This window comes from Protopterus annectens, chromosome 9.part0 (assembly GCF_019279795.1).
Source record: "Protopterus annectens isolate FY-2018-M chromosome 9.part0, PAN1.0, whole genome shotgun sequence".
In the NCBI taxonomy this organism is placed as follows: Eukaryota; Metazoa; Chordata; order Ceratodontiformes; family Protopteridae; genus Protopterus; species Protopterus annectens.
In genome coordinates, this window is record NC_056743.1 from 1,578,109,072 (window position 1) to 1,578,181,160 (window position 72,089).

Sequence of the window (72,089 nt, forward strand, 5' to 3'; positions counted from 1 at the left end):
GCAGGAAGTTAAGCTATTGGACAATAAAAGTATACAAGATCCTTTGTTTCCTACAAAGAGATTTGAGTATACACATATTTTTGATCTATTGAAGAACAGATGGACATTATTAAAAACAAAAAAATAAAAAAGATTCTTAGGGATGATTACAACATCAATAATGCATATCCCTCTCTTCCCCCTTCCCAAGAATGGACTTATAACACTAGACAAGTTCATGATCAAGAATCAGAATACAATATTAATTGTCAAGACCCACTGGACAACAACTTGGATGATTCTTTTTTAGGGGAGGGGCTTTTCCTACTCTGAGGATATCAGAGCGGATCAGGAACCAACGCAAACAGGGGGGGGGGTTCAAATTATGGGAGACAACAGACTTTCAGCCATCAACAGGAGACCAACAGATCGAACAGGGGTCGTGACAGGGGAGCATGTAGAGGGAATCAAGGGAGAAATTAAATTCTGTGACTATAAACTCTGATGACTTCAATAACGCATGTCAGTATGGGCAATGGTGTGTTATTGCCATCCCTTGTTATTCACTTAAATGAAGAAAAGGACTTTAAAGTATATAATTTTACCAATTTTGACATCAGTGTACACTTATCTAGCTTATTTGCAAAAGGTTTCACTTTTACACCAAATAAATCTGTCAATTTGGTAAATACACTTTTGGACCTAAAACAATACACTAGGAAACTGAATTTAAATTTTCTATTTCAAGGAGTCGAAACTGTTATCCACCCCCTAAAAATATCTAGTACCTACAACCCCCCCCCATTGTACCCATTGTAGCCACTTTTGAATGGGTGGGTGAATTAGATATTAGAACACATTCTGAGAGAATTTAAAAACAACCAATAAAGAAGAATGTATGCCCTGATGAACTTGTAGAACTTGAATTCCTGACTTCCAACACTAACGTAAGGGTGATGAAACCAGATAAAGGGGGAGGGGTGGTCCTTATGTGGAAAAATGATTATATTAGAAAAATGGAGGAGATTCTGGAGACCCTTAGATATGCCCATAGTTCAATAAACAAACTACATGGAGCTTACAGACAAATCAGGGGATATTTACAAGATCTTTTTATAGACAGAATGTTGACCATTGAAGAATTCCAGTTTCTTTCTATTGATCATCCTATTACTCCCACCATCTGTGGAATACCAAAGATACATAAGGACACACACCAACCCCCTTTACTCCCCATTGTAGATGCCAGAGGGTCCATCACCCAACCACAACCAAAGGTCTTAGATTTCGAGGTTAAGGATTTATTAAAAACAGAACCTTTATTGTGTAAGGATTCTTGGGATTTTTTTGAAAAAAATAAACACTGTCACCTTCAACAATTCCTTCACTTTCATAACTGTGGATGTAAAGGATCTTTACACTGTTATTCCCTATGAGACAGGAATTATACCACAGAATAGAATTAATATGTTAGAACGGTTATTCTAGATGGTATTAAAGAGCAACGTTATTGTGTTTGAAAAACAACTGTACATCCAGAAAGAAGGAGTAGCAATGGGAGCACCATGCGGAGGCATGTATGCCAACATTGTCATGCTGGAATGGGAGAAAAAAATTCTTATTACATCCCAGTTTTTCTTTATGGGACAGACCAAAAGAACTAATAGGCCCTTTCCTTGACTACATCAATAATTCAACATCTTTTTTGAAATTAACACACATTTTAAGTGAGACTGAAACTGCTTATTTGGATATTTTACTTAGAAAAGATTTTCAAAACACCAGATTTGTATCTGAAATATACCATAAAGCGACCTATTCTAATAATTTCAAAACCTTACTTGAACATCAAAGGCAACCCCACAAAAATGGCCATATGCATAAATGCAGGTCTTGTAAGTTTTGCCTTTATATACTAAAAGTGAAAGAAGTAATTATAAAAGGGATGAAAATTCAAATCAAGAATAGATTTAGCTGTTATACATAGAGAGTTGTTTATGGTGCCTTATGTGAATTATGTCCTTGTTTTTACATCGGTAAAACCGAGCGTAAACACAAGAATAGGATAGGGGAACATCTCAGAAATATCATAAACATATTAGACAACATCCTGGGCAAAAATTTAAGTTTATTATTCTTGACACAATGTCTCCTCCCTGCAGGGGAGGGGCATGGCAATATTTATTAGAGAAAGCCGAATTGTGTTGGCAAATACGTCTAGATTCTACTCGTTGGCCTAGGTTAAACAAATATTTATCCATTACCAGTCTTTTAAAATTAAAAGCACTAAGTAGATAAGTGACCCACTTGGAAGAACGTTAGCCCCTTAAAGCAAAGGTTCTGGGTTCGAGCCTTGGCTTGGGTGCTATATTTTAGGTAAAAATGTCTTTTTATTTTTAAGATATATATTTGTTTATCAAGACATTTTAAAATAATTTGAACTGTTGTTGAAATTGAAATACTGAACTTTTTACAAACAGATTCAGGATTTTGCTGTTCTTATGAATGTAATTTTATAAAATGCTTTTTTGAAGATTTATCACTTTAAATATGCTACATGAAGTGATATTATATTTTAGGTGTATTTATAGACATGACTGTGATTTCTGGGTTTGTCTGATGAAGTTCCTGTTAAAATTGAATTTGGGATGAATGCGCTTAGTTACATTGTGATACAAGTGGAAAATAAAAGTGGTTTGTGTTTTATATCCGGACTGAGCTTTCTTGGATGTTAAAAAAGGCTGTGAAAATGCCATAGCACCATCAGAAGAATCAACTTTTTGATTTCTTTTTGGCTTGCCCATTTTATATTAAACAGCTAGATATCTAAAGAAGATGGCAATATTATTTCTATAACACAGCTGTCTGATTGCAAATATGTTCCTTTTTGTCCGTAATCTGTGGAATAGTCTTTATACAGTCTGATGGCTTGACTTAACATATTGCACCCTCTTCCCCCCTTAACTGCCTCCATAATAATTTACTTGCCCGTGTAGTTCAGTAATAGAAATGTTTTTTGGCATGAGGCTTATTTGATTATAATGTAGTCTGAGTAAACTCTATGTGTTCCTGTAGAGATGTCACTGCCTTATTTGGCTCTGTCTCTTCTTACTACCCTGTTGCTTTAATTTGCTCCACTTTATTCAGTTCACTAAGTCACACACTTTTAATTGTAGAAGTTGAAAGAATCCTTACTGCTCTTCCATTTTGGATTGTACCTTTCATAGCCTTGCGGTATTCAGCATGATTACCATCTCTATCAACTCTGTTTTAACTGTTCTTCCTTACAGCAGACAATGCAATGTCATCTCATACTTCAGTGATGAAGACAGTTAATGTATATGCAGTTCATTAGACCACCCACATGCTGTCTGGTGATCACTGTTCCCTACTAAGATCTGTGGCTCTTTTTTAAAGAAGATTATTGTGGCCATTGGTTATTGGTCATCCCTTTAGATTGTCCACATAATGCAATTAAACAAGTAACCCAAGCAGACTCAAGAGCATTAAAGTATGGACTTGTCACCTTTTTTAAACAACTTTTATCCCCCAGTTAAGAGCTTGCCAATTAAGATGCCTCCATGCCATAACTTCACTCAAATCTCCTACCCCAATCACACAGACTCACTTTTCTCTCCGTTGGAGTGACTTTGGAGTTAGAATAATAAAGTAAAAAAGGTTGTTCATTTTATCATGGCCCTTTTTACATGAAATAATTTGCATTCAGCTATGCAAATTTCCTGTTCTAGATGCAATGTCCTAGTGTTTAAAGCAGCAAGGTTTCATGGAATGGAAGTGTGCCTGACAGACAATGTTGACCTGAAAGCCATGGCAATCTAACAATACTGAATATAGTCAAACTCCTCTTTTTATACATAGTGGAACCCTGGATAAAAAACAAATCTACATCTCCAGCCCCTTCACACATAAACACACATGCAAACACACACACACACACACACACACACACACACACACACACACACACACACACACACACACACACACAAATGCGCGCACACACACATACGCACACACACATACATACATACACACACACACACACACACACACACACACACACACACACACACACACACACACACATGCGCGAGCAAACTTACACACACACACACACACACACACACACACACACACACACACACAGACACAGTGGTATTAGTTAATATGCCCCTAAAGAAATCACTTCACAAAATCACTTCATTTTAGGTAATGGACTTATATGAGAAACACTAATGATTAGAATTTGTTTATTTTCATGAAAGAATGAATTGCAGGTATAATGGAGATGTTCCTCTATCTTCTGCTGCAACCTTGGAGTTGGTATATATAAAAATCAAGGGTATGGAAGATGCCCCCCACTGCACATTACAGTAGCCCCCCACCCACACACACACTCACACACACACACACACACACACACACACACACACACACACACACACACACACAAACACACACACACACACACATATTGGGAGGGCCAACAATGATATTTTTTTCCCAAATGCTGGTCTACTTCATTCCGAAGGTTTCACTCATTTGTGATCACGCAACACACACACACACACACACACACACACACACACACACACACACACACACACACACACACACACACACACACGCATGCGCGAGCAAACTTACGCACACACACACACACACACACACACACACACACACACACACACACACACACACACACACACACACACACACACACAGTGGTATTAGTTAATATGACCCTAAAGAAATCACTTCACAAAATCACTTCATTTTAGGTAATGGACTTATATGAGAAACACTAATGATTAGAATTTGTTTATTTTCATGAAAGAATGAATTGCAGGTATAATGGAGATTTTCCTCTATCTTCTGCTGCAACCTTGGAGTTGGTATATATAAATATCAAGGGTATGGGAGATGCCCCCCACTGCACATTACAGTAGCACCCCCCCCACCCCACCCCACCCCCCACACCCCACACCCCACACACCCACACACCCACACATATTGGGAGGGCCAACAATGATATTTTTTTCCCAAATGCTGGTCTGCTTCATTCCGAAGGTTTCACTCATTTGTGATCATGCAACTGTTAGGCTATCACAAAGGAATTGCAGGCTTAGGTTCATAGGTGTGCACTAAGATAATGACCACTGGAGCCTTTTTACACCTAGCCATGCATCCCAAGTCTCTAACAAACTGTGGTTCCCTTGATATGTGTAAGCAGGGGCTTGGGAGATGAAACATTTACAAGAAGAGACCTGGGAGATAGGTTCATAGATTAGTACTAAGCTAACTGTCTTTTTGGGCCATTTGAAGCCTAGCCAGTTACCCCATGTGAGAATCAAACCCTGCATTTTGTGTCTTTAAGGTAAGCACCTTAACCACTATGTCATCCTCCGACCCAGTTTCAGGCTGCTCATGTCCATTACAGACAAAGATATCAAATCAGGGATGAATTTCCTGTTCCCCATTCAGTTGTCAAAGTTATACTTGAATTGGGTTAGGGAGGAACTCTGCTTCACATAGATGGGGATTCTGTTCTAGAAAAGAGGTAGTCTCTGGGCTACATACTTGTAATTCCAGTAGGTCCTATTTATATCACAGGCAAGATTTAAGTCTTTAGAATGGGTGATTCTTGTGCACTGTGTTTTGTGAATATGAAGGGGGTCCATCAAGGTGGATCTGAGAAAGCCTTGTATGCCAGGTATAGATATTACCTCAACAGCCTGTAAGATACAGAATATTGGGATATGGCTTTGAGGTGGTCTGCATAGGACATGTTATTTATGTCCTGTATTCTTTTAGTGAGGGACCTCTGCAGATGTTCCAGCTGTTGGATTTGCCTGGTTAGGCACAATCAAAGGGGGCACTGTACTCAAGGGCAGGTCTACTGAATGCTAAATACAGTCTAACAACAACCTATTTGGACCTAGCTGCTATAAGTTGCACAACATAAACTGATTTTCTCACAACTGTAGACACATGATGGTCAAATACTAGATTAATGTCTATATGTGTCCCCAAGTCCCTGACTACTGAGTTGACTCTTACGGATGTGTTATCAATATGATAGTTACCAGGGGTGGATGACTTTCTAAAGGATACTTGTCTGTGCCAGCCCTTCATGGAGAACATTAATGTCAATGGGGGGTTTTATCACTGCACATGTGGTCAGCCAGAGGCCTTTAATGTTGGCTTTGACTTCAGAAAAGTAGATTCTAAAAAGGAATGGCCTTATCTCTGAGGGACACATCTTCTGACTGGCCTCCTGAAGAGGTGGACTCTCTAATTCTAAATTCTGGGGCCCTGTCTAAGAGACATCTGGCTATCCACTGGGTGGCATAAGGGTTTATACCTAACCTCTTGAGTTTATCAACAATGCCCGAGTGAGGTATTGTGTCAAATGCCTTGACCATGCCAAGGTTGGTGGTGTGAGCCATTTTGCCCTTGCCCATTGCTTTGGTGACCTTCTCAAAGTGGTCTACTGGGTTGAGTAGGCATGACCTGCCCTCAACAAAACCATACTCGGCTGGGTTCAGTGTTTGGAGGTTTCCTATGTCATTATTGATTATTTCCATGACAATCCTTTCCATGGCTTTGCATATCAGACTAGTTAGACTTGTAGGTCTGTAGTTTCCAGGGTATGTAGATGGCGCACCTTTGTACAGAGTAATGACAGTTGCTGTTCCCCATTTGTGAAGCATGAAGCCTGTTGGAAGACTATGGTTAAATAGTGGTTCCAGAGGGCCTGATAGGCCATATCTCATGCTATTTAGATGTCAGCCTGGTATATTGTCTGGGCCCATCGACACACTATTTTTGGCCATAGAGCACTGAAGAGCTGTTCCTCAGGAATAAATATGGAGAGTTATATTTGATGATATTTTCTGAGGGAAGGCTGAGAGGGAGGGGTAAAGTTAGAGCTGAATTTGTCTGCCAGTAGGTTTGTTATATCTTCCGGATCAGTATTGGTGGCTCCGTTAATAATGTGCTCAGTGCACTATTGTGTATTGCCTTAGAGTTTGCAGACAAAGTTAAAAATGTCTGTGGCCTGGGAGACTGTTTTTATATCAAATTTGGCTTCAGTAGACTTCATTTGTTCTCTGAGATGTTTGTTTATTTTGATGAGAGTGCTTCTTTTATCCTGCTGGGTGTTGCACCTCCTAATTTTTGCCATTATGTTCTTCCTTCAGTTACACAGCCTATTGATTTTGTGATTCCATCAGGGTGGGTTGTTTTTTGAGATAGTTCTGTACTTCTTCCTGGTGGGTACAGCTGCCTCTATGCAGCTGTTAACATGCTTGTATAGGGTTTCTGTGTACAGTTCTGCATAGGCAGCAGTGTTTGCAGGGTTTAGTGGGCTGAAACTTTGCTAGGTTATCATTTAATGGTCAGAACTTAGCCTCAGAGCAGTTCTTGAAAATTCCAACGTTAACAATGTTACCAATTTCATTTTTACTTTAAAGGAGTCATTTTGTGGGCTGACCTTTCCAGAGAGGACAATAAATTAGGTATTGTGTGGCTTTCTTCCATATTAGTGAGGCAGTATGTTTGCACCTCTGGTCAGCATGTTGGCAATCTGTTCCACAGAGTTTGTGCTGGCAAAATCCAGGAATCTCTGTGCCTGCCTGTTTGGTGACATATACGATTCCCAGTTAATATTGTGGCCATTAAAGTTGCCCATGAATATCATATTAGGTTGGTTGGGCAGTGTTTACAGTAAGCTTAATTATGTGTCATGAGTTTCCTTGGTCATAGAGAGGGACCTATAGCTTGCAAAGAAGTGGTATAGGATTTTGCTTATGGTCATTTGAACTTGGAAGAGCTCAAGTTCATTTTCATGTTTGACCTGCCTTGAGGTATATTTAATTTTGATGTAAATCACGACACCTTCACATTCAGTCCATGTCTGTGTAGTAGCTGGTCTAAATGTGTAGAAGGCATTATAGCCTTGCACTGCCAGGATGCTGTCCACAGCTTTAAACCATATCTCAGTGACTGCACAAATTTCAGTTTTTACTAGGGTGAGGAGAGCTTGTAGGGAGTGGAGTTTCTTGTTTATACCCCTTAAATTAAGCAGTAACATCTTTAGAGTTTCTTGGTTTTTATTTTGCAGTGTTGGAAGAATTTCCAGTCTGGAATTTCCTAAAAAAGGTACTGGGGGGGGGCAATGTTTTAGCTAATATTCAAAATCATAGAGAGGAGAAGTGTAGCCCATCCCTGGCAAAGCAGAGTGATCTATTGACCATCACCCTCCATGCTGACAAACATTGCACCCCCATAGAAACACTGAGTATTTGAGAGCCTTTCACTTTTCTATTTACTCTCTAAATTTTGAAGAAAAGCAATATTTGTAAGTGAGTGTGTCCAGCTACTGAACATAAAGAAAGGAAGGAATTCATAACTATTTTTAGCTTAGCAAATAGCCATTTGTAGAAACTGCAAAGACAAGATGCATGAACATGCAACAACATGCAGTAACATGGACAACAACACTGACATACATTATGGTTTAACAGTAAGAACTTTTTTCATAGCTCTTGTGTCCGGGGTTCCCTCCTGTGCCCATGAGTCATGTTTGGCATGTTTGCCTCACGTCTGTATAGCTTTTCTCTAAGTAATTAGGTTTCTAGCATTCTAGTGTGATGACTATTATATAATTATCTGCACATGTGTTGCATTAACCCTTGGAAAGGGTCACGGACAGACTACTCAACTAACCAAGATAATGAAGAAATACAACTAATATTAACATAGAAAGGACATTCATGTAATGGAAGTATAATGACACATAAGTGCACACAAAAATGATCATCTGAAAAGCATTTTCTTCTTCTTCTATTCCTCATAACAATCAAGCTTCCCTTATGCTTCACTGTATTAGTCCATGCCTTCCTGAAGCAAGAAACCTGTAGCCAAGTCATTCTCAAAAGTGTAGGTCAAGAGGCATAAGTGATGCTGTAGTCCACTGGCGATTTTATTTTTGTCCTTAACACTCTCATTACAACTGCTCATGCCAACCAAGAGCCAGGAGGTTAGCATTCGGTGTGATTCTACTGAAGGGGCATCTCTAACTTCGGAAAGTAATCTCCCTCATTTAGTCCCACTCCCTCCCCTTGAAAGCAACACATCCAATGATACCAGGTCTTCAATGGATATCCTAGGCAGAGATCATACTACAGACATACTCCCCCCTAAATATTACCTGCAAAGGAAGGTGAACAGACACTGACTTATTAGTCCTCTCTTTCTCTCTCCCTGGCCACTTACTCCAGTATCTGGGCAGCTAACTGAATTTGAGATATCTTAGTCATAGTCCTGGCTTTAGGCTTTATCCCATTTTGCTAATACAGTGGTTTAAAAGTACCTATAACTAAGTCACAGTTTACAATTTGCCTTAAAGTGATCCGCATGTCATATCAGATCACAATTGTTAAAGCCTAGTTTCTTTTAGCCATAATTCACCTTTTTAAAACAGCACAGGCCAGAATGTCTGTTATAATGTCACGGTGACAATACAAGTTAGGTTTCTGATCTCTAAGTTTTAATGAAATGGGTCCTATTTATATCTGATCTCATTTTTTCAATATACTTTTGCCTAAATGCAGCAGTCTCATCTGAAGTAAATTATATGCCATATTTCAAGTTGATGAATTCCTTCCTAGGACTGTGTTAGCAGATTTATATACATATTTTAAGACAGGGGTATGTTGTTGACTCACTTTTTTTGCCAATATAGCAGTACCTTTTGGTAAGAGCCCACAAAACACTTTATTTACACCTCAGGAGAGAGGTTGCTGTCTTTTATAACACATACATAATTGCATTTATAATATTTGTTCATTAAAGAATACAACCATTCCTGGTTTCATATGAATGGACCTTTCTTACTGGAAGCAAGATAACAGAATTAGGGCTTAAAATTAAACCACAATACAGTTAACAGGCATCTGTGAACTGTTAATGTACAGCAGTGATATGACAGCTTAAAAGGAAATAAATGGGCATGAATGCTGCCTTTTGCCATTTCCAATAAAACATTAGAGATGATAAGTCTAATCAAGGCTTGGAAGACCTGATTTTGTAGCAGTGAGGTTTTGCCTGACACATATCAAAAAAGATAAAAGTGCTAATACAGTTAGGTGGAATTACTTAGGAAACGGCATGCCAGATTCAGACAAGATTTTTTATTTGTGACCAAGAACATAGCACGCATGAAGAGTGGTTCACAATTATTACAAAATATCTATGTGTGAAATATAATTTTCATGAACCAAAGTTTCCAGAATTATACATGTAATTAAATGCAATTTCTTGTCATTAACCTGATTATTTTATAATTTAAGGCCTGCACGTGTGAGCAAAATTAAACAGATTTGAGGCAGATAATACTGAGTACAGCTAATTAGCAGTTTTGAAAGAAGTAAATGGGAAAAACACAAAACATGTTGAATGATATTCTGGAATAAAATGACAAATTTCATGAAACATCATGTTGTTCCAATTTTAAGGCTGTCCTATGCCAGGAAATTTATGGTAGGTTGCTGGAAAAACAGAAAAAAAACAAGTGTCACTAATATTAAGAAAATAAGCACGGCCACCTTCAGCTTCTTAATGTTGTACTAAAACGCAAATAAGATTTATCGTGCTGATCAGTTTATGAAATATCTTCATTAATGTTATATAAAATATAAAGTAGTACTGGAAAGTCTCTTATAAAGAGTTCTGTTGAGGTTACTGCAGAAAAATAATTATAATCTTTATCAGCTCATGCCCTAAGATTTGATTTGATAATGTTTTCTTTGATTACCTTGCAGAAAGCTGACTTATTAATTCTTTAATTTGCAGAACTGGTTTGTTATGGGATATAAAAACTTAACACAGTTGAAATTTCTGAAAATGAACTTTCAAAACAGCATTTATATATATATATATATATATATATATATATATATATATATATATATATACATATATATATATATAGAGAGAGAGAGCGCGCATGACATAGATATGTATATATATATATATATATATATATATATATATAGAGAGAGAGAGAGAGAGAGCGCAGGATATAGATATGTATATATATATATATATATATATATATATATATATATATATATATATGTATGGGTCTAGTTTAAAACACCGACACGCAAAACACCGACGATGAGAACACCGAGACCGGAAGATCGACAACTGAGATGACCGACAGTTTAAAAAGCATAAAACTTCACATGCCCGACAAACCACAATCCCGACAATCAACAAAACAAAACAAATACCTTTTCCGAAAAACACACACACAACACAAGCACAACAAAAAACTTACAAACCTACACTAAATCTTACATACACAACTACCTATGCACTAACCTTAACCCAAACCCTAACCCTAAGGTCTGTCACTATCGCACACTCACCTAACCCACACCCTAACCCTAACTCACTTAACCCGCCCCTAACCCTAAAGTCTGTCACTATCTCACACTTACCTTACCCACACCCTAACCCTAACTCACTTAACCCACCCCTAACCCTAAAGTCTGTCACTATCACACACTTACCATAACATGTCAGTGTTCTCAGCATCGGGCTTTTACACTGTCGGTCATCTCAGTTGTCAATCTTCCGGTCTCAGTGTTCTCGTCGTCTGTGTTTTGCGTGTCGGTGTTTTAAAGTAGACCCATATATATATATATATATATATATATATATATATATATATATATATATTGTTTAGAATGGATCAATTGTTATGCTCTGCAAACATCACAGTATATCAATGTAATTGTTTTATTGCAATACAACATTTAACTTTATGTAAATATTTCTGTACTATAAATACTGTTGCCTCATGCCAGCTGGACCAGGTCATGGCTATAAAGGGTCTGTAATCCAGTTAACTCAGTTAACAGAGTGTGATAAGTCAAAAAAGCATAATTTTATTAAAATACTGACTATACATTTCCTTTAGCATAGCTGTTTCTCTCTTAAAATAACTTTTTATAAAGCAATATTTCGAGTAAAATTACTTTTTATAAAGCAATATTTTGAGTAAAAAGCTAACTGTATCAAGATTTATGTGAATCACTTATTACATCGAATATCAAATCAAATGATGAGAACATACAATAAACTTTTAATGATTCCAGATCAGGAACCAATATTATAGCATGCTACAAGTCCTTCTAAGGATACAAAAAGGGAAAATACTGAATTTTTAATAGTCTTGTATTTGATGACTAAAATTAAAGATATTTTGTGATATATTCACAAGAGATGTAAAGCTGCGGTGGTGGTGCTGTGGTAGCGTTGTCGCCTCATAGTAAGATGTTGTCCCATTTGATTCTCAGCTAGAGCGTCTTCTGTGTGGAGGCATACATGAATGGGGCGTGCCTTCGTTGAAGGTTGTGCGTCATGGCTTGTAACCCGGTACGTAAAAATCCACTACCATTCATTAGCGGACCGGAGTTCTGCTGTGGCGACCTCTAACCAGGAAAAGCCAAAAGACACAAACAAATTCACAAGAGATGTAAAGGGCCAAGGAGCCCTATTATTTATTTGTTTATTATTTGTTCATCAGGGGAGTGGACTGGTCTATTGGACCTTTACAGCCACAATCTGAGCTCATGGAGCAGAAAATATATAATGGTCTTTCAATCAACAATATTATATACAAAATGAAGACAGAGTGAAATTCAGGACATTATGCTGTGATTGAATGCACATAGGGTAAGATTAAGATATACAGTCAGAGGGCACCGAGAAAAGAAAAAATATATATGCAAAATGCAAGCCAAATATCCATAAAATATAGCAATTCATGCACATAATACGTAACCTCCTGCATGCATATGAAATATTTGAGTATGATGCCACATTAAGAGGCTGAGAAAAGTTTATTAAATTTAAACATTTAGTCATGAAATAGGATGGTAAGTAAACATTTCATTGTCATTATCACAGTTGCAGGTAGATTCAGTAAACAGATGCTCTTTAAGTACATCTTTAAAGTTTTTAATAGTTTCTAGAATTTTAATGTCTGTAAGCAGGTGGTTCCAGGTAGCAGGTCCCAGTCTATAGCGTACTAGAGAGAAACTGCTGTCCTGTGTACTTCTAAGTACACATGGTTGTCTTGTAAAGGTAGTTTCACTATTAAAGGGGGCCGTGACCATTTTGTAACACCTTGTAAATTAGACTACTGAGAAGAAAACTGCCTCTTTGGAATTTTTTAGTAAATTGCAATGGTGCATCTGAATTTCTGCTACTAGAATACATCTGCATATTTTATTCTCAACAGGCTGTATTCTGTAATCATTGTGGGCTGAATGCATAATGAGAAAGGAAGGTCATATTCAAGTCTTGGTATTAAAATATTTTCAGCAGTGACCCTGCAAGCAAAAGGTGAAAGAAGTTGGGTGATCTTGTAAAATAGTTTTAATCAAGCAAGGACTTTATGAGTTACAAAATCTGTATCTGTGGTAAAGGAAAGGGTGGGGGTCAAGCATTAGGCCTAGGTACCATCTGTTCAGTGACAGCATGTATTGGGTTTCCATTAAAATCTATTAAGAGAATAGGACAATTTGTGGCTACTTTCTTGGCTGAGGCAAAGAACAAACATGACATTGGTTTTCTTAGGGTTAATGAGTAGCTTATTAATAGAGGACCAAGTGCATATCTGAGTGGAATTATCCTGTAACTTCATATGCAGGTCAGAGTTGCTAGTACTAGATTACAACAGCAACATGTCATCTGCATACATTATTAATTTAACATTTGGTAATTTTAGGGAGAGATCATTAACAGACAGAAGATATGATAAGAGACCAGACAAGAAGAGAACAGGACCTAGCACAGACCCTTGGGGTACATCTATATTAAGTTTACCTACAGCAGAGAATGAGACATTGCTATGGACTTGGAAGGTTGATTGTTTCAAAACCCATTGCCACGTCAACAAAGAGACCTGCAGTAATAATCCCCTCATTTAAGTTGTAATAAATGGTATCAGTGGCCATTACTAAGGCGGTAAAGGTACTGAAGGCATTGCAGACGCCATGCTATGCTTCATATAACAGACAATAGCTGTTAATGTGCTAAACAAGTTGCTTGTATAATTTTTTTCAAATATTTTGGTAATGGGGCACAGAGTAGAAATGGGCCCATAATTCTCCAGCTCATAAGGACAAGTAAGTTTAGGCAGAGGGATTATAACTGTGTGCTTGAATGCTGGTGGGACAGTGTCCAAAGTGAGACAGAGGTTAATTAGGGGGGTCACAATTTTTTTTTTAGCTGCAAGTCTTAGGAAGGTGGGATGAAGATTTGTGAATTCAGATCCTGAGTTGTTGAGTTTAAGAAGTAGAGACTTAGTCTGTTTTACTGAACTTCCAAAGACGTGAAAAATGCTGCATAAGAGGTTACATAGTATAGATCAAGGAATGAAGGGTCTTGTTCTTCGTTGTTGGTGGAGTAAATTGTTTGAAGGCTTTATTAATGCTGATTATGGTGGACTGCAAATGGTGAACATAATCATTAGCAAAGGTGGAACGATTCGATGTTAATGGTTCATTTTTGGTATATGAAGAATTATTTAGTGTCCGTGTTAATCATTTTATTTCCAAAATTGATTGGGTGCAGACCAGTTTGCTTCCTGTTTCTGTTGGAGGTACAGAGCTTTTGCAGTATCTGTTGCAATTCTTGTTTATTTCATTAAACTCAGAAATGTTTAGTGTAGCTCTCTGTTGCCGGAATTCCTTTTTTCAATTCTCCCAAGCTACATCTCTGGTTTTATTTTGTTTTTAATATCCACTGAAAGCCTTGGGCACCACTGCAATCTAAGCCTTCTTTTTGTAAGTGAATACAGTATATCCTGAGTTGTGGTTAGTTTTGTGGTGAAAAATTCAGAAGCAGATGTGGGCTTAGACAGGGGGAGTCCAGTCTATAATGCTGAGCTGGGTGTTGAGCTTTGATAGTTTATTAGAAGGGAAAGATCTTCCTTTAATTATTTGAAGAAGTATGTTATGTGTTGTGAATGGACAAATTAAAGCCTAAAACTGCCAAAGATTCCAAAGACAACCACAAAGCATTCTATAGCTATGTCAAAAATCTAAATGGCAATGCTCAGGTCTGCTCTGAGCTACAACAGAATGGCATTAAATATACTGATCCCAAGGATATTGCCAATATCCTGGCAGATCGATTCAGTGCCAACTTCACCCCCCTCTCACCCCTTAAAGGGCCCATTTCAATATCAAAAGATTGCCGAATTGTGCTAATAATGGCCACACAGGTAAAAACCGCACTCTCAAAAGCTAAGAATACATCATCCATGGGACCAGATGACATCCTGAACTGTGTACTACATGAACTACAAAATTAACTGGCACCTCACCTAAGTGGCATGTTTAATCATAGCCTCACCTCAGGCTTTGTGCCCACTGAGTGGCACACAGCTACAGTTATCCCACTCCACAAAGGGGGGATCCAACTTGGATCCTGAGAACTACTACCCCATCAGTCTGACGAGCCTGATCTGCAAGGCCATGGAACATATTATCATGGAACTTATAAACAAAGACATTGGCAACCTTTAAACACTGGTCACCACCCAGTTTGGGTTTGTGAAGGGCCAATTTTGTCTCCTGAACCTGATTGATGTCTTCTAATCAGTCTCCAGAGCTGTGGATGAGGGTAAGGCGGTCCACACAGCCTACCTGGACCTTGCAAAGGTTTTCAACACCATCCTCCACTCTGGAATCATAGATAAACTTACTATGCTGGGCATTAATCCCTATGTCACTCGATGGGTTGCCAACTGGCTTATTGACACAACACAAACTGTAAAAGTAGCTGACTCTAAATCCAGCTCCAGACAAGTGACAAGTGGAGTACCTCAGGGTTCAGTCCTGGGACCGCTCTTGTTTGGCATCTACTTCTCTCAAATACAGGCCAACACTAAGGGACTCTGGCTAACAAAGTTTGCAGATGACTGCAAACTGGGAGCCATTATTGGATCCCCAAATGATGTGGATATTCTACAAAAGGGCCTTACAGAAACAGATGCTTGGTGCCAGAGCCATGGGCTGAAGTTCAATGCCAAGAAATGTATAGTTATCCCCTTTGGGGAAAAAACAAGTACCAGTGAATTACCATATAGGTGGCAGTACACTAAACACTGAAAGTGTGAAAAGAGACTTAGGGACACAGGTGGACAGTGGTCTCACCTTCGATAACCACATTGCCACAACAGTCAGGAAATACTTCTATGTAGCACACCTCATCACTAAGGGCTTTTCTTCCAGAAAAAAGGAGGTCATTGTCCCACTGTACTCATCCCTCATTAGACTCATTATAGAATACAATGCCCCGTTTGGTATGTACCTCTCAAGACATCTGCAACAAATGGAAAGGCCGCAGAAATACCTCACTAAAAGAATCACAGGCCTAAAGCAGATGCCCTATGATGACCGTCTAAAAAATCCAGCTATAGTCTGTCACATATTGTCTATTCAGAGGTGATCTCTGCTTAACATACAAGGCCATGTCAAACTCAGAGCTGTTGGACAAGCTACACTTAAAGAAATCCCAATCCCTCAGAGCCACACACTCCAGGGATCGAAACATTGTCATTACAATGAATAAAACATGCTGAAGGGATAGGTTCCTGACCCAGAGACTCCCCAGACTCTGGAATGCACTGCCCATACATGTCAAGCAGGGCACCTCTTTGGCCATCTTCAAAAGGAACCTTGACGACTGGATGGGAGATAGGAAATTCAGCCCAGGGATCATGTCAGTCACCTTGCCAGACAGGGGTCCAGAGAAGTAAATACTGTGGGAATAAATAGCCAGGGAATTGTTATGGCTAGGCTTGTATAGGCCCTAGGGCCGATAGTCTAGTACCAACCTATGAACCTATGAACCTATGAAATGCATTTCATAGGTGAATGGTCTCTTAGGGCATTGGAGAGTAGTTCAATGTGAATGTACCCATTTTGTATGCTGGCTATTATGAGGTCAAGTGTGAAGTTAGAGCCAGTTCTTGTATTAGTTCAAGTACGACCATATATTATTTGGGCCATGCTTAATTGCTGCAAGATTTTGTTCAGAGGCAGAGCCTTTCCCGATAGTACAAATACTGCAAACACCAAGAATAACTGTGCTGTTATATACTCCTTCAGGAGACATATCTTATTGAGTTGTTATGTAAAAAAGAGACAGGGGAGGGTGTGAAAATGTAAACTGCAGCAATCCACATCTGAGTATGCCCACCTAATGTGATGTGAGAGAGTACCCAGTTGGGACTCCTATCATTTGTTGTATGAAAATGAGTGCAATACACAAATGCAACTGAGGAATTCGTTTTGATTAGAACTGAAGCACCACCACCAGATCTATGGCCTGTTCTACCGTCATTTTATATATATATATATATATATATATATATATATATATATATATATGTATAAATATATATATGGTTTACTATCATAACTTTGAAGTGCACTTCATCAACAGGTGGTACAGCGAAATATAGTTTAAAACAGACTAAAACTCAAACGTCAATGCAGTGAATCAGAATCACCGAACGGCACGTGAAATCCAATGGCAACATTTCCATAACAGTGATTCTCAAAACATTGGTATTAACATGGTTCAACATAGGGATTAGAGAACATTTTCACTTTCGAAAATTAGATTTGGTGACATGAAGAAACGGTGAAGTGCACTTCAAGGGTATACATAAAAAAAAAAAAAAAATATATATATATATATATATATATATATATATATATATATATATATATGGATTCCCTTCAGATGATCGAGTTTCTGAAATCTCGAAACTCATATGATCGAGTTTTCAGAAACTCGAACATCTGAAGGGGGGGTTTAATAAAAGTGTGTGAGTACCTTAGGTGAGGGATTCTGCAGGGAGGCAAGCCCTCTGCACCCCTCCTACTTAAATATGTGAACTACGAGACTGTGCTACAATGGGTAACAGGGAAATCTCCCATTCTGCAGTGTCTGCAGAAGTGCAAAATGGGAGATTTCCCTTTTCCCCACTGTAGCGCGATCTCAGAGTTAGTATATTTAAGTAGCGGGGTGGGGTGGGGGCTTGCCCCCCTGCAAAAACGTCTTTAAATGTGTTTTTTTTTTTATTTTAATTTCCGATGTTTGACTTTCTGAAAACTCGAACATATGGTCTCGATCATATGAGTTTCGAGATTTCGGAAACTCGATCATCTGAAGTGAATATATATATATATATATATATATATATATATATATATATGTATATATGTGTATATGGATGTAGATATATACATATATATATATATATATATATATATATATATATATATATATGTAGATATATACATATATATATATATATGTATATGGATGTAGATATATACATATATATATATATATATATATATATATATATATATATATATATATATATATGTATATATCTACTTCATGTGGTCAACATTTCAGAATGTCGAAGACCATATGGCCAAGACCATATGATCGACATTCGAAATGTTTAACATGGAATACAAAAGCAAAAAACGGACCTTCACACTCCTAGCAGGGGGGCTACGGAACTTAAATATACCAACTTTGAGATTGCACTACAGTGCGGAAGATGGAAATCTTTCCATTCCGCACTGTACAGAGATGCCGGTTCCGCATGATCGACATTTTGAATGTCGATCATATGCTCTCAGGCATATGGTCTTCAGCATTTTGAAATGTCGGCCATGTGAAGGGGACCCATATACATATATATATATATATATATATATATATATATATATATATATATATATATATATATCTATATATATATATATATATATATATATATATATATATATATATATATATACATACATATATATATATATATATATATACATATATATATATATATAGATAGATATAGATATACACATATGTATATATATATATATATATAATATATATATATATATATATATATATATATATATATATATATATGTATCCTGTTCGTATATTTGAAATACCGGAACATTGAACCTCTGATCATTGAAGACCACAGGATCAACATTCCAAAATATTGAACCGTAGGAATGGAGATCGCCATACTATGTGGAACGGAAGCTCTCCCATTCTCTTCACTGTAGTATGGTCTTGGAGTTCGTATATTTAAGCAGCAGGGGGTGTGCAACATGCAGGGGTGGCAAAAGCATGAAATCAAAAGATTTAAGGTTTTAACTTTTTTTGTCATTGGTTCAATATCTCAGAATGTCAATACCCTGGTCTTCGATGATCAGAGTTTCGATGTTCTGGTATTTCGAACATATGAATCATATATATATATATATATATATATATATATATATATATATATATATATATATATATATATATATATATATATATATATATATATATATATATATATATATATATATATATATATATATATATATATATATATATATTCAGTAGTTGTCTTGTATAAAAGTAGAGGGGCAGCAATTATCCTTCAACCAGGTTTCTGATATAGCAAGAAAATGGGAATTTTCTGTTACCAGCCATTCTTCAAGACTTGTACATTTATTATTAAGACTGCATGCATTATGGTAATCAATTTTAAGGTCTTTATTTTTTATATGTTTGGCGATTGTGTTCCACAATTGAGGACTAAGTTGAGCTAGCCCTCGGACTGAGTAAATATTTTCTAAATGTATAAGTCTGAGTAGGAAACACTGGAGTTTTAAGAGAAGATCCTTAATTTTTGGTTGGGGATTGCCGACCTCTGTAAGAGTATGGATTACTACAGAAATAGTTTCCTATCAGCATAACAGAGTTTATGCTGTTGTCACTCAATAGATAATGTATTCTTATTTTTTCCTCTCATCAGTAGCTACTTAAAACATTTTCTAAGCTAACGTACAGCAACATTCTTTTAAATAATGTAGTATACAAAAGGATTACTGGTGCTAAACACAACAGATTCCTGAAGGGGAGAGAGACAGAGACCAAATGGAGTCTCCAGGTTTGGAAAGAAACTCCATAGTATTCCTCACCTTGTACTTGGTATTACCAGGGCTTATGGAAATTGTTCTCTAATATGAAGGAATGGTACATGGGTAAACTTCTTTTAAAGGCTGGAAGAACTATAGTAAATGATGTTTTATGCTTGTAAGTAAAGGATTGTTTATTGGAGGAAGAAGGTACTGCTAGTACTGCTTACTTAAAAATATGTTTTCTATTATTCCCAAGGAAGATACATGTTTATTTTATGTTACCACTTGCAAATAAACCTGAGTTGTAGAAGAATACAGGTCTGAGATACATGTTTATTTTGTATTATCACTTGTAAATAAACCTAGTTCTAGAAGAATACTCGTCTGAGATACATGTTTATTTTGTATCACCAGTTTTAAATAAACCAGAATTCTAGAAGAATACAAGCCTAACTTTATGTCTGGTTTATACTACATGCTTACAAACCTGCTACATTGGTGGGTAATACAGTAAATAAAATACATTTTTTGTAAATCTGTGGATTGGGATTCTGTGATACCTGTATTCAACCAGAGTAATTTCCTCACAGTAGTTCCCACCAATGAATGGAATGCAGTAGAGATTTTACTATTTAATGAGATTATTACTGGCAGTGGAACATTAGGCCTAGTCTTTTTTTTCTCCCTGGATGACTGACTCCTCAATACTATGTAAATCAGCTTTTGGTTTACTACACTTGTAACCACATGACAATCCACTTTCTGAACCGAAATTTTGTGACAGTGATCTTTTTCCTGTTATAGCCTGGTCTCTATATGCTAAGCAGGAAATTGTTACCTTAGCTCTTCAGGAGCTGTATGTGGTGAATGGCCAACACCTACTACTCTACAATGACAGCTCAACACCCTAGTAAATCAGCAGTCCACGTTGCCAGAGGTTCTGAAAACTTGTGCTTAACTGAAGAAGTTTTGATTGGAAGCTGACATAGAGAAATACCTATAGGCATTTGAATGATATGTGACCAGAGAATACTGGCCCAAAATGGAGTGGTTCTGAAAACTTGTGCTTAACTGAAGAAGTTTTCATTGGAAGCTGACATAGAAAAATACTTATAGGCATTTGAATGATATGTGACCAGAGAATACCGGCCCAAAATGGAGTGCTTCCAATTTTAGTGTTCATAACTTACTGGGGACTCCCTGAAAGATGGTATGAACTTAAAAAGTGTTTCTTGCACATATCTATCAATGTAATAGACAGGATGGTGAAAAGAACAAAAAAAAGTGATCATGCACATGTAGTTAGATTGTAGATATCTGTGTGGAAATGACCAAATTAGCAATTATTAGCCATTATCCTTAAAACACCTGCATACATTTTCCTTCATTAAAAATAGTTTTAGGTATTTTTAACTGTAGAATAAATCATCTATCTAATATTGTTCTTGGATGCTATGGCTATTTTAGAGAGAGATCCTTTCAGTAATTGTAAGAACACTGGCAGGCTATAGTAGCTGTGTTGCTGATTTATGATACAGTGGATATGATATGCTTTAAAAAACGTCATTATTTTGAAGTGGTGGGCAATACCCACTACGTAACATCACAATATGTCTGCAAAAACAAAACTGTTAGGTAACAGATCATTGAAGTAATGTGTGTACGTAGAGATAAAATGGAATACACTATAAGTCAAGTAGAAATCTTTTAGGGAAAGTGTTACACTTAATAGTTTTAATGCCACATTTAATGTGTGACATGATAATTGGCCAAGACTTCACACAGTTCAAAGAGCTTTTTGAAAAAAGTGTGTGTTGGGGGGATACAGCCAAATATATTGTCAGAAACACAGACCCAACAAACAAAATTGTGTTGAATTAGAAGTACAAAGAGAAAATAAACATTGAGTCTGGGTGGATTTGTTAGATAAACATGACACTAAGTCTTACCAATAGACTCCACTTGTTAACCTAACAAGAGAGGTCAGTACAGAAACTGACAGTACAGACTCAGATTAAAAAAAAGAGGTTAAGTCAACAAAGAAATTAAAACCAACTGAAAGTACTGGACTCATAGTTAGAAGAAGACTAAAAGAAGTGATAATCACAAGCATGACAGAGACACATGCCGCTACACTGAGAAAACAGAATGTGTATATGTGATAGTGAGGGGTGTGGTTTCATGGTCTGTTCCACTGCTCAAACTAATGGACAAGTGAATATTGGCTTTAAGAGCATACATCGAATCATCAAGAGCTGCCACAACCACATAAGCATTACACTGAACAGCTGCAGAGTGAGTTATAACCATTGACTTCCCAGATTTCACACAACTTGCTCTTAGCTGAATGTCTTTTCATAATATCTTATTAAAATGACTGAAACATGGTCATGATAATTTTGCATGTAGACACAAGCACACTGTTTCCCATGAGGGGATAATGGTAGCTTTTTAGTGACTAACACCTGTTTCTTGTGTTTCTAGTAACATGTTCCTCCTAGGTAGTCCAATCTAGCACAATATGAACATAACTGCTGTTCATTATCAAATAAGTCACATACAATATAACCATATGTTGTTATGACTGAAGGTAGTTACCCTTCAAAATGTTAATAATGCACCAACTTTATGCACATTCTCTATTATGAATACATAAACCACCAGACATAAGTTTTTGAAGCTGAAATGAGATTCTTTATCTATAATAGCTAAAATTAGGCCATGAACTTTGAAAACTGAATATGCATGCAGATATATATTGGCATGAAAGAGTACAAAATAAAAAAAAAAAATTAAACAGATGACAAGTGAAAAAAATAAACATTTGTTATAAGTAATCTAGTCCTATAAGTACCAGAAGGTTTACTGAACTCTATCTCTGCCTTTTAAAAGTATTTAGTGATTGTACAAAACTCGCAGACATTGAATTCCAGATATGAGATTTCAGTCCAGAAAAATCCACTGTGCCATCCAGAAGTAAGATAAAGACTAATCAGTTATGATTTAAATATAGAGGAGTCATGATACATATAAAATCTGCAAAGTGGTATCATGAAGTGATGTAAAACTGTAAAAAGATTGTTAATGCAATCTTTTTTGAAAAACCCATCCGTTGTAAGGGCAAGCATTCTTAATTTCCTGACATATTCAGATGTAGGTGGGCATCCATTTAGGTCATTATTTAGGACTGCAGGAAGATGCAGGACATTTATGATAATAGCAGTCTGCTAGTTTGAAATCAGTTCCAGTACTCACTTATATTACAAATAATCATGATTTAAGGATTGGCCATTACATGCTTTGTGCAGTTTTCCAGCTTTTAGATTAAAAAATTATAGCTTCTTCAGATTAGTACATTTCAACTATAGAATGTATTCTGGGATGGCAAACAGACTGTAGTTGGAAGAAGATAATCTCACTTTTTCCTGACTATGTGACATTTAAACCTGTCAGTCATAAAATTTACAGTAGGTTCATTACTGTCGTATGTAAAATATTGGATTTATCCTTTGTCCAATGCATGCAGGAAGGTAAAATGAGGGTGTTGTATCAGTTATATATGTTTCATACTGCTTCAACACCTTATCCCGGGCAGTAGATTAAGAAAATGGAAAGGTGGTTACTGAGCATATCTGTAGAGCAGTTATTACAGGGTGGCCTCCATATGTACTGTTATCCAAATGATTGAATTGATTCATACCTATGCTTTACAGTCCCAGTATCTGTAGTCTGCATTCATAGCTAATCATCCACCGCTCCAACCACAAGATTTTTGGTAAGAGGTTTAGTTTGGCTTCTATCACAGCCTGAACATGCATTACAAATGCATCTCTGTATAAATGTACTATTATACATTACATTGGAGACATATGTTCTTGCGTTTATTCATCTAGTTATTCAGACACCTTTGATCAAAAAGTCTAACCTGTAATTAGCATCTAACATTTGAGACTGCAAAAATTTTTGCTTACTGCTTCTGATCTTTGTAGGCTTATTCCACTCTGAATGCTCTTTGATCATCTTGCTATACTATGTATGTAGCGACTTGCTATACTATGTATGTAACGACTTCCTATACTATGTATGTAACGACTTGCTATACTATGTATGTAACGACTTGCTATACTATGTATGTAACGACTCTGCTTTAGCTAGATACGTTTACTAAAGTGCATCATTTTCATTACTTCATGAGTTTTACTCAAACTCTGTTGCTGATAACCTGGTTTACTTAATTCTGTACTGTGGCAGTTGCGATGCAACAAAAATCTATTGCAGTCTAAAGTAAAACCTGATATGCTGCTTTCAACAAAGCAGCATTGCTACAGTCTTTTTTTTTTTCTTTGTGAGCCCAATGTTTGGATCAGGAGAAAAATACTAACTCTGTGATGTTTTACTGCTGTGACTCAATAGTCCAGCATACAAATCAGCTTCATTCTGCAAGTCATTGCCTGCAGACTTAATGACTTTCATAGAATTGCAGTTGCTATGAACTTTATGCTGGTTGTGATTTCTTCTGCATACTATATCTGATTTTGACAGAACTATTACTCTTACATGATATTTTATAATTCCATTGAATTACTGTTCTGTGACTTTCATGGAACTTGTTATTTATTGTAAATAAGTGCGATTTCTACAGATTTGTTGATGCTTTTTTCAAACAATTTTAACACGTATTAACACAGATGTGATAAATTTTGCTTTTGTCTTGGGTTTTAACAAGCCAACATATTTATCCTTGCAGGAGTTGCATCTGGGTAAGATAAGCTATTTTTGCTTTTCCATTTTAATGTAAATCTCCAAACATATACAGTGGCCCATTATGCATGTATAAAAATATACTCGCCAACTCTGCATGTAGAACCCCATACTACATATGAGGCAGAATGTGTACCCCATAATGGACTGCATCTGAGACTAATGACTGGATCTGATACATAACTCAAATAACTTTAACCAATGGCAGGGCACTTTATTTTCTCAATGGAGAAGTAAGTGGCACTGTACTGAAACTAACTCTGAGATTCAGAGAGATTCTTGCTGCTAGTGATAATTAGTTAACTTGGGACTGCAAATTAATACAGGAACAAGAATCTCTGATTTAGATGCAAGGTAAAGCTGTTCCAAGAAATGTCTTCTTCATGACTATTGGGTTTCTGAACTGAATATTGCCCATTCAGACCTGGCCACACTCATGTTCTTTTTATCTCTTCATGCATACCCTTGCTGCTTGCCTCCTGCAGGGTGGCCACCCAGACACACACACACACACACACACACACACACACACACACACACACACACACACACACACACACACACACACACACACACACACTCACACACACACACACACACACACACACACACACACACACACACACACACACACACACACACACACACACACACACAAGACATCAGTGATAAATGCCTGTAGTTATACTATGGGCCATGATTCATTCCACAGGAGTGAATTGATGCAAACTGTTAAAAGAAGTTATACATCTTTTCCTCTTCGCACTCAAAATAACTAGATAGAGTGATTTTCTGAATTTTTTTCACTCTTACACATTATTCTGGAGCCACTGCCATTTCTAGGGGAGAGCACATGACTAATTTGTATTAACCTCTACCCTGGACTGTTGTATTTGCATGTGGCTTTACCAACAATACCATTGTCTGTACTATAGCCAGTGTCCTTGTAAACTTGTAGGAGGCGAGCAGCCTCTAAACCATTTAGACTTACTGCCCTGCAGAAACCCGTAGAGTTGAGTTCTACAGCATAATAAGCCTTTCTGAAGCACAAGTCCAGTATTTTAGTTGGGACTTTTCACCCTTTCCTACTCTTAGCAAAATAAATGGATCACATGTGCACATTTTTAGTACAGATTATTTGAGAAGTTTGTCTGCTGCAGTGGAAGATAAAAGGAAAATAAATAACATCAAACAAGGGCTGAGCTCAAGTGATAATATTTAAAAAAATGCAAGTGATGTTATATGAAAACTGCATTTTATTATAAGTGGATTCGAAATGAATTACTAGGAAAATAAGTGCTTTAGCCATATATTCAATTTATTTATATTTAGCAGAATCATAAGCTTTTTTGATTACAAACCTTAGGGTGCAAATTAAATAAAATAAAATAAATATTAAAGCAAACAACAAACTGTCTATAGAATTATTGCCATTCAATACTAACTTTTATAGATTTTTGGCTCAGTAGTTGGGGATGGCAAATGAGTAGAGATACTTCATTAAAAAGATGAGACAGTCTGAAGGGACACTGTTGTACCATACCCTATAGAGGGTCCATTTTTAAATCCCGAAATACCAAAAATCTCAAATTTTGAGATTTTGGTGTCCCAAAATTTAAAAGTGTAAAAAAAAGAAAGACTGCTAAAATAAAGTGTTTGTAGGGGGGCAAGCCGCCCTGCACCCCCCACACCCCCTACTTAAATATACCAACTCTGAGACCGCGCTACAGTGAAGAGAACGGTAATGCTCCTGTTGCACTTACCTTTCTCTTCACTGCAGCTTCCCACCTAGTTTTGTTTAAAAGAAGAAAATAACACAAAAAGGACAGAATTTAAACCAAAATCAGTTGGGGGATTCACCCCCCACACACCCCCTAACTATGTATACCAACTCCAGGGTCGCACTACATTGGGGAAGAGGATAAATCCCTGTTATTTGCCTTAAAGTGTACTGAAGAACTAGTTGTCAGTCAAATTAGTTATCGGTCAAATGGGTTTCAGTCAAATGGGCTGTCGATCAAATGAAGGTAACCCATATATATATATATATATATATATATATATATATATATATATATATATATATATATATATATATACAGACTGCTGTATAAGAGGCAATAATACATTTATGAGATACTAGAATCTCAACCTTTAAATGCAAACCCAGGAATTAAGTTTGTGATGACACATCAGACAATGATCACTAATCTCTCAAAAGATAAGTCTGGCAATAGACTGGAGTTAATATGCATTAAAGGGGAATTTTTCCACAGCCACCCATGTATTTCGTTTTATTAGCTTTTCTGTCTGGTCAAATATATCTCTAGAACTTTGAAAAATTAGTGTTTCCATATTTATTACCAAAAAATACACAGACTAAGTAATAATGCTTTAAAAAAAAGAAACATTTTTTTTCATCTGTTTAGTTAGATGATCTGGATTGCATCTCCATAGCAGAAGAATTTTAATGGAAAAGGTTATCTATGCTACCACTATGGAATTGAGATATGGACATGGAAGTTTACAGGTTATGGTAACAAAGCCCTATGGGTTGGTCCTTACTTTTAAATTAGGAAGTGCCTTTTGATTCTGCTGTAAAATATGCATGGTATATGAACACATCTGCAGTTATAGTAACCAAAAAGTGTTTGGCATGGATTTTTTCATCTATAAAGTTAAAGCCTTAATTAAAGTCCTATAGAAGTGCTTCATGTATTGGGATATACTACTGATAAAAATCTTTAAAAAATGCAAAATGTGACTGCTTGTGTATTACAGTGTCTTGTAAAGGGAAACACATATAGTCAGTCTACAAAAGGGAAGGCATACAGTCTATTTATCCATAAAGCATTTTGCATATGTCATGATTTTTGCACACAGCAATTTCAGGAATCTGAACAAATGCCATTATAATGAATATGGAATGATGAAGTTTAAAAGCAAGCACTGATGGCCATAGGTATAAAATGTAATTTTGGGTGGCCATATCTAATATTCAAGACAGTTTTTAATATTTTTTATTTTATTTTATACCCTACAGCTGCTGATCACATGGTTAGTGAAGGAGACCAAGCTCATTATCTATGCATCTATGAGGTTGGGGAGTTGGCAAAAAGGTTAAGGTGTTTAACTTACAGACACAAGGGATAGAGTTTGATTCTCACCTTTGAGCGAAATTGGCTAGACTTAAAATGTCCCACAAGAGCAGCTAGCCCAGTTCTTACCTATGAACTTAAATTATATTTTTGGGTTGGTGGTTGGCAGAATGGTTAAGGTACACCAGTCCCAAAAAGATGCAGCTAGGCAAAGAAGGCTTTAATCCCAAGAAAATTAATGCCAACAAAAGAGTTAGCCGTTTTCGTCACAAAATAATCATAGACTTCATCAGATAAAACCATACATAAAACCACTTTGTTTAAATACAATTTAAAAACCAAAAAGATTTTTTATTATGCACTATGTGTTTATTTAGAAAATTTATATATATTTTTAGAAAAATTTCTTAGTAGACATACAGTTTTGAAAGGGGGATATATGGTTCAAATAGGCTTTTAACAAAATGGAATGTTCACTTTAAATTTTATTATGTAACTTAATTGAATTATTAAAACATGGTACTGACTGGTTCTTTTTGGTTTTTAAATTGTATTTAAACACAGTGGTTTTATGTATGGTTTTATCTGATGAAGTCTATGATTATTTTGTGATGAAAACGGCTGTTAACCATTTTGTTGGCGTTAATTTTCTTGGGATTAAAGCATTCTTTGCCTAGCTGCAACTTTTTGGACTGGTGTATTTTTTCATTTATTGTTTTTTTACACCTTGTCGCTTATTGCAGAATGGTTAAGGTGTTTACCTCATAAACACAATGTACAGGGTTTGAGTCTCATCTTTGAGGGAAATTGGCTAGGCTTGAAATGGCCCACAGGGGCTTCTAGCCTACTATTTGCCTATGAAGCTATGAATCCATCAATGAAGTATTGATGTCATGCACTTAAAACCTCCATTGCACATGCACTTAGTGGATGGTGGGTTTTATGTACTATGGGACTTAACAAAGCATATTACTCACTCCTTAGCATGGCCTTATCCCTAAGAAAACCCAGATGATTTCAACCCTAACATCTCATTGTGATCTCCAGAGTGTGTACCCTAGGAATATGTCTCCCACTACCCCCTAGATAGTTAGGCAGATGCTGCCTCATCATACCCCTCTCTCCCCCCTCAGCTCATTGAGTGCCTAGACCCATAATTGAACCCACATCATCTGAATCATAACCTGAGCTTTATACCTGTATGGATGGAGTTGTGAAAAAATACCAGCATATGAATCTTGATGAGTTTTAACTAGGAATGGGTATCTGTAATATGCTAAGGGCCATATAAGACATAGCTAGAAAACATCATAATTTCTTTTCATTTTTGAGTAATGTGAAGCCTGCTTCAAGTCATCTGGAAAGGCCTAGCTGTGCCACCCACATTTGTAATGTTTTTCCTTAGTTCAAGTCTTGCATTTTTGAGAGATCATGGCAAATGTCTAGTGCAAGCCTTCACGGTCATGAATCTGGTGCTGGCTAAACCCACATAACTATTTTTTTTCATTTTTTACCTGCCTACTTTGTCTAGTTCAGGGTTACAAGGGACCTGGACTCAAGCCTATCCTGGCATTCAATTGACAAAATCCTGAATTTTAGTTAAAATTCAGTGCACTGTTGAAGAAGCAGCTACTATTCCAAGTTATTGATCAAGATTATGTCAGCACTTCTCAGACTGACTGCTGAAACAATAGTTGTCAGAATTTAATAAAATCACATATTGCAGTTAATATATTTTTTATCAGTGAGATTGTCTATATCACCATTTAAACAGCTACTATTATTCTATATTTGTGAGTAAGGCAAGTCCACCCTAAAATGGTACACTGTTCATTATTTAATACCACGATAATTAAGTCTCTCACTATCTGTGCTTCAGGGATCTTAATATATTGCTTGACATGAAGTGTCAAAATAATCTATTTTAACGTGTTGCTACCTACTGCTTAAAAATATTGTTAATTTCTAAATACCTCTGAGATTTGTGTAGCTGTTGAATCTTGAATTGTGTGCATATTATGTTAATGGTTATTCTACCTGTCTTACTGTCTCATGGGTAATAACTAAAAATAAGCATTCAGTTGTCTAGTAGACTTATGCTGTAAATGAACAGGAAAAATCATAATCTCTCTGAATGCCTTCGGGAAACTGATGTTTTCCCCAGGTGTGAAGTTAATCTGAAAATATCTGGGCAAGTGTGATCAGAAAGAGGAACTGGATTCAAATTATTTGCTCATCATAGAAACACAAGACTATCTGGACAGACATGCATGTTCAAAATTGATAGCTTTTACACCATAAACGATAAGCAGTTTCCAGTGATTCCGGATCCTTTATGTAATAAAATATTAAGAATCTCTTGAATACAGATTTGCTGTATCTTGTTAGATGGCACCTTTTGATAACCGCTGTCAGAGTGCTTCACTGCATGTAACATGAAAATTCAGTTCTGCTCATTTTGCTTAAATATATATATATATATATATATATATATATATATATATATATATATATATACATATGTGTGTGTGGATTCCATACACTTGACTGAAAACTCACCACTGAAAATGAAATTACTAGGATCACTTCACTGAAAGTTCACTTCACTGAAAACTCACTTGACTGAAACTCATTTTGTTGAAAGTTATATATGGCCTTTTCCCCACTGTAGTACGATCCTGGAGTTGGTATATATAGGAAGGGGGTGTGTGGGGGGTGCAGCCCCCCACATATTGTAAACATTGTATACTATACAGAGTGATATTTACAAGTCAAATAAAGAACAGTTTCCAAAAGACAATATATAGTTAATATATGTGGGGGGTTTCACCCCCCCCCCTTACTATATATTCTAACTCCAGGATCGCACTACAGTGGGGAAAAGGCCATATATAACTTTCAACTAAATGAGTTTCAGTGAAGTGAGTTTTCAGTGAAGTGAACTTTCAGTGAAGTGATCCTAGTAATTTCATTTTCAGTAAAGTGAGTTTTCAGTCAAGTGTATGGAATCCACACACACATATGTATATATATATATATATATATATATATATATATATATATATATATATATATATATATATATTCTTGTTCTGCTTTTATTTTATTTATTTATTTATTTGACATTTGTTTGCCGTGAAAGTCCGACTGGGCCAGAAAGTGCCCATTTTCAGCAGTGGCCCAGGGAGAAGAGCTCCACAATTGGAATCTTTCAGAAATCAAGTACAGATATTTTAAATCGCAAAGAATCACGTTACTCTACAGAAACCAACCTCAAGTACAAATATTTCAAATCAAAAAGTATCATGTTACACTACAAAATATAAGAATGAAAAAATGTTGTAATGAGAAAAAACAGTGAACGTGTTTCATAGTAGAGTGCAATGAAAAACAATAATATGATTTGAAGAAAATATGTGAGAAAAACAATAATCACATTGTCACATAGATTGTATGTGATAAATGTGATCTGAGACAATTCTAATAAGATATTTAAAGACATATTACAGATCGCGTGATTAGAGACAGTGAGATGAAACTGAGTGATGTCTTAGTATGGGAGAGGTGTTCATATTATGGTTATAGCAGGAAGAAAGATGGAGAGAGGGAGATTATAAGAAGAGTGCAGGGTAGGGGGTCTTCAGGTAACTTAAATGAGTAGGGAGGAAAGAAACAGGTAGAGGAAAAGTCTGCAGAGATGGAGTGGATAAAGTAAGGTAATGGGAAAAAAACAAAAGAAAGGAGTTGAGTAGGCAGCTGGACAGGGTTGTGAGGTGTGACTTAGGGTGAAGGGGGGAGAGTGAAGTATAGTGATCAGTTAAGCCAGGATTGACACTGGAGCAGTTGCAAGATTTTGTAAAGTATTTAGGGAGCATTTAAAAGTGAATAGGTTAGAAAAAGTTCTTATGGTTACAGGTAAAAAATTATTTTTTAGCTACTGAGTACAGGTATAGATTTATATAGAGTATAGGCTTTGTTTATTTTGTTTGCAAGGAAGTACCCAGCCATGTAAATCTCTGCAGTTTTAGCAAACACAAAGAAGGCTATAGCAAATGGGGGCTGGGATTCAGAAATAGATAATTCATTGCTCAATCTTGGTTCTAGTAAGATTACTGTGTCAGCTGGATTCAATAAACTTTGTGTAGGCTCTACAGTGTATCCGTGTACATGGCTGCAAATTGTTTTGGCAGCATGCAATGCATATTCGTGATGTGCATCGCACCTAAGTGAGGTTTCGTGGAGTGTCCCCGTTGTGGTGGCCATGAAATCTCATAGAACAACACGGATAATGAATCAGTCTACATGACAGCACTGATGGTCTGCCCCCATCATGCATCTTCTGTAGAGTATGAAGTCCTAAACAAAAATGTCTGTCATTATTTATTTGGATCCATCCCAAATGATTATCTCAAAACCACAAAGTTTATGAGGAAAACTGCAAAAATATAAGCCAAAACCCTGTTAAACCTGCCAGAAGTAGTTATATCTGTATAGTCTGGCTTTTCTCCTGCTTTATTTTTTTTTTTTGTTTTTTCCCATCTTTGTGTGATGAGTTACTACACTTGGTGATGCTTACCGTGTTTGCACAGTAAGACCACCCATGTATCAGACATGACCCAGATATACAAAAATAGAAATCGGATGCTTTCAATTAATATTACTGGACAATGCTACTTACTGTAATGTTTTACTATGCTACACTCATACCATGAAGTTAAAAATGAATGCATTGCTCATGTAGCTACTCCTGTGGTGACGTGTGGTGAGTGTTGGACTGGAATACAGGTGGTCCTGGGTTCTACTCTAGGGTATGCAAACTCTTCTTATTCTCTTGTGAAATTGCAGTTTATCCAAATAATGTGGTACTGTAAGGAAATAACCATGGAATTGTATTGGTTGATTGTTTTTGCTGATATATTTGAAAAAGTTGTGTGCTGCTTTGCATCACACAAACCTATGGTAAGCGCCGAGCACCTTTTTTAAATGTATCAAAATCCAGACAGTCCACACTCTCAGTAAGCACAATTGGTGGGAAAACATGGTATTTAAAGGGAAATTTATGGGAACTGCACTTTATATATTGAGCTCTAACTTATGCAGCAATGTCTGGAGTTGGTGAGGGTGTGCAATTTAGAGCACAGCACTGGGGTGTTCATGTGTCCAAAGTTTTTATTGGGCTCCTGGTTAGGGATAATGGCCTGTGCTTGTTTAAGGAAGACTATACTGGCTCCCAATACAAATCAGAAGCCTAGGTTAGTTCGGTAACTGCTCTTATTAGTGTAGCTGGTATCCCCTTCACCAGTGAACAATGCCGTCACCAGTATGATGACCTCGGTAGGAAAACGAGAGGTACCCTTGATCAGTGGATCAAGGAATGTGAGGTGGGGAATACCCAGGTGATGTGCAAGTATAATTTACATGCATTACTTGCAAATACTGTGGTAAACACTGGTATTCATAATGCTTTTTTTTTCCTTTTTCCACAGCTGCAGAAGAGAGGGCCTCAAATGTGAAGTCCCATGATAGGCGATTAGAGAGGATTAGAGAAGCATGTGGTAAGTAAGAATAATCCTATAAAGCACTGTTATTGCAGCCTTAACAGTTATAGATGGATTAGTTGCTATATCATACATTTTTAGGAATTTGGAAATGCATATCTGAACAGTAAATCCAAGTATGCATGCATTGCTCTGTGGCACAGCTTTCAATATTACCTCTTTCTGATGAAAACCCAGATTTAAGAATCACTGATTTGCTCTGGTCATTGTAGGATTCATGGTTGTCTGGCAAGTAATTTATATTAAAGTCAATAAATAATAAGTGTCAAAATGTTATGTTATTTATGCTATGCAACTATCCATATATGTGTAATAGTGATATTTGAAATGTGTTCCTAATTATGGGTCCTTGTACACCCAATATTTCATATGTTCAGATATCCTTCTCTAAAAGGTAAAGAGGTATGGTCTGCAACACAAAGCAATAGTTGCACATTCTCAGAGATAACAGTGACCATGAGTCTTGTTGTGTCTTTCGGCTTTTCCCGGTTAGGGGTCGCCACAGCGGAACTCCAGTCCGCTAACGATTTGCAGTAGATTTTTACGTGCCGAGTTGCCAGCTCTGATGCACAACCTTCAATGAAGGTATGCCCATTCGTGCATGTCTCCACATAGAAGACGCTCTAGCTGAGAATCGAACAGGACAACGTCTTACTGTGAGGTGACCATGAGTCTATAAAGTGTAAATGGAAAAACTGTTTGCATTATGTTGTATTCCAATGGAAAAGTACAGTTTTACAGTAGTCACTGCTTGTGGGTTCTAATGCTACACTTCCCATATATATAAATCATCTGATTACAATACTGTGTTAGCTCTTCATCAATGAAAAATACAATACTGTTATGTAATCATCATTATAGCATTTGAAGTGCAGACCTCCAGACCTGTGGCTTTAATGCCCTGCTATCATGTGTAATCACTGTATATGTAGTCCTATTAATAAAGGCATTTCTTAGCAGTTGTTATTATATTTACAGTAGACTGTAACAGAATACAATAAAGTTATTTTTGAAAGCTTGGTGTATAATGTGTGAAGTTATTAATTTTCTCCATTTTTTCTCACCACACCCCACATCTTCTTTTTGTTAATTCTGAATGACTTATTTTTATTATGATTTATTATTATTATTATTATTATTATTATTATTATTACTATATTACTATATTATTATTTGTTTAATCACATTTCTCCTTATCATATCATTTTTATTTATGTTTTGTTTACTATGTATAATTTTATCTTGTGTTGTTAAATACTTTCCCATTTTTATTATTTATCATTCTGTTTGTATTATTATTTAACACTTTTTATAACATTTGAGTTTTCTTTATTTTGTAATCTTTGATTACATTTGTTTCATATCTTACTTCATTTTTGCTTTTGTTTTCTCTTTATGTTATTACTACAGCACAGCAGGGTAGGCCAGTTCCTTGTGATCTGCTTATGCTCGCTCCACCAGCTGCAGCACCAAGGCCCAGCACTTTTGGGCTGCCATCTGGTGGCACCCCCTGCTGCCCCTACCATACCTGAACCCTCAGGTAGATCTGCCCCATGGGTCAGGCTTGTGGTTCCCTCTACGAGCAGATGCAGGGGGGGGTACATACATCACCCATGTGGAGTGGCCAGACGTGGTATGTAGGATTATGCAGCAGACTGTGGGCCCACACCAATGCTGGATGGAAAACATGCTTTTCATCCTTGTATGGCAGACTGAACGTAGGCACAGATGGTGCAGTGATGGAACAGTGATGACAGTTCAGTGGGTGAGGACTTGTGTCACACTGTCACCGTGCTGAAATCCATGAGACCTTGATTCCCCCATTCCCACCCTAACCAAGGTGTTAACCCCCCTTGTGTCCTTCACCAACCCTGTACTTGTTTTGTATGTCTTGTCTGTGTGCAAATCCTTCCTCACCTTCCCAACTTGCCTGCCTCAGACTTGCTTATGTTCCTTCCTCAACATTCCACTCTCTCCTTTAAAAAAAAGGGCACCTGCCCCCCCCCCCCCAAATATTGTCCCATACATAGCTCTCCATTTCACAGATGTGTCTATTTGACACACCTAACTTGGTTGAATTGGCTTCACAATGCATCTATGTTGTTGTCACCCCGTCTCTGGAGGTGACAGTCCAAATTCAGCTAAAAATGTGTATATGTGCTCACTTGTTATTTTTGAAGAAATGGATAGCCATGATTCTTACCTACACCATTCCTGCACATGTTGCAAATATTGCTCTTACAAACATAGAAAAATGATAGAATAACAGGTATTGCATGAGTATGTGTACAATACTCCTGTTACTTAACTGACTTTGTACAACAGCCTGTTAAATGTGCTGCTGTTATTTTGTTTTGGTCCAGATGGTACTGGGTTCAAATACTGGTGTACCATTCCAAATCATTCCAAATACTTGCCTGTGTATATCCAGACTATAAATTCTGTAATTTATGAATTTGTCACATCAGCTGTGTATGCACTCAATGCAATAACGATGAAATGTGTGGTGCTACATGTTACTGATATCTGATAAAAGTGAATAAGCTCCTGTTACAAATTGCGGTGCAATGCGCACCATCATGCAATAATTCTTTAAACTGAGAGCCTGTGGACTTCAGTGAGAATAAAGTCCCCACCCACTGGACTGTCATCACTGTCACCTCACTGTGCCGATGGCTAATGTGTCTGATGGCTGTGTTATTAAGGGCGAGGATGGAAAGCAGTGTCTCCACTCGATATAGGCATGCATCAACAATCCTATGCACCAAACCTGGCAGTTCAGCTTGGGTGACAAAATCACCCCCTCCCACCTCTGCTCCCAGAGGGAACTATAGATTTATCATCTGGGGCAGAACTACCTGAGGTTCCAGCTAGGGCAGGGGAAACAGTGGAGATGCTGCCAGGCTGCAGCCCAGAAGTTCTTGGCCCTGGTGCTGTAGCTGGTAGAAGGAGTGTAGGCATTCCACAAGATACTGTCCTACCCTGCCATGCCGCAGTAATAACAAATAAAATGAAAATTCAATAATGAAATAAGCATAACACAAAATAATGTACAAAATAACATTTACATAAAAACAAAACGCAAGTAATAAAACATAATTATTATAAAGAAAAATATGATTATATACATAATATGATGATAAAAAAATTTTAAAAAGAAGAGAAGGGGTGGGGTTAAAAAAAAGAACATTAATAACTACACAGATAATGCACAAAGCTTTCTACAAATAATGTACTATATTATGTTACATTTTACTTATAACAATAACAGATGTTAATAAATACCTTTATTTCATTAAATACTACCCTGTTGCTAATACAGACACATTATACTACAGATCAGATTGCATCCAGCAATCATTCATGGTTGCATATATTGAACATATGCATGTTCCATGTATAATGTTTACATTTGACAGCAGGCCATCTGAGGCACAGGTATAGAAGGCTTCACTTCCAGTGTAATCATTATGAATATATAACACTACTGAATTTTATTGATGACAAGCTAAAACATTATCGTAAAGAGCTACCCTTAAATATGAGGAGTGTGCTATTTGATCTCACAAGCAGTGACTGATATAATACTATAATTTACATTTGGAATACAGGATAATGCCAGCACTCTTTTCTTTTATACTTTTATAGATACAGGTTCACTCTTATAATGATAACAATCTGCAGCATGCTCTTGATGTCACTGGTGTATAATCATAATTTACATTACAATATTTATGTCAATGTAAACATATACTGTATAGTTTGGAAGTGTGATTTTCTAAATGACAACCCCTGTCTACTCTGTAATACTGGACTGCTATTTTACTAAACATACTAATGGATGCATAAGATTGCATTAAAATGGGCAAAGGGATACTCAAAGCGATATAAGCATTTAGCGCAATAAGCTGCATTTACTCCTAATGCTAAAATAAAAGTATTGCTTGGAAGCATACATACCACTAGCATCTTTCATCCTTTGCAATCTTCCCTCATAGGCTCACACATTTAATGTTCACTCCACATTAGCTGTGGCAAAAAAATTAAACATATTAAGATCAGCAATCAGAAACAGATGCAGCTGCTTCATCATTCAAGCAGTGCCTGTAAGTGATACTCACACATCTGTAGAGTGCCATCAGTCCTGCATTCATCAATCCAACGATCGAGGGAATCCCTCTTTCTCTTCCTGAGGTCTCAATAGCGATTTCTCTGCTGTTTGACAGTGAGGGGGAGAACTGGAGAAATCCCGGGCCAAAATATTCCATGCATCCAATTTGTAATCTGATCCATGATAGTGCTGCTGCAACAGTTGGGGACCAAAATCATTCACTAGGAATCCAACAAACACTTTGGACTCCTGTACACCCCACCTTTGAGAAGGAAATCTCACAAGATCATGTAATGCAGGTGAACACAAATGTATAATATCTTCTCCTACCAATTACAGTTATAACAGATACTGAGAATGCAGAACGTTGCAATCTGCAACATTTGAAAATGGTGTGTGCTGCTTAGCATAGCTCAAACACAGGCAATGTGTTTGTGCAAAGCTAAATAAGCACAATATGTGAAATAATACAGATATTAATAAAAAACTGCACAACTGACATAATATGACTGTCTCATCCATCAGGACAATAATTGTAATATAGGAAATACTAGGTCAACTACTATAATTTATCATGTGAAGTGGGACACCATTAAAAAGGACAGGATTCTGCTGTATTAGTACACTGGACCTTAGTTATGGCTCACAGTTGTCCCACAACAAGAATAAAGATATAAGTGTCTAGACTTACATTACAAAAGAACAAGGCTACAGAACTTGCATTTGACCCCAGAAGCATGTGAGCTTAAGACTGATACTTGATTTCTTGTGCTATAGTAGAAGGTATATAAGCTCTGGCTATATTTCTATTCATTGTAAGATTCATGCTGTTACACGCAGTACAAAGCCACTTAGCAGGTTTGTGCCATGCACAGTTTAGTTAACTGAACACATCTGAGGTTTACTGTTACATGTCTGGGTCATGTCTGCCACCTGGGTGGTCTTCTCTGGCCACTGTGGAGCTACACACAAACCAGCCAATCAGAGCCAAAGCCATTGGGGCTAAGTGCAGCACTGCAAAAATACAGGCTCAAAATTTAAGAAAAAAAATCAAGTGATAACATGCAGAAACAGAAATCAATGTGTAATATATACAGTACACTTTGTTAGAACAGAGGGAAAATGCCTACATATGTCTACAATCCAGATCAACATGCAATGTAGAGTCAGAACAATGCAAGTGTGCCTTAAAGCTATTATTCTCACATACACCTTTGTAGCAAGCAGTAACAAACATTCAGCACACAAGCAAATTAAACAGGGAATGTACATTTATATTGAAGTAGTACACACTAGTTTTATACTTAGTGAAATGTTTAACATGGAAAATACAGTACTTACTCCTTACACAGAGTGTTATGATTCTTGTTTTCAGATATACAACACTGTCCTAACAAGCTGTGTTCCTTGGTCAGTCAGCAGTTATCTGACCAGTAACATGGTATAGACCGTCTGTGAATACAGTTCTATATCATTGAGTTTACAGTGTTGAAGGATATTAGCTGGGAATATGTCATGTAGCTGGCAAATAAGTAAAGCCAGGTTGGCTAGCATAAACAAGTATTGTAAACAAGTATTGATTGTTATTATGGGGGTGGGGAGCAAAGACATCCAGCCCTATGTGAGCCTGTGAGATAGCCCCCATAGCACACAGCTGCAGCAGTTGGGAGATGTGGCACAAATGGGATTCATGTTAACTGCCAAGATTGCCAGCACACATTTGGCAGATGATACACATGCCATTAAACATGACTTGGCAGTTTGAGCTATACACATCATGGTTAATGTAGACCCTATCCTGTTTCCCATTTCTTGTTCTTATGTGTACATAACTCCAATGTAAGGCACACATTAATTTAGGCTAATGCAATACATGTTGCAACTGTAGCATTCTTCTGAAAATATACTCAGAATTATGCCATGCCATGTTGTAGCATACCATACAGTGATGTTTGAAGATCCTGGAAGGTGATGCCTGCAACACACAAAGCATGTCCCCTGCTAGTTTTTGAGATGTCCCTTTGACTAGGAATAGCATTTAAACACATACCTTACTTTCCACAGGGATGGTTTCCCAAACTTGTTTCTGTCTCTCAGTCAATGCTGAGAGAGGTCACTTAGTTTCTCCAGTGTATATGTGCCATGCAAAGTTTTCACTGTCTATGTGTATGGCTATTGCCAGCAGCAGCATTGTCTTCAGTCTGTAGCACAGACAGATGTATTAAAAAAAGCAGCAGCTAATAAGAATCTCTGTGAGGCTACTTTGTGTCTGTACTCCAGTATTTTCTCAAAAAAAGCACGGAGACAACATGGATGCTTTTATATCTTGTTGACTAGCTCCACAGGACTAGATAAATAGCATGCAATTCAGCTGTGTATGCTGTAATTAGCACCTCTGAAGCACAAAGTAGGGCACATGCAATCAGTTATTGATGTACTTTGTTATAAAAAGGCAAATGTGTCGTTGGCAAAACTGATGTGGATGAGAGTTATTACATGATTCTAACTCAGATACATATTTCTTCTGATTCAGTATATTTTGACAGAGGAGTATTGCACTCCATCACATATGCATCATAGATTCATAGGTTCATACGTCTGTACTAGTCTAATGACTCTGGGGCCTTTACAAGCCTAGCCATAGGATTACCCTGTCATAGTGCCATCAGATCTTAGTTCCCAGTGTCTCTGTCAAGTAGAGCCACTGGAGTTATCCCCAGGGTGAATTTTCTGTTTCCCATCCACTCATCAAGATTTCTCTTGAAGAGGGTCAGCGAGGTGCTCTGCTTGACATGTATGGAAAGTCTGTTCCATAGCATGGACAGTCTCTGGGTTATGAACCTGTCTCTCCAGCATGTTATGTTAATTGTGGTAATGAGGTTGAGGTCTCTGGAGTATGTGGTGCTGAGGGATTGGGATTTCTTTAGAGGTAGCATTTCTAACAGAGCTGGGTCAGACATGGCTCTGTAAGTCAAGCAGAGATCGCCTCTAAGTAGGTAATATGAGACAGAGAATAGTTGGAGTTTTTTGAGTCTGTCCATATAGGACAAGTGTTTAAGGCCTAAGATCCTCTTTGCGAGGTACTTTTGCAGCCTCTCCAGTTGTTGCAGGTGTCTAGTGAGGTACATGCCAAATGGGGCATTGTACTCTATGATTGCCCTAATGAGGGAAGAGTAGACGGAGACAATGACCTCTTTCTTCCTGGATGCAAAACCCTTAGTAATAAGATGTGTCACATAGAAGGACTTTCTGACCACAGTGGCAATGTGGTGATCAAAAGAGAGGATGCTGTCAACCTGTGTTTCCAGGTGTCTTATAATGCCTTCTGTGTTCAGTGGACTACCATCAATGTGGTAATTCATGGGAACCAGGTTTTTCCCTAAGGGGATTACGACACATTTTTTGGCATTGAGCTTAAGGCCATGGTTCTGACACCAGTCGTTGGTCACATTGTGGCCATTCTGTAGGATGTCAACATCACTTGGGCAGTTAATAATAGCTCCCAGCCTGCAATTGTCAGCGAACTTTGTCAGCCATCTTGTTTTCTAAATAATGCATATGCTGGAATGTATATAAGAATAAATGTGAAATAATTCTGTATGCATTTGTTAGAACCATACTCATGACATGGCCTTCTTTTCCAGTTATGTGAGAGATACAGGGGATGTAGAGTAGGCTGAAAGTATAATGCTGTGTGCTAACTATGTGCACATGTTCCATAGAAAGATTCTTTAATAGTACTTTTAACATTTCACTATTGTTTGGGTAACAACATTGTTCCTTACCCTATTACTTAATTTTTTTTTTTTTTTTTTTTTGTGGGGGGGGGGGGGTGATGTCCTGCAATGACACAAACTAGATTCAACTGTGATGTTGGGTGGCTGAGATAGTTCAGTATCTGTTAGGGCACGATCAAGAATATGTTGCTCTTGGTAATCTCATAGTTTTTACCCACCCTTGCTATTTTCTGGCCACTGTTGAATATTTACAGTTTAATCCACTGTTAAATATTGGGAGCCTTCCTTTACTGCATTATCTGTACAACAATTTATTTGTAGTTGTATGATCCGTATATGTGTTACCATTATTTTGTCTTTCAGTAAACGATATGCCCCCTAGACATAAGCCACCATTCTATGAGGGCCAACAATTAGATGATTATAGATGCACTCAGATAAAACCATGAAGTCCTGCTGTCAAGATGGTGGGCAAGAATGGTCAAATGTGCGGAACTCTAGGATGCCCTTGTATAGAATATCAACAGGGTAGACTGACAGAGTCACACATATGAGCAGGTGAATCACAGAGCTACTGATATGATTCATGCAACCAGAAGCATGCAGCTGAAGTGGCACACCATCGTCAGGTCACCTGGGGTGGGCCTGCAGCAGAATAACCCCTCACCATCAATGAGGAATTCCTGGCAAATATTTACACTCAGGAAAGCTCCCAGCAGTCCATCAGCCAGTATTTTCTGGATGTGGGTGCCACTCCTGTGTCTCAAGAGGAGCTTCCAGGTAGGCTTTGTTAGATCATCAGTAGAATACTGTTGCATTCATTCTGTAATAGTGCAAATAGTTTTAAAGTGTGGCAGGTTGCTTTTTGATGTGGGTAATTAAGATAGTTGCAGTTTTCAGGTCCGTTAACTGCCATGGAGAAATTCCTGGCAAACATCTCCACACAGGACAGCTCCCCACAATCCTTGAGCCAATATGTTCTGCATGTGGGTGCCACTCCCGCATCACATGAAGAGCTTCCAGGTATGCTTTGTTAAATCATAATTAAGTAGTGCTGCATTCTGTCATAGTGTATACAGTTGTGTCAAGCTGTATTTTTGTTGGGTGGGGGTATTTCAGATAGCTGCAGTTTTATGCTTATTTTAAGCTTGTCAGCCAGATTCATGATAAAATGTCTTTGGCAGTACATACAGATGAGTAAAAGTATTAACCCCTGTACTGTTAAATGTGTGGTGCTGTTGCCAATATGTCTTTCTTTATTTTTCTCAGGACTCTCAGGAATTCACAGAGCAAGGGCTGCAGCAGTTGGTAAGTGGAATAAATTTTGGTCTGTAATATGTATATATATATATATATATATATATATATATATATATATATATATATATATATATATATATATATATTTATTCCCACATATCTGCTAAAGTGTCTTCTCAGGCCTGTTATATGTATTGCAGTACTGTCTGCATACCTGTCCACTTTACAGATTTTTGCTGAATGTCCACATTTGTTACTCATATTTCTGGCCTGTATTTAAGATAATAGTAATTGGCTGGCAGATTATTGACAAGTCATTAATGACTGCAGCATTAAATAATATAACACAGATCTCACATTCATACTGCATAACCTTCAGAAATGTCATGGTGAATCAAAGCCTGCTATTCTATCAACTGTCTAGATTTGTAGAGCATTATATCACATTTGTCCCTGTTTTTGAGCCTTCGTACACCAACTATTTATGGCTTTCTCCACACTTTTTGCTCTAAGTAGTTGATAGGTTTAACTGTTTTTAAGAGTGACATACCTCTCAGCTGTCGAGATTTTTGGAGAATGTCCCGATTTTTGCATTTTATTTTTGGACTGTTTCTCATAAAATGTGTAGTTTTCTGGCAAATCATTGAGGAGTGCAGTCACTAAATAATATTAAATAAGTATAGACATTTGCATTTTAGACTTCATATCCATCAAAAAATATATAATAATGTAAAATCTGTCATTCTAAAATACGAAACCACGAACTAGTAAAACCAAAAACGGCAAGCAACACTGTAAGCAGAGTCGTAGGACCGATAACTTTCCAATAAACGCAGTTTAATAATGAAAAACAATACACTAACACAGTAAACTGAGCGCTTTCGGTAGGATCAGTGTCCTACCTTCTTCAGATACCATACAATTCAATTAACAGGGTTTTTAAAGCATTAGAAAACTACAATTAAACAATTAACCAACTGCCAGAATGACTCAACTTGTCCTTAAAGGAGCAATGGATATCTTGGTGCTATGCACTCCTTTATGTAAACCAATATAAGCACACTTTTTTAACAAATAATACTGCATATTCTTCCCTAAAAAGTCAACCATAAAATCAGTTAAATACAATTAATATACTGTTGTAAATATGATATAAGTTTAAATGACCAATATTTTTCGAAAAAATAAATAAATAAATAGATAAATTTAAGTCTATATATCGTATGTATAAAATACTGTATTATATATTATGAAATGTTATAAAACATGTCTAAAACCTATAAATAAGTATGTTAAAAATCTTCGCTTGTAAAAACACATATCAGGGGCGACCAAAAATTAATAGTCTAAACATTTTACCCATTATTGACACACATTACCAGCTTAAACTTACAAGTGAGTACCATATACAAATCATAGGCCTAACTACCCATAGGTGATATAATAAAGAGGTCATAATGTTCAACTAACATTATCTTTTCAAAGCTAACCATTTAAAAATGCTTTTAATAGATATGTATTCGTAAGGCCTGGGTGTATGTGGGCTTCAGTTCTAATCTGCCACATAATTTCATCATTCTCTAAGTTTAACTGCCACGGACCCCCTCTAGGGTCCGGGTGTCTCTGTTGTAGGATTGAGAATTTAAAACCATGGTCAGGAAAATCAGCAATATGTCTAGCCAATGCATTATTCAAATCTTTCTTGCCAATAGCATACACATGCTCATAAATGCGCTGTCTCAGTTTTCTCTCTGTCTTTCCAATATATAAAATACGGAACATTGAGAATACGTGGCTGCATATATAATACCTTTAGTTTGACAATTATATCTGCCTTTTATGACAAATGTTTTGTTTTTCAATTTAATTTTATTGTCATCCCTAATAAACTTGCATTGGTGGCATGCACCACATTTGTGCATGCCCGCATTAGCTTGGATGTTAATAGTATTTTTCCTTTCTAATATGGCCTTTAAATTTGCCCCTCTTCTACAGGTGATTTTGGGTTATATGCCTTACATTTTGACTAAACCTTGGTCTTCTGTTATAATGGACCAATTTTTGTACAAAATTTCTTTCATGTTATGATGGTCCAAAGAGTAAGTACACAGAAAACTAATACGGTAGTCTGATTCAAGTTTAGGAGGAGACTTATTATTAACTGTACTCAAGACATCTGATATAGAAGGTAACCTATTGGTTAGTAAGGGCCTAAAATACTCTGTTTGCCTTTTATTGCTGACTTCCAAGCAGATAGAATCTAGCAAGGGTTTAGGATACCCATGACTTAGAAACATACTCTTAAGAAGTGAACACTCCAAATAGAAATCTGTATCATCGGTGACCATCCTAGCTGCTCTCACTAATTGTCCCTTCACTACGGCTTTTTTTTGGTGAAATGGGTGGCTGCTTGTAAAATGTAAGAAAGAATTTGAATAGGATGGTTTTCTATGTATTACACTGATATATCTTCTATTGGTTGTGTCCTTAACAAATGAACATCTAGGTAATTAATTTCCATTTCATCGAATTTATAAGTAAATTTGAAGAAATCAGTCATGGATTGTATACTATCCATGAAGGTAGAGATAAGAGCTATAGGACCTTTCCATATAATAAACATATTGTCCTGGTAACGCGTATACTAGGCTACATTTTCCATAAATAACTCGTTCAGGAAGAGCAAGGATCTCTCCCAGTATGCCATGATGCAATTAGCGAAGCTGCCCCCACATGGAGAGCCCATGGCTATCCATGTCTTTTACAGAAAAAAGTGTCCATCAAAAATCATATAATTATTTTTTAATACAATTTCAAGTAATGTCTCCACTAAATAAATAGTGTTCTCTTCAATTTGTTTAAGAATCAGAAATTCTCTGATCCATTCTAGGCCAAGAGCCAGTGGAATGACTGTGTAGAGGTCCTTGACGTCTCTTGTAAGGAAAATGGAGTCTCTAAGGTATTCTAATTTACTAACATTTTCCAAAAAACTGCATGAGTCCTTGCATATTTGAGACTCCTGCTGGATTAATGGTCTTGAGACACTATCCACATATTTGGCGCAACCATATGTGATAGACCCTCTACCATCGACTATTGCCTGAAGGGGGGATGCTGGTAACTTTTATGGATTTTTGGAGTACCAAAAAGGGCAAGGATTTTAGGAGCATTCATTGTCAAAAATGGGTGCATGTCGATGTCTATAATTCCCTCCAGAAATAAATCATTGAGCAGTGTGTTTATTTTCTTATATGATATATTAATGTCATTAATACTAACTGAAATGTATGCTTCTGTTTGCAAATATTTTTCCATATGGGCTACATACTCTTGTTGGTTCATAAACACCAGACCTCCCCCTTTGTCGGGTTTCATAACCCTAATTTTACAATGGTGCAATAACTTAATAAAGTCACTTTCACGTTCAGTAATATTAAGTATTCTATCCTTCCTTTTTTGGTAATAGTTGTTGATGGCCCTAAAATCCATCTCACAGATCTTTTCAAATGTGTTGAGAACACTATGGAGTGGAGGGTCAAAGACGCTAGACACTCTTAAAGAATTAGTTAAAGATGGGACACCACCCATGCAAACCTGCAAATTAGGTTTCCGTACAAACAATCTCAAGTCCAGGATTGCTCTTACTAAGTCCATGTTTTTATCTGGAACAAAGGATATACCTTTTGAAAAAAATTCAATCATCTCCTCTGAAACTTCCAAAGAAGTAAAATTATAGATGTTAAAATCCCCTTTGGAACTAGTAAGGATTTTAGGCATGTGTTGGAGAGGACGTCATCTCCTCCGCTGGTTTCGCCAATTCTGTGCCTACCCCTGGTTCCTGTTCCCTCTGCGATTGTTGTTGTTCCTGCCTGCCTGGACCTTCTGAAAATCCAACGATCGATTAGGGCCCCGCTGGTTGTTATTGTTACTTGGACCTTGGTGTCCTCCATTGCCATTATTCATATTGTTATTATTATTGTTGTTGTTGTTATTCATATTGTTGAGCCTTTTGCTCCTTCGTACTGGCTGAGTTTCTTCACCATCAGTGTTATTAATGCTAACATCAAGATTAATATCTTGATCTCTATCAGGTTCACTAAGTGTCCTCGAGTTGAGCAATGAGGCCCCAGGACTGCTAGTGTTAAACGGAGGGCGGGGGTAAGCTTTGTTTAAAGCATAATCCTGGACATCTCTTGCAATTTTCCTTTTCTTTGTAACTAGTAGTTTAGCCATAGTTGCATCAATGCTAGAAAAAGTTCTGGCATAATCGTATTTGGATCTAAAAAATTCATTGTCAGTTTTTATTGCATGTTCGAGAATTTCGAACTCACTTTTAAGCCCATTGATTTCCCCTTTATAAAAAAATCTGCCATTCTAGCAACATTATAAGTTTATAGGAGCAATAGTTAAAATCTGTCCCTATTTTTGGTCCTTTGTCCCCCCATTTTTTCTGGATTTGTCCAGATTTCTTGTGTTGAGATGTTGAGGGGTTTGAATAGTGACAGAAGTGTAAATTGCTTAACATATATTGCAGCATAGTAGTGCAGATATTAATGTTGTCCTGTTATCACAGGTGAACATGGAAGTGATTCTGTGTCCCCTACACCACCTGATGTCAGTGTCTCATCAGAGTCTGGTGATGATGGTGGCCAAAGAGAGGCACAGTTGGGAGTTTCAGAGGCTGAATCTGACACAGAAGTTGACATCCAGCACACACCAAGTATCCCTAGAGACAGCCAGCATGCCTACGCATACCCAGTCCACTGAAGCCACAGATATTGGACAGTTAGAGGATGAGGACATAGACCAGGGAAGTGTGGCTACCTCAGCTTCAGTCCCTGTTGACACTGTCCATAGCCAAACTGTTGGCAAGGTGCTACACAGGCAGATTGATAGGGGTGCTCATAGGGGGACTGCTTTCCCTCCATCACTTGGTGCAGGTGTCTCTTCATGTGTCACTTGACATATGTTTAGGGTGGTAATGGAGGCAGGCATGTTCAGAACAGCAATCCAGAAGAATGCTCTGGATACTAGATGAGGCGCAGTCTGACATCCATGACTGCCTCCACCATGTTGTTGATGCACTGGATTGGTTCAATGACACATATGAATGGGATGTGTCTCCATGAGGGAGCACAGAGCATCTGTCATGGAATGCACATTGTCTGTGATGGAACATCTGCTGGAAGGGGAACATCAACCTCATGGGTGTAAGTCAGCAACTACATCTGTTGAGAACCAAAGTGGCTGTGCCTAATCAACCACATGTAGTGGCAGTACATCCACTGCTGTCCACACCCAGATGTAGCAGGCCATGGGGTTGTGGTCCTAGGTATTCCCATGAAGGGAGCATATCCAGTAGACATCAGTCACCCTCAGGTGGTAGCACACTATCTGACGTTGGGTGTGGAGGTGCCATTGCAACTCCTGGCAAAGCCATTTCTCATTGTCAGGGGTGAAGACGATGAACTGACAGGTCTACTATGCATGGCTCATATTTGGCCGACATACAGACATATAGGGCTAACACTGAGCTTGGCTGTGTTCTTGCAGACATTCACACACCAGTGTCACATTGAGGGCACCTATTGACACAAACGCTACGTTTACATGGTCCATCTTGATTGCTGCCCTTGCTGACTCACATACAGTCATCAACCTTTTGTGTCATCCTAGGCCTCCTGCATCCCCACAAACCACCCTGTGCAAGTGATGATGACTGTATCACATCCCTTTTGTCTATCTTTTGGATTCAGGCATACTAAAGCTATGTGTCTGATACACAGGGTGACCACCTACATTAACATCTATTTTATATCTCTATTTGAGCTGTTGGCATGATAATTGTACCTGTCAGTTATATTGAACTTAGCCATTTAGACAGTTTCTAGCACAACAATTCTTCTACTTTCTAGCTGTTGCTTTTGTAAGGCTTGTGAAGTTAGTCAATGAAATGTGTCTCATTAATATATCTAACCTTCTCTTTAAGGATTGTTTAGTGCAAACTTATGTGTGCACATCCAGAGGCAACCCATCATTTTCTCAGCTCTGGATTATATGGCAGCACTGCAGATAAATCTCATCAGGACAGTAATACAGTGTAATGGGTTTCTTTCATGGATATCACCATAGGTTCTGAAGTTTATTGGCTGGACTACGACATTGGCCTGATGGTGTTTAGAAGTGTAGCAGATACATCACAATATATAATATGCAATATCATATATAATGCACGGTCATGATTCTTCTAGCAAGGACCTCCCCCATGTCCAGGAGAGAATCAACAGTGATCCATGGCAGATAACATTTTCACACCAAGTCAGCCAGCATGTGCTGAAGCAGGTTAATGGAGGTGCTTTGCTTGACATGCATTGGAAGCCTAATGCAGAGGACTGACAACTTTTGAGAGATGTACATAGGTTCATAGGTTCATAGGTTCATACTAGGCTATCTGCCCGAGGGCATTTATAAGCCTAGCCCATTGTTTTGTGGCTTACGCCACCCCTTTAGTATGGGGAACTATACCCATTATTTTGCTGTGCCTCTGTCGAGCAGTGACACTGAGGTAATTCCTGGGTATATCTACATCTCCCATCCATTGGTCAAGATTTCTCTTGAACAAGGCCAGCGAGGTGCTCTGCCTCACATGTACCGGGATTTTGTTCCACAGCATAGGGAGTCTTTGGGTGATGAATCTATCCCTCCAGCACGCCCCATTAATAGCCGTGTCGAGGTTTAAGTCTCTCGCCCTCGTGGCTCTGATGGATCTAGATTTTTTGAGGTGAAGCATATTCATCAAATCTGGGTTTGACATGGCCTTGTATGTTAGGCAAAGGTCACCTCTGAGCAGCGTGTTTACTGAATAGAGCTGGAGTTCTTTCAGTCGGGCAGCATAGGACAGATTTTTGAGACCCTTTATCCTTTTGGTGAGGAACTTTTGTGGCCTCTCCAGCTGCTGCAAGTGTCGGGTCAGATACATTCCGAATGGGGCATTGTACTCAATCATTGGTCTGATGAGTGATGAGTAAAGGGAGACTATGACCTCCCTTGACCTAGATGAGAATCCCTTCATGATAAGGTGGGCAATGTAGAAGGACTTCCTAACTACTTTAGCTACATGGGTGTCGAATGACAGACTACTATCAACCTGGGTCCCCAGGTCCCTGATAACTTCTTCTGTGCTCAGTGGATTGCCACCTATATGGTAGCTAGGGGTAACCTTGTTTTTCCCGAAGGGTATGACGAAGCATTTTTTGGCATTTAACTTTAGGTCATGGCTCTGGCACCAGTTATTCATTTCTGTGAGACCCTTCTGAAGGATATCTGTGTCATTCATTGTCAAAAACAGGTGCATGTCGATGTCTATAATTCCCTCCAGAAATAAATCATTGAGCAGTGTGTTTATTTTCTTATATGCTATATTAATTTCATTAATACTAACTGAAATGTATGCTTCTGTTTGCAAATATTTTCCCATATGGGCTACATATTCTTGTTGGTTCATAAACACCAGACCTCCCCCTTTGTCGGGTTTCATAACCCTAATTTTACAATGGTGCAATAACTTAATAAAGTCACTTTCACGTTCAGTAATATTAAGTATTCTATCCTTCCTTTTTTGGTAATAGTTGTTGATGGCCCTAAAATCCGTCTCACAGATCTTTTCAAATGTGTTGAGAACACTATGGAGTGGAGGGTCAAAGAGGCTAGACACTCTTAAAGAATTAGTTAAAGATGGGACACCACCCATGCAAACCTGCAAGTTAGGTTTCCGTACAAACAATTTCAAATCCAGGATTGCTCTTACTAAGTTCATGTTTTTATCTGGAACAAAGGATATACCTTTTGAAAAAAATTCAATCATCTCCTCTGAAACTTCCAAAGAAGTAAAATTATAGATGTTAAAATCCCCTTTGGAACTAGTAAGGATTTTAGGCATGTGTTGGAGAGGACGTCATCTCCTCCGCTGGTTTCGCCGATTCTGAGCCTGCCCCTGGTTCCTATTCCCTCTGAGATTGTTGTTGTTCCTGCCTCCCTGGACCTTCTGAAAATCCAACGATCGATTAGGGCCCCGCTGGTTGTTATTGCTGCTTGGACCTTGGTGTCCTCCATTGCCATTATTCATATTGTTATTATTATTATTGTTGTTGTTATTCATATTGTTGAGCCTTTTGCTCCTTCGTACTGGCTGAGTTTCTTCACCATCAGTGTTATTAATGCTAACATCAAGATTAATATCTTGATCTCTATCAGGTTCACTAAGTGTCCTCGAGTTGAGCAATGGGGCCCCAGGTCTGCTAGGGTTAAACGGAGGGCGGGGGTAAGCTTTGTTTAAAGCATAATCCTGGACATCTCTTGCAATTTTCCTTTTCTTTGTAACTAGTAGTTTAGCCATAGTTGTATCAATGTTAGAAAAAGTTCTGGCATAATCGTATTTGTATCTAAAAAATTCATTGTCAGTTTTTATTGCATGTTCGAGAATTTCTAACTCACTTTTAAGCCCATTGATTTCCCCTTTATAAAAAAATCTGTCATTCTAGCAACATAAGTTTATAGGAGCAATAGTTAAAATCTGTCCCTATTTTTGGTCCTTTGTCCCCCCATTTTTTCTGGATTTGTCCAGATTTCTTGTGTTGAGATGTTGAGGGGTTTGAATAGTGACAGAAGTGTAAATTGCTTAACATATATTGCAGCATAGTAGTGCAGATATTAATGTTGTCCTGTTATCGCTGGTGAACATGGAAGTGATTCTGTGTCCCCTATACCACCTGATGTCAGTGTCTCATCAGAGTCTGATGATGATGGTGGCCAAAGAGAGGCACAGTTGGGAGTTTCAGAGGCTGAATCTGACACAGAAGTTGACATCCAGCACACACCAAGTATCCCTAGACACAGCCAGCATGCCTACGCATACCCAGTCCACTGAAGCCACAGATATTGGACAGTTAGAGGATGAGGACATAGACCAGGGAAGTGTGGCTACCGAAGCTTCAGTCCCTGTTGACACTGTCCATAGCCAAACTGTTGGCAAGGTGCCACACAGGCAGATTGATAGGGGTGCTCATAGGGGGACTGCTTTCCCTCCATCACTTGGTGCAGGTGTCTCTTCATGTGTCACTTGACATATGTTTAGGGTGGTAATGGAGGCAGGCATGTTCAGAACAGCAATCCAGAAGAATGCTCTGGATACTAGATGAGGCACAGTCTGACATCCATGACTGCCTCCACCATGTTGTTGATGCACTGGATTGGTTCAATGACACGTATGAATGGGATGTGTGTCCATGAGGGAGCACAGAGCATCTGTCATGGAATGCACATTGTCTGTGATGGAACATCTGCTGGAAGGGGAACATCAACCTCATGGGTGTAAGTCAGCAACTACATCTGTTGAGAACCAAAGTGGCTGTGCCTAATCAACCACATGTAGTGGCAGTACATCCATTGCTGTCCACACCCAGATGTAGCAGGCCATGGGGTTGTGGTCCTAGGTATTCCCATGAAGGGAGCATATCCAGTAGACATCAGTCACCCTCAGGTGGTAGCACACTATCTGACGTTGGGTGTGGAGGTGCCAGTGCAACTCCTGGCAAAGCCATTTCTCATTGTCAGGGGTGAAGATGATGAACTGACAGGTCTACTATGCATGGCTCATAGTTGGCCGACATACAGACATATAGGGCTAACACTGAGCTTGGCTGTGTTCTTGCAGACATTCACACACCAGTGTCACATTGAGGGCACCTAGTGACACAAACGCTACGTTTACATGGTCCATCTTGATTGCTGCCCTTGCTGACTCACACACAGTCATCAACCTTTTGTGTCATCCTAGGCCTCCTGCATCCCCACAAACCACCCTGTGCAAGTGATGATGACTGTGTCACATCCCTTTTGTCTATCTTTTGGATTCAGGCTTTCTAAAGCTATGTGTCTGATACGCAGGGTGACCACCTACATTAACATCTATTTTATATCTCTATTTGAGCTGTTGGCATGATAATTGTACCTGTCAGTTATATTGAACTTAGCCATTTAGACAGTTTCTAGCACAATAATTCTTCTACTTTATAGCTGTTGCTTTTGTAAGGCTTGTGAAGTTAGTCACTGAAATGTGTCTCATTAATATATCTAACCTTCTCTTTAAGGATTGTTTAGTGCAAACTTATGTGTGCACATCCAGAGGCAACCCATAATTTTCTCAGCTCTGGATTATATGGCAGCACTGCAGATAAATCTCATCAGAACAGTAATACAGTGTAATGGGTTTCTTTCTTGGATATCACCATAGGTTCTGGAGTTTATTGGCTGGACTATGACATTGGCCTGATGGTGTTTAGAAGTGTAGCAGATACATCACAATATATAATATGCAATATCATATATAATGCATGGCCATGATTCTTCTAGCAAGGACCCACCCCCCCATGTCCAGGAGAGAATCAACAGTGATCCATGGCAGATAACATTTTCACACCAAGTCAGCCAGCTTGTGCTTAAGCAGGTTAATGGAGGTGCTCTGCTTGACATGGATTGGAAGCCTAATGCAGAGGACTGACAACCTTTGAGAGATGTACATGTCTCTCCAGCATGTCCTGTGTATGTCCCTGGAACAGGTGACTGTAGTCCCATATGACTTAATGATGTGCAGCATATTCATCCTATTTGGGCCACAGACAGCCATGTAGTGTGTACATAATCTGCCTCAAAGCTATATATATGATACTGTGTACAGTGACAGATACTTCATTATGTTCACAGAAGACACATGTTGGAGACCCTTTTATGTTTTATTACTCAGAAATGTCTGAGGTCTGTCAACTTGCTACAGGTGTCTGGGACAATACATCTCAAAAGGGGATTATTTTCATTAATAGGACTGATGAGGGATGACTGTAGGGGATTGATAATATAACTTGTTCTTGATGTAATGCCTTTGCTAATCAAATGTAAAATATAGAACGCCTTCCTCCCCACAGTACACACAGGTTGCAGTTGACATGTGTTCCAAGATATATTGATAAAGAATTTGGGAATACTGTACTCTGAGTTATTTTTAATAAGCAGGAACATTTGTTATTACCACATGTATGCTGCTGCATCTTTGTGCAGTTGTTATAACACCCATGGCTTTGTCAGCAATAATTAGTGGCACAAAGATGTTTTGCCACAGATCCTCTATTTTGTTTTGGACTTTGAGAAGTATATGGCAAACAAGAGGCAAGACAGCACTGATACATCTGTTACCACACAGGTGACAGGTCTGCTTATTGAGGTGAAGTCTCCCACTTTGTGCTGTTGGTCTGTGATCCCATTTGCAGCCCACCTGATAACATAAGATGTGATATTCACCTTGGTTAGTTTCTCATTGAGACCAAATATTGGATTGTGTTGAAGAACTTGCCCAGGTCAAGATAAAATGAGTGGTCAGCTTTGTCTATGTCTCTGCTCACAGTCTTGAATTCCCCCAGGTTTTGTAAGTATAAGCTACTTTTGAGAAAAGTTAACTGGAGCATATCTATTGTTTCAAGGTCACCTATGTCCTTTTGTCTGAGATGCATGCATATTGTTTCCATTACCTTACAGCAGAGGTTGAATAACATTATGGGTCTATAAATTTCACTTATATGTTGCCTATCCTCCATTGTGTGTGTGGAAAATGGTTGCTGTATTCCATTCAGTGCGGATTACAACAGTACTCAGACTGCGGCTTAATATGGTGCCTAGTAGAGTAGTTTACTGTTGAAGCACATGAAGAACATAGCCCAGAATGCCTCTGGTCTGATGGAGACTGTGCTCCTAGTCTTGGGGAGAGCAGTGATAACTTGGTCTTTGTAGATACCACAGTTTGGAGGTAATGATGCACACATGTAGTAAGTTTGGTGTTGGGAGGGAGGACACTTTTCAGCCAACTGTGTCGGCTAGCAGGTTTGGAATTTACAGTGGGTCAGAGTGTGCAATACTATCCAGAATTAGTTAACAAGACCTCTGAATGATATATATCAGTTTGAAGATGTAAATGAAGACAGGTGGTTATGGTTATCCCTGGATATGTCTTATAAATTATTAGCATAGCCGCGGTGGTACAGCAGTAGCATTGTTGCCTCACAGCAAGAGGTTCTCCTGTTTGATTCTTGGCTGGAGTGCCCTCGGTGTGGAGTCTGCATGTCCTCCCCACTGTCAAGTGGCCTCTAAAAGACATGCGTGAATGGGCGTGCCTTCAATGAAGGTTGGGTGTCAGGCTGGCAACTTGGCACCATAAAAAAAAATCAACTGCCAATCATTAGCGGACCGGAGTTCCGCTGTGGTGACCCCTAACCAGGAAAAGCCGAAAAAACAAACAAGTTGCTCTATGAAGGTTTTTCAAGGTCTCTTATTGGTTTGGGTACACTGAGGGTAGTGACCTTCTTGGGCTGTTTTGTTCATGTTGTATTTGTAAACAGCAGCTTCTTTCACTTACGGTATAATGTAGTTTTGACAGACATTCACCAGTATGGTTTGTATTTTCCAGCAGATCTGTCTTTGAGCTTATCAGGCGTGGCTGCATGTATACACTTGCATATATGTGTAGACAGGGCATCAGGGTTTAACTTATTACAGCTGTCAATGTCCTTTCTGGAAACTTGAGCTTGGAAGTTGATTATACCATCCCTTAGGAAGGGGTAGTTACCTTGGATGATGTTTTTAAACCTGAATTCTCCTTTAGGGAGTTTGGTAGCTATTCCAACTTCTAAACATACTGCTTTATGGTTGGATTAACAGTGCAGGCACTACACATGTGCCACTACATTGTACACTCATATTGTTGAGGAACAGGTCTGACATATTACTGACCCATTTGAGGTGTTGCACTATTTCTTCCATGGCATTTCAGTTTGCAAACTCCAGGTAAAATTGTGCAGTTGATTTTGTCCTGCTATAATTATCTAGATGAGGCATTATCAGCACTGAGTAAAAAAACTCATGTCAACTAGGCTAGCAAGAGAAACAGAGGGAAAATGATAGGTGATGATGGGAGGTTTGAACCTGGTATCTGCATAGAGAATGCAAAAAGGAGGGGGATATGTATTCTGAATGGTATTTTCAGGGGTAACAGAAGGTATGCCAGCTAGTTATAGCTGTTGAGGATCTGCTCTGCTACATAGCAACAAGCAATTGTATTGTAAATAAGTGTATTGGCATTTCTGTATATATGAGGGCAAAGTGTACAGGCCTCTGCACATAAACCAGAATGGAGCAGGTAGTACAAGGAAACTCGGTTAAAGCTAACACTGAGTCCAGAAACACTAACCTTCAAATAGATACTGCTATTGTACACTACTGCCACAAGTGTACAGATGGAATTTCTCCAGAAACAGGTGCCATCTTAATCTTCTTCTTCTTTTGGCTACTACCATCAGGGGTCACCATAGTAGATAATTTGCTGCCATTTCCTGCTTTCCTCTGCATCTTGCTCTTTCACACCAACCACCTGCATGTCCGTGGTCACAACATCCATGAACTTTATCTTAGGACTTCCTCTTTTCTTCTTACCCACCAGCTCTATCCTTAGCATCCTTCTCCCATATACTGAGCATGACTCCTCAGCACATGTCTAAAGCAATGCAATCTCACCTGTCTAGCTTTGTCTTCAAGCCATACAACCTGAGCTGACACTCTAATATATTGATTACTAATCCTGTCCATCTTCAGCACAACCAATGCAAATCCTAACATCTGGAGCTCTGCCAGTTCTTGTTATGACTCCTGTCTTTTTCTCAGTGCCACCTTCTCCAACCCATATAACAGAGCTGGTCTCACTACCATCTTGTAGACCATCCCTTTCAGTGTTATCAGTACCAGTCTGTTATAAATCACTCCTGACACTCTTCTCCACCCACTTCACCCTGCATTCCTTGTCTTCTTCACCTCTCTTCAACATTCACTATTACTCTGAACTGCTGATCCCAAGTATTTCAAATCATATGCCTTCACCAACTCTACTCTCTGCAGTCTCACCATTCCTCTATCCTCCCTCTCATTCACTCACATATATTCTGTCTTAGTCCTGATGCCTCTCCTCTGTAAAGCATAACTCCACCTCTACAGAGACTCCTAAACCTGTTCCCTACTCTCAGTACAGATCACAATGTCATCCGCAAATATCATAGACCATGGGGACTCCTATGTGATCTCAAGTGTCAACCTGTCCATCATCATTGCAAAGAGATGTCATGATGTTTGTGCATACAATAAAAGGAATGTCACTGTTGTCTGTCTTACATTGGATGAGGTGACATATACCTGTCTGCCAGGCCAGTGTGTGCCCATGGCCTGTTGTGATGAAAACATATCCAATAATCTGATATAGCTGATGGCATCAGCAGTGTCCATTGAAGACAAGAGGACAGTTTCCCATAGACTGCTATAAAATGCTCTGTATAATGTCCAGCAGTTCACACACACCAAGTTGATTGCAGTGAGATTAGAATTCCTACCTATCTAAGTTTACAGACTTTAGAACATAGTACTTAATGTACACACCACAGCACAAGTCTGAAATTAAAAAGACTGGAGGTGATCTTATAGTAGATGAGATCAACAGACCATGTGGGAAAAAAGAGGTTGCAGGCCTGCTACAAATGAATGATTTTGCAAGCACAAAAATGCTGCAAAACCAACACACACACACACACACACACACACACACACACACACACACACACACACACACACACACACACACACACAGACACACACACACTAAACCACCCCCCTGCCTACTTAAGTGCACAGACTACAGGACAGAGCACTTAATGCAAGAACCATGGTGCAAGTTTGATTTAAACAAAACTGCAGGTGAACTTATAGTAGAAAATATCATCAAGGTATGTGAGGCTAGTACACTAACTGTATACTGTTTAGAAGCCTAGCTGTGTAACAACACAAGTCCCTTATTGAGCATATTTGAATGTTTGACTTTGGCAGTGCAAGCCTGTGAGCACAACTATATGGCCATGCCCATGAGGGAGCACACAACATTATATATTACACATTTGTTTTGTGTAAGCTGTATCTGTTGTAGAATTAAGGAGATTCCATGGCTGTAATGATTGTTGTTGAGGTTGGTGGTAAGAAGACGCATGAATGGTTATTAATTTTATGTACAAATACTTATACTATACCCTCAGTTTGCAATGTTTCCACATGTAGTTTTATGTCACACAAAGCATATGGGAATTATAGAACAGTAAGATCTATGTATATGATGTAATAGTTAGATAAAAATGAACAAGCACAGGAATCTGTCTAGTTCCAACCTCACCAACATAAGTGTTGAGAAATTAATAAAAAAAAAAAAAAACAGAAAAACTAGTACAATTAAAACTTCGTTGATGAGTTCAGTCACAATAATTACCAAAAAAATCATAAAACCCAGGTAATGTTCCAAAGCAGCAAGCCTTTATTTGTCACAGACAAGCGATCCTCAGCAATCCTCAGTAACAAAATACCAGAAATACTTTACAATATTAAATACAGTAGAGTCCCTCTTATCCAGCCTCCTTTTAACCAGCCTCCTGTTATCCACCCATCAAATTTCTGCAGTCCTCTAGCAAAATATAACAGAGAAGAACGGCACTTCTGCCTCCTCTGGGCTAATAATGACATATATTTGAGTTTTAGACTTCATGTTCATTAGAAAAATGCATGGTAACACAAATCCTGTTATTCTAGCTGATTTATAACCCATAAATTCTATTTTGTATCCTTTTTCTGATTAACCAGCCATTCATTTGTCCAGCCTAAGGTCCAGACCCAGTGAAACCCAATAAGAGGGAGTCTACTGTATATCAGCTTTTATGCACTTAGAAGTAGGTGTGGAAAATATATGTATTGTTTATTTTTAAAACAGACTATTCCAGGCAAACAATATAAACAGGGTTTTAAAAGTCCATTTATGAACAGCAAGTACCCACCACCACACACTACTACTGAATAGATTGAACTAAATCATAGTTACTAAATATTTATAACCCACATTCCAAAACCAGGCATTAAGAAAAGCATAACATATATATAAATAGACTGACTTTTAACTAAAACGGCTTTCAGCTAACTAATGAAATAAAGCCTTCATCAGGTCCATGACAAGAACTAAAATCATATACATAGGTAGATAAGTAAAAAAGAGTTAAATAGATAAATGCAAGAAAAAAACCATATGCATAGCTATCTAACAATAAACATTATCTAGCAACAAATGAATAGGAAGACACAGAAAGAACTGATATTTCCAGTTCAAAACTTTTACTGCAGTGCAACAAAACACAAGCGCTTTGAACAAACAGGCATCATCAGGTGTATTACAGAAGCACTAACAAACACACACCCCTATTTATACATCTAATGTCACATGATACAAATTCAAATTTAAAACCACAAATTTAAAAACACAAAACATATAAAAAACATATAAGTATAATATAAAAACAAACCTAAATAATACATACTAAAACTGTACTTAAATACTAATAACTACCTTCTTAGGGGTCTCTTCTTTAATTTAGGTACTAATGGAACTGATTCATTAAGCCCATGTCCTACATCAGCCCTGAACCTCACTATCCATGAGGATTCTAAATCCTCGGTCTTGGCACGTATGTCACCCTGCCTCACATTCTCATAAACCCTAGCAATTACTAAAAATTTAAAACCATGACTGGAGTCAGTACTCATGACATGCTTCGTCAATGCACTAATCACATTACCTTTATTAATATGGTAGATATGTTCTCTTATGGGCTCTCTAAGGGGACAGTCAGCATTACCAATGTAAAACCTTAAGCTAAATAAACAATATGTAAGGTATCACATGCAGCTGCTATTGTAAAGTTATAACATCTACCTTGGTCGGGATGTTCAAATTTGCAATTGCTGTCAATATATGCAACCAGTTGCAATGACCACATGGTTTAGTTCCAACTACATGAGAATTCCTACTTACATCGTTTGGGTAACACAACCTACTTCTCAGTGACCTACTGTTTTTATATAAAAAGCACGGCTCTTCAGGTATGTGCCTAGAGATATCATTATCAGGTATAAGAACACACCAGTGTTTTTTAATGATATCCTTATAACTATCTACATCACTAGTATAAATGACTTTGAACCTCAAACCTGTATTATACTTGCTTTCCCGCCTCCTAACAAACTCTCTATTACATGTAGAAAAATATGGTCTGGCTTCATTCATCCTTTTATCAAAAATCTTGACTGTGTTGTTTTGGATAAGATATTCCTCATAGCCTCTCTCCTTCAAGTTTATCTTCACATTATCAGCTTCACCAATAAAATCACTATCCCTAGCATTTAATCTTGAGGCTCTATAAAACTGGTTAGAAGCCACACTTCTAAATACATAGGGAGGATGAAGACTGTCCCTGTGTAATAAATGATTCACATGACAGTCTTTCCTATGCAACTTAGTGTAAATAACACCAGTTTCATCCTTAATAACAGAAACATCCAAGAAATCCACTACTAATTCTGAAGAATGAGATGTAAACTTCAAATAACAGGTACTATTATTCACATATTCCATAAAGGCAGCAAATATATCGAGGTCTCCCCTCCACAAAATAAATAGGTCATCCACAAATCTATGAAAGAATAAAATATGTTTACTAAATGGCCCATTAAATATATGGTCATACTCCCAAACGACCATAACAGCATTGGCGTAGCTACTGGCACAAAAAGTCTCCATAGCTTCGCCATTGCATTGCTTGTATATCTGCTCACCAAAAGCAAAAATATTGTGCTCAAGCACAATCTCTAAAAGTTTCACCAACAACTGAACCTTATTGGGGCATAATCTGTAAACTGTTGCAAAAATTGGGTCACCTTATTAAGGCCATCTAAATTGGGTATAATAGTAAATAAAGACACCACATCTATAGTAACAAAAACCACATCATCATTCAAACTATTAAAGACATATTCATGCAAATCTTGTATGACTAACTTTTCAAATGCAGCAATAAGAGGAAATCATCTTTTGGAATATTTCTATATAAACAAACCTACTGTTCCTGTTATACAAGATCTCCCAAAGGTACAGAAAGATGGGTCTGATCCACCACTTAGACCTATTTTTTCTGGTAAAAATTGGTGCACTGAGACCATTTCTATATACATAGAAAAACATTTAAGACCGGGTATTAATGAATTAATACATGTATTAAAGGACACCGAACATTTTCTTAGAGACTTGCATGAATATGTCTTTAATAGTTCTAATAAGGGTGTTCTAATAAGTGTTTGGATAAGACGTTCCTCTGGCATTTACATCTGATGTCAGAAAGATGAGTAAAATTCTCCTTTTCAGTCTATTCATAGTCTTACCCACATAAAATCAGGGTAGTCATTACACCTGGCCCTATATATAACTTTTTCAGTATTACAGTTACCACCTGCTGAAGATTTCACCATCTTTTTAAGATATGGGCACTCAAACGAGTCGCACTCCATCAAGTATTCACAGAAAGTGCAGTTAGGTGGCCCACAGATTTTAGTGCTCATGTCATCCTGGTGTTCCTAATTTTTTCCTTTCCACACAGCTACTTATGCTTCTACTCTTTTTATACACAAAAGTAGGGTGTCCTTATAAAACCCCTACAAGCTGTTGATTGTCAGTGAGGATGGCCAAGTTCTGCTTAATAATGGCTTTAGCTGTATTGAAATCCCAGTTGTAAGTTAGAATGCAATTGTCTTTACTCTTCACTTCTTTTGGGTTAGGGTGGCCTCATTGTATAATTCTACTAAAAGGCCTGTTCCACATAGGATCATTGTTAGTTTTAGAACTCTAAAGAGATCCAGGATCATATGTAACATGTTTGATTCATATCCTCTGGTTAAGAATCATTTGTAAGATCATTCATATTTTTGAGTAAAGGGGCCAAATCTGTGGTAATGTATGCTAATCTATATCCTTGTGAGTTTATTACACTGTGCTTAGTTTTTACTGGGTGCATACTGTCAGTGAAGTAAGTAGTTCACTCTTGTTGGTTTCTTGCATAAGTTACTAATTCATTTTCCTCTGTCTTTATCAATACTGACAGTCATATCAAAGAACTGCAGTGATGGTGCTGATGGTAAATTTCAGGAAGGAGGTGGAACTATTGATGTAGTGGACAAACTCAGTGAGTTAAGATTTCTCACCTTGCCAGACAATAAACACATAATCAATAAAGTGAAGATAGCTGGTCATAAAATTCCAGTATTCACTTTGCAGCACAAATTCCTCCTTCCATTTGCCTAAGGCTACATTGGCCATGCTAGGGGCCATAGCTGCACCCATGTCTATCTCCCTCATTTGTTTGTAAGCCTGGTCATTGAAACTGAAAAAAACTGTAACATGACACCAAGTTTATTAGCTTTCCCAAGCATTCAGTTTTCCCTTGTGTAGCACTGCTATCTCTGCTATAAGCCTCTGTAGTTGCTTCAGTACAGTGCATGTGTGGTAACAGTGTATAGGGCTTCAGTGTCATTAGTTACCAATATGCTTTGTTCAGTCACATGCACTTCTTTTATTTTTTTTTAAATCAAGTGAATCTAAAATAAAAGATGACTTATTTTCATCAAGAGGCTGTAGAATAAAATTTAAGTATATAGCAGTGGCCTCTGATATGGAACCTCCACTTGCAATAACAGGTCTGTAAGGTGAATCTTGCTTGTTCTTATGGGGTTTGGGAATCCAAAAAAAACAAGGTACCTTGGGGTGAGGAGTGTTTAAATACTCAAAATTTTTTTCATTAATAAGTTCTTCATTAAGCATTGTTTTAACTTATCTGTCCATTTTACAAATGCAGTTTTAACCTCCTCAAACAAATGCTTAGAATAAAACTCAGGTGTGTTCAGCATGTTCTCTGTTTTCGTTATATAACTGTCAGTATCTGTATCCAGTATGCCCCCACCCTTGTCAGCCTTCATAACATGTCTAGTTCTATCATTGCTCAGATTCTTAACTGCTACCATCACATCTTTTGAAATATTATAAAACTTTCATTTTGGAGTTTTTTAAGAGCCTTTCTTATGTCAAGCTCACATTTTGTCTCAAAAGCTTCAAGTGTAGGATGCAGAGGGGGCAAAAATTACTGGGTCTTTTAATTTTTTCTTTGATGGGTTTATCTTCCTCCATGTTATTTTTCTCATGAAAGAAGAGTTTCAAATTCAACTTCCTCACATACATTTTTAAATCAATGATGGTCTGTGACTCATTGCTCTTTCCTTGAGGTATGAATGTAAGTCCTCTGTTAAGCACTTTTTCTCAAGTGCTGTCAGTTGTTTCTTCAAATGATTCCAGATCCTGGGGACTAATCCCATCTGCAGGCTTGTGGCCATGATGTACCTATACCTCATCATGTACCTGTATCTCATAAGGGTGGAGGGATGAGCACTCCAAGTAGAGGACTGCCTGCTGAGGCTATGCCATCATGGTGAAGGTCACATGACTAACGAGTTGCCTAGGGCACTACGCCAGGTGGACATGCTCAGCAGGAACCCTGAAAAAATGGGTGGCCAACACAGGAGGTATTCAATCCTTGAGAACTGGTTCTGCAGAGGGCTTGCAATTCTCTTAGGTAAAAAATGTACATTGTAACAGAAACCACAAGATGACAAAACTCAGTTAAACTCAGCAAGGTAGGAGAAAGCCCACTTGCAATGTCTTTGAACCAGAGAACTTGCAACTTGATGAAGGGATCTGATGAAAGCCGAAAGGAAGTTAGGTCCTCGACAAAGGAAATCTTGTCTGTTAAATCCATTGCACGTAATGGTATTTGTTTTTGATGGACCTTATTACCTTCAAAAAGCAGGCGTAGCTATGGGAACCTCTTGTGCCAATAGGTACGTCAATATGGTGTTAGCCCAATGAGAGAATAAATTGTTTTTTTACTTCTATTAGATTCTCTGAGCACATTAAGATTTATCATTGCTTTGTGGATGACATATTTATGCTGTGCTCTGGCTCTATGAATAGTTTGTTCGAATGTATAGAATTTCTCCATACTACCACTTCTTTTTTGAAAATTTCATTTAAGTATTCTAAGACTAGTGTGAATTTTCTAGACCTTAGAGTTAGTAGGTTTTCAGATTTATCTTTTGGAATAGGTTTGTATAGGAAAGATTGTCATAGAAATGCATTATTACATAGGAAGAGTATGCACCCCAACCATGTTTTTAGAAAAGTGGTTAAGGGTCAAGGCATTCTTATGTCTAGGTTAAATGCCAGTGATAACGGGTTTCAAGAAGAGCTGGAATTACTTAAGTGTGATGTTATGGAGAGAGGCTACAGAGGAGATGAGCTCAAATTGAGTCTTTCCCAGATTCAACAACTAAGAAGTAACAGAGCCAAACCGTACTATTCTTTTTGCGATACAAAAGGGATCAGAGTGGGATGAGTCATGTATCTGTCCCTTTATGTTATAACTGAGATGTTAATTTGGTTATCAACATTTTAAGAAACTCTGGCCAGTGTTACTTACAGATGATAATATCAGGGAATTAGTGGGGAATACACAACATTTTTGTTTTAAAAACAGAAAATCTGTGAAGAGACTCCTATGTTACCCAGGAGGCATGAATAAGTCAATGGCTCTGAAGGAGACAGTGGGTATTTTTCTTTGTGGTAGTTGCAATTTTTGCGGTTATATAGACAGTAGTAACTGCTTCATACATCATGAGTTAGGAATTAGATATGATTTTAGAGTAAGAGCTGATTGCGATACTATAGACCTGATTTGCTTAGCATATTGCATGATTTTTGTGCCTTTTTATATCGGCAAAACCAATAGAACTCTAAAGGAACGTATCAGCGAACATATGTATAGTATCCACACTCACCACAATATGAATGCTATGGCCAAACATGTAGATAGTGAAGGTATTTTACGTACTTTTAGATTGTAGGTGATTGAGAAATTACATGACAACCCTCTGTTCGATGATGTTGGTAACACTACTGAAAATTTTAATCTGCAATGGATCATTAGGGTTACAGCAGATAGAGGCCTTGGTCTCAATGACATGGTATCACTGAAACCTGTTTTGAAGTCCCATAATTTAACTAGATAATTGGGGCTTTGCTCAAATAGTGTTTTTTTTTTCTTATGCTGCTATCTCTTTAATTACAAATATACATGTGACATTACCTAGATATTATGCATCTATTTACATTTTTAACATCTTAAGGTGATTGAATACATGATGGCTGAATTGTATTTTTTCATTGGAAGTTTCTTAATGTTTATCATATTTTGTTTTAACATTTTAAATAGTCTGATGAAGCGACTGAATTGTAAAAATGCTAACCTTTTAAACATTAAAAAGTGAACTTTATCTTGGTTTTCAGTCACTTGTCAGTGTATCCTTCATTTTATCTTTCAATTCAAACTCTGTTCACCACTACAAACTACATTGAAGAACAGTATATCAAATTAACTGTTCTTTTAACCAAACAACTCTACTTGAAATGTATTTTACAGGGGGACAAGCTCCCCTACACCCCAGCTAATTTAAATATATGAACTCCACTACCACAAAATGTTGGAGGAAAGTAAAAATTCCCTTTTCTCTGGTATTAAGTAATCCTGGACAAAAAAACATGAGTTCCTCTACACTACTGAAATATGTATGACATTTGATCGCTTTAATTTGAATTTCGTGCATTCTAACTGCATTTTCAACAAGTCAGTTGAATGAACACACACACACACACACACACACACACACACACACACACACACACACACACACACACACACAAAAATTGCACCCACACACACACACACACACACACACACACACACACACACACACACACACACACACATTGCACCCACACACATACCCACACACAGACACAGACACACACACTTACACACACACACACACACACACACACACACACACATATACACATGCACACACGCACACAAACATAGCACGCACACACACACACACACACACACACACACACACACACACACTCGGTATTTTTAGAACGGGTACTTATGTCTCTAAGACCAACACTATCTTCCACAATTTGGTGTAAAGATGCCACCAGCCAGTCTCTGGAAGTAAAACCAAGTCACTCTTCAGTAGGCAGATACCAAACAGTTAATAATACTATTTCAATATGCACATACTTAAAGCCCATAAACAATCACAATCTAGAAGCATTTAGAAATTAAATAACAATGTTGCTTCCATAACAATACATTTCACTTGAAAAGTAAATATGCAGATAGGAATAATCTAGCAAAAGAAATTAAAAAATAAAAGTTCTGCATAGGTAGATGATATAACTCTAACGATCAGATAGACCTGAAATTATTTAATTTTCAGATAAAGATAGACTGTGTCCTAGTCATCACTAGGTTTCAAGATCAGAATATAATCTGTAAGGATCTGCCAATGCACACTCCTGTAGGAAAGTCCAGCAGTTCCTGCTAGTTAACAGATTTTCTATCTTTATATTTATCTAAGTGCTACAGAAGATTCTCTATTGACTTTATGATTTTTATATATAGAATTTCACACATTTTAATTGTTGCAAATGTATTAAATAGACAATACAATTCATATAGTTCTACTATTTTATTCTAAAATGTGGTTGTTAGGTATGGGCTGGAAGAGGCAGCAGTTTGGAATGGAAATGTTAGTATACGGTGATATTGATGACATGCTAGGAAAAAAAGTGATGTGATGGAAGGATAACAATGCAAGCTTAAGAGTCAATGTGATTATGCAAAATTGGAGCTGGGCCAAAACATAAAGAAAAGTATGTAGAGTAGCTAGAATTGATGAAAGAAAAGGCTTGGAGAAACTGGAGGAGTATAGAAAGGGGACAAAGATGGTGAAGTAGAAAAGGAAGTGTGGGTTAGGAAATGTGGCAGTAGAAAGGTAGGGTTGAAAAGAGTAGATGGTGGAGTGATCTATAGGACAAAGAGAATAACTGAGTTTGGAGATAGGACGATCTTAGTGGTTAAAGTTTTGAAGGGATAAAAGGTTGAAGGTTGTAGTGGTGTCTGCAGGTGTGATCAGGAAAAGAAATGAGTGCTTAATACAGTAAAATGTGTCATTGTGCATTATAAACCTTATTTGGATATGGTAGCTTTCTGGCATTGCCCAAAGCAGCACTGCATACTTATCACACAGCTTTAGGGCCATTCAACTCTCATTTAATAATTTGCTTGCAACACTATATATATGTGGACCATAACCCTGTTTATCACATACATTTGGTGGCACAGAGCATGATTTATGCACCTGTTATTCACATGATGAATGATGGTTGGGATATTTACCCTTTTCCCCACTGCAGTTTGATATCAGAGATGGTATATATAATTTGCAGGGGATGTGTGAGGTGCAATCTCCATTCACAAGTTAGGGTGATGTTTGACTTTCATTGGTACTAAGCTCAGCTTGGTACACATTCGTTCTTACAGCAATTTCGGTCTTCTCATCTCAATAATTTACATTTTGTCATTCTGGCAATTTGATCTACAAAAGTAGATCCATATATATATATATATACATATATATATATATATATATATATATATATATATATATATATATATATATATATATATATATATATATATATATATATATATATATATATATATATATATATATATATATATATATATATATATATATATATATATATATATATATATATATATATATATATATATATATATATATATATATACATATATATATATATATATATATATATATATATATATATATATATATATATATATATACATATATATATATATATATATATATATGTGTGTGTGTGTGTGTGTGTGTATATATATATATATATATATATATATATATATATATATATATATGATTTATTATCACATGTTCAACACTACTGTGGCCGAAAGTGCATATATCCAAAGAAAATGTTCGGAAATCACAACACCAACCACAGTAAATGCCGAACTGAGCATTTCAGTGAAGTCGAATGTCAAACATTTCAACTTCACTGAAATTCTCTTAGCCGCTAAACATATTTTAACATGTGGGGGTCTGCAAGCCCCACAACCCCTACCTACGTATATATACAAACTCCGAGACAGTACTACACTGAGGAAAGGGTACATTTCCCAATCCCCACTGTAGTGTGATCTGCACTACACTGTTAAACCATGCTATAGCAGCTGATCGCTATTGTAAGGTTTGACAATATAGTACTCGCACTAATGGTTCTGCTACCTGATTTACGCACATATGTTGGTCGCACACAGTGCGATCGACTATGTGATTGTAAACCTATATATATATATATATATATACACACACACATATATATATATATATATATATATATATATATATATATATATACATATATATATATCTGTACATACACATTCCCATACTGGTATACTGAAGCATTTCTGTTTATAGATATGCTTGTTTGTTTGCTTACACCTTTTCATTCCCTATACAAGTATACATATTTGCATATACATACATACATACATTTCTCCTTGTTTTCAGCTGTACTTATGCAATATTTATCTAGCAACTTTTTACAAAATATTTGAGTTAAGATGTAAAAATAAAATCTTAAAATACTTACTGTAGAATTCTGGCCTCATCTTGTCTACCCACTCAGCCAGCTGGTTAGGCCAGAACTTCTGCAGGTCAACATATCTGTGGTGAGAATGGGGCCCAAAGTAGGTGATTGCTGTGAGGGATGACAGGTGCTCGCCCAGCTCTTGACAGATATCAGGCTTTTTCCACACAGCACTGACCACTGCTCTTTCTATTTTCTCCAGGTATAAGCACTGCAAGAACAAGACCTTGATCTTTGTCTCCTTATATATCCAGCTTGGAACTTGGGCTCATGCCTTTGTAGCTGCTGCCATCATTCAAAGTGCCAGTACTAAAGTGAGGAATGTAACTACAGTGCAGTAGTTTAGAGAGTGGAAACCACATCCCTGAGGTGGGACATCACCATAACCAAACCCAACTACCATGCACAGTCATTAAGCATGGAACTGCTATTATTTTCAAGTTTGGTTTATCGAACTGCATAGTCTCATAGATATGGAGAATTCTATTTAAATTAATATTTATAAATTTCTGCATTATGGTAAATGAAAGTCAGTGGTTAAAACATTTGTTGTCATTCACTTATATGTAAAATTGCTTCTGCATAGTGATGTATTAATCTTCACTTGCACAATTGACATTAAGGTCATGCATTACTCAGTTATGAAAACTTTTTTTATTACTCGTACATGTAATACTTGCATTATTTTTTTTCTCTTCAATTTCACAGTTAGTGTCACTTTGCTTTAATCAAAACAGTTGAATAGTATGTGGTGATAAGGTGTGTCAGGGCATACTAGCTGGGTATTGATTAGACTTCTAGTATCTGTAACCTAAATGCTGTTGATTCCATTTTCCCTTGTATATGCATAGGAAAATTTAAGATATAGTATGCACTTTTGCTTGTTCCTAAGGCCAGCTTGTCTCACAGCACTGAGCATAGTTTGTCCGTGGCTAACTGAGGTCTGTTTACTTAAATTTGTTGACATACACATTCACATATTACTGCTATTTATAGGTATAAACAGCAATCAGCCTACTTTGCATGCAAATGTATACTTGAGCCTGATTTTACATGGATAAGTCAAATACTGCCATATTTAGATGCACTCTGTCGAGTTAGGCGTTAAGTGTTTTGGAAAAACACAAAGTTCTTCGGGTAAGATAAAAAGAGCATTATAGTTATAAATTACTACAAACAGTGCATATTCAAACAGTAGGCAATTTATTACCAATAGAAATATGTCAATGATGTTACTATCAAATGCAGATGACTCATGTTAATGTTAGTGACAGGAGTGTCATTATTTAATGGTAATTCATGACAAAAGTATTGGAAATCTGTATGGAAGGATTACTGATGGCAATGTGAATGATACTTGTTTATATTTATTGCATATGTACATTATTTTATATACAGGATATTATTATACAATTTTAAATGAGTGATGTTCGTTTTATTGCATTTACATCAACACATTATGATTTCAGGATAAATGTTGCTTTACTGTCAGACCGAGTTGTGACTGTCATGAATGAGAAAATCATGACAGTATAAATGCAGAAAAGTGGTATCGGAAGGATTTCAACACTTAGTGAAAGCATATAGTGTCAGTGTAATGAGAAGTGTTTGCAACACTAGTATACATTTCTGGATGATGCTTTACAGGTTAATACTATGCAGGTTTAACTAGATAAAGTTTGATTTGCAGTATATGCATGAATATGGATGTTGAATCAGCATAATTTTTTTGCATTCAGATCTTTGGTTTATTTGTGATGAAAGCAGGCATGCTTTCATTGCTGTGTTACTTAGCTGATGAGTAGAACAAGCTTCAGTACATTACTTTTGAATGTTGTTTTAGATGAATGCATGATGCAGCAACAGGGATCCAGGCAGAGAAAGAATAATTTCAGTTATGAGGAGAACTGCAGCTTCATGGCAGCCCTTAGGACATATGACAAAGGCCTTTTTGGAAAAGGGGGAATCAGACAAGCTGAGAGGGCAAAAGTCTGCAACCAAGTGGTTTTATATATATATATATATATATATATATATATATACATATATATATATATATATATATATATATATATATATATATATATATATATATATATATATATATATATATATATATATATATATATATATATACACATACATATGTATAAATGCACTGGTGGAAGGAATCATACATTGGTTCAGTGCAAGAAAAGGGCCTGTAATATGGTATGATGTGCCAGAGCATAGGCAAGGCGGAATGTAATTTTTCACAGCAGTTCTAGAGAGGACCTCAAACACTTATTCCTTTAACTGTTGATGAGGATTACCACCTTTCCATTCAGGGAGATGACTACAAAACAGATGAGGATGGCATGGGCGTAGTCAGAGGTAGTGTGGAAACTGGCTATTACTCACATCTGAGGCATCAACATACATTGTCCAGGAAGGTTAGTTTGATATATGTAACATATTTGCATAAAAAATGACTGCTCATGTGTAATGATGACATGTAACACATGGCATTTAATCTTAACAGGTGACCTCCCCCACACATTTCTGCACATAATGACATTGAACACAGTGTATATGGTAAGTGTACCTATGCTTGATTGCACAGCATACAGTAGTGCACGCCAGTATATGAGTTGTAATGTAATCAATTAATTATTTACAAGAACAGCAGCAGAAATTAACAATTCCAACATAGCAAATCAAAACCAAGAAAACCTGAAGGTATTAATGCTCAGTGCTATGAGTCTAAACAAAATACTCCACTCCCTAGAAGCTCTCTTCACCTTAGAGAATACTGACATCTGTGTGGTCACTGAGACAGGGTTTAAAGCCGTGGAGTGCACAGCAACAGTGCAAGGTTATAATGCTTTCTACACATTTACACCAGCTACTTCTCAGGTAAGTACTAAAGGTGGAGGTGTCTCCATTTACATCAAAAATAAATATACTTCAAGGCTGATCAAACAGGACAATGCACTTGAGCTGCTCCACATTCAAATTACCATAGGCAAAATCCAACACCACTTCCTTCCAAGCTATAGGCCCCTTCTATGACCCAGGAACCCCATACCACGTATTTAAACTTATTAGAAACATTATCCATCTAACCCAATAGCATATTCATGGGTGACTTTAATTACCCCACTATTAACTTGGAATCCTATATGACACCAAACATACAGGCACATTGATTCCTGGATTTTGTAAACATAAACTCCCTGGACCCGACAGTCAATACACCAACCAGGAGTGCAACCATACTGGATTTGGTACTCACTAATATGGGAGAGTGCTGCACACTCCCTACTGTAATGTCTTTCATGGTAAAGTCAGGCCACAAAATGATCTCCTTTGAAGTAAAAATAAAAGCTTGACCTCCATTTAAACCTGGAATATTCAGGAACTACTCTAAGGCTAACCTCCTGCTATTATGTGCTAACCTGGCAAAATTTCAAGCCTCCATAAACCTTGAGAACACTGCTGCCTATGCAGACCTCTTCACAGGAACCATGTACAAGCATGTTAATAGCTGCATAGAGGCAGCTGTACTCACCAGGAAGATGTCCAGAACTAACTCAAGAAACAAGCAACACTGCTGGAATCACAAAATCAATAGACTGTATAACAAAAGGAAAAAAATCATGGCAAAAATTAGGAGGTGAAGCACCCAGCAGGATAAAACCACTCTTATCAAACTAAACAAACAACTCAGAGGACAAATAAAGTCTTACAAAGCCAAATTCGAGGTATGCTTGGCCTCCCAGGCCAAGGACAGCCACAAAGCATTCTTTAGCTATGTCCCAACCTCAAAGGCAATACACAATTTTGTGCAGAGCTCATTGTAAATGGAGCCACCTATACTTATCCA